This window comes from Chrysemys picta, chromosome 9, assembly GCF_011386835.1.
Source record: "Chrysemys picta bellii isolate R12L10 chromosome 9, ASM1138683v2, whole genome shotgun sequence".
NCBI lineage: Eukaryota > Metazoa > Chordata > Testudines > Emydidae > Chrysemys > Chrysemys picta.
In genome coordinates, this window is record NC_088799.1 from 62835571 (window position 1) to 62906890 (window position 71320).

Genomic DNA, 71320 nt, shown 5'->3' on the forward strand with positions numbered 1-71320 from the left:
CAATCTGGGAAAAATCTGTCTCCGTACAACTTAGAAATGCTATGTGAGATCATGGACTCTCTGCATGTATCTTTAGCAGACGGCAAACTCTATTTTTGCAGCTTGTTTGTCTTCTCTGGTTTTTTTACCTCCATGTTGGGCTGGAATTCCAATCAAGGGGTAATGGAGGATTGTTAAATCTGGGGTGTCCTCTAGTCAAATAGAAGCACTCTAGATAATAGTCTGACTCCTACCCAAAAAAACTTGTTTGTCAGGGGAGAGGTTAACTGACAATGAAATCACCCTCTAGGAGTCTGATCACCTGGTGAGGCTGATCAGGTGGTCACATGACAAAGGGGGCTGGAGGTTAGAAAAGAGATCTCCCACAGCCATGGAAGTGGAGCTTTTGGCCAGAGGCTCTGTGTTCTGGAAGAGATGCTACCCGCAGAAGAAGGATTCTGCATATCCCAGAGGACTCTGCCTAAGTCCAAAGAACTCTCCAGAGCAGTGAGGAATCTGAGGCAGGGGAAAGCGAACAGGTGAGTTTATTATTTTGTCTAGATCTGCGTATCTCTTGTGCTGTTAAGTAAAGAGAAGTGGTGTTTTAGAATCCTGTGCAAAGTGTATCTGTTGGCTTTCACTGTTGTGTGCTCTATGAAAGGTGAACTGTAAACCAGAAGGCTCATGCTTTTAGGTGGGCTTCTGGGGAACACACCAGCTGCTGGGGAGGTGTGGGGGAGATGACATTAGTTTCAGAGTTGCACTGGTCCTGATCCCCACTGCCCAAATGGATTTCAGACACAAGATCTGCAACTGGTGTCCGTGCTTAGAGGCCTAAAGCCAGGGACAAGGCCTTAACTCTGCCCAGTCCCACCAAATGAAGGTCCTATGGGATTCAGCATTTGTATCCCTGAGGTCAACCAGATGTCTGACAGTTTGTCCCGCTCTGAGGTTGAACTGCAGATGACAGTTCCACTGCCTGCTTATAGTTTGTGGTATGAGGCCTTTATGAGGCTGTGATAGTATCGTGTGCCTTGGAGCGAAGGGGTCTCTGAATTCAATCCTGCAGCTCCCCCTTCCAAAGGGGAGGGTTTATTACACTTGCAAATGGCCACCTATTAAAATTTACTGCACAAGAATCTTATTCTCTGAGCAGCTTGGAAAGAGATGACAGACTTTCCTCCCTATAAAAGTGGATCAGAAAGGCAGAGCCCTGCTGGGGAGGAAGAGGGGGCCAGCGGCAGCAGGGTCTCTGGCCCTGATTCTGTGCTTGGTTTTTTTTGTGAGCTCCCCCAGGAGCAAAGTGGCAAGTCCGAGGCTGTTGTGGGGCTTGTTTTATGGATCCGTGGGATGTTGTGAAAGCAAATATTCCCTTTTGACTGACGGGGCCATCAACCTTGATGGTGTCATCCCTTTAATATTTTAACGATCTGCCTGGAGAAGCACAGCGTGTACGAGGCACTAAATGTCTCCCCTGTTAATAAACAGTATTTATGGGGAAAGCTTTTATTGCCAGCTGACATTTTAGCAGCGAGCACACTGGGGCGGTTGCTGCTGTACAACGTGTTTCCCTCCCCTTCCCTCCCTGCCCCACAGAGGAAATGTTAACTTGATCTTTCCAGGCATGATCAGAGTTGGAGGGGCAGTTCAGAGACTGCAGGGCTGTGGTGGGGGGCGGGGCCAGTGGACTGGGTTTGCTCTGCTCTCTGAGCTGTGCTGGAATCCAACAAAGGGGTGCAGTGGTACTTGTGTAATAAGGGACAAGATCTCTTTGGGACCTGCTGGGAGCCTCCATAACGAATGAAGAATTCCCAGCTTGTTTCAGGGACTGCCATGTGCCACAGTGATAATTTCCCTCTGTGCGCACATCATTTTCCCGACAGCACTTAGATGAAGAGCACACTCTAAACACTTCCGTGGGTTGCACAGGCATTACCTCACTGCACAGCACTCCTCGGAGGCACGTATTATTAGGATATATGCCCTGGCTTGCAACAGCCTCCCACATAACTCAGGGTAGAAGGCCTCCTGCGGTGGGAAGCCCATCTGGAGTGGATATGCATCTCCTGGGCTTCTGGGACTCCTGGACAGGAAGGCAGACCCTGAACTAAAGCTGCGGAGTGGGAAATCAAGGGGTGAGATTGCTTTGAGCACAGCTGTCCCCCCATTAGCACAGCGGATGCAATTTACATGCCTGCCACACTTCAGCAGCTGGGTGAATCTAGTTCACTGTCTCTGGTTTACAGATGGGGAAACTGAGGCACGGAGTTGAACTGACATGCCCAAGTCCACATGAGTCTATGTCACAGCCAGCAATAGAATTCAGGAGCTCCTGGTTCCCACTCTTGTGCTCAGAATGCCAGTCAAATCTGCTTCTCTTATTTCAGAGATTAGGATTGTGTTATAGCCTTTTCCCCTCTCCGTATTCCCGCATGAGAATTCATGGGGAGTTCTACATACCTTGGAGTGATTCTAAACTTACCGTGAACCAGCCCTGAAAACAGAGGTTGAAAATAATCAGTGTAACTCAACTGATCTTGGAAAGCTGTAGGTGCCTCTCCTACTACCTGTTCTCCAGGAATGGGCTTTCTCCAAGGATGGGCTCCCTGAGTATGGACTTTTCCAGGCTAGTGGCCTGGGGTGATGACATTGTAACCCAAGTGTCAGCATCATGACACCATGCATTCTGGTGCTGTCACCTGAACGGGAACTTCTTTCAGTTCCCTGCCCGTTAATGCCGAGCATAGCTTTCAGAGAGAGCCATGCAACATTATGATCAGTTTCATTTGGGACCAGACCTGTTTGGTCTCTTGCCTGAAGCTCAGTGTCATCCGTGGCTTGGCTTAGTTTAAGAGAAATAAGGAGACTGAGGATCGCCCAGGCTTGCCAAAGCAATCACAACCAGCTGGGGAATGAAGGATTTGACTAACGCCCCCTACTCAGCTCATCACTTGGGCTATTTAAAACTAGTTTAGAAAAAGCCCTTATAGAGGGTATTTGATCACTTACTTATTACAGTTTCCTTGGAAGCCCTAAGCACACAGCACATAGCAAGAGACAGTCCTTGCCCCCAAATGCTAACAGTCAAAGTAGACAAGACAGTCAAAGGGAGAAAGGAGATAACTCACCCAAGCTCATGCAGCAGGTTAGTGATGTAGCCCAGAAGAGAACCCCAAGTCTCCTGCTACTGGGCCCTATGTAATAGACCACATTGCACTAGTTTCTGGAGGTCCTTGGACAAATTTCCCGATGAAAGATTTTCCATCTGTAACTGGAGTGTGATGTGTGTGAATAGTTTATCCTGTGTCTGTTAACAGAGTCTGGGTTTTAGTCCAGTCAGTTGCTTCTTGGTTTTTATTCTTCAAGTGTTTTCTTCCCTGGTATTTGAAAAATCTTGCTGTAAAGAGGGTTTCAAAAATGCTGGCAGAAGGAAGAGGGTTTGGGATGTGCAGACGTGTGATTGATTTGATGGGAGAAGCATTCTTTAGTAGTTGGAATGACCATTATCAGGGTGGCTGGGGATAGCTTTGGTAAGTCTGGGGCTATCACAGGCAGCTGAAGGATTTGACTGAAGCCTGCTAGTCAATCCAAGTACAAGTTCACCTGTCTTCAGTTCACTGTCTCCAGGAGGTGGCTTATGGACTCAGAACCCAGTGATGAGCATGGTATAGGTGCCTGGGTAGACAGAAAGATATTCATTTTCGGGTATCTATGTAGTCCATCAGAAACAATCCTGCATTATCAGAGACAGATTTCATTATTTAAGAGGACTGTCCCCTTTCCTGCATCCTAATTCACTTACAAGATCGCAAGTCTTATATAGCACTCCATGTTGTGTGCAAGAAAAAAACTCTGCCTCATGAGTGGCTGAAAAGAATCTTATGGCAAGCCAGTAAATGTACATTGTTTAACATCTCAGAGGTTGATAATACTGAAGTCTGGAGGAATGAATACAGTTGGAAATCGTTGCACCTTACTAGCTGCCTCGAAGTTCGGTGAAAACTACTATTTGCCTCTTATGTCCCCCCGGCTTCATCTGGCCTTTAAGAATAGACTTGTCTGGGACAACCTGCTGGAACTTTGTCCCGTTAGATGGAATTCTAACCTACAGTAGGTGACTGACTGGCCCAATACATATATCGACTTCTTGTTTAATTGAATAATGACATTTATCATTCTACAAGGTAAATATTGACCTTGGGATCACCTTGATCAATATTTACTTTCTAGGTCAATACATCTTGATAACACTGGTCTACAATTTTTGAGAAGTCGTCTGCTTCAGAGATAAAATGTGCTATTTATTATGTATTTTGATGTGCTGAATTCAAATATGACAATTAAAACAACTGATTGGCTACTGTTTCTAAGATATTTAAGTTTTTACATTTTATGTCTATGTATATTGTGTAGATAGTAGAGTTTTAATCATAAATTGTAAACCTAGGTCTTTTCATGTGTTTATGGTTGCTTTACATGATATTTCACCTGTCCTGTTTATGTAACACTTTAAAAATCAGCAAAAGGGTTATATAAATAAAATTTATTATGAAACAAAAGGCAAACTATTATGTACATAGTTTAGTCCTATTCAGTGTCTACTCGGCGCTTCTTGGCTTGTCTCTTGTATTCATTAAATGGAGCATCTCTTGTCACTGTCCAGCAATAGTCTGCAAGCATTGACGGGCTCCTTTTGCCCTGATAGCGTTTCTCCATTGTTGCAATGTCCTGGTGAAATCGCTCACCGTGCTTGTCGCTCACTGCTCTGCAGTTCAGTGGAAAAAAATCTAGATGAGAGTGCAAAAAATGTCTCTTTAGTGACATGTTGCAACCAAGGCTTTTGTATGTCTTGAGGAGGTTTTCCACCAACAACCTGTAGTTGTCTGCCTTGTTGTTTCCGAGAAAATTTATTGCCACTAACTGGAAGGCTTTCCATGCCGTCTTTTCCTTGCCACGCAGTGCATGGTCAAATGCATCATCTCAAAGAAGTTCACGAATCTGAGGACCAACAAAGACACCTTCCTTTATCTTAGCTTCACTTAACCTTGGAAATTTTCCACGGAGGTACTTGAAAGCTGCTTGTGTTTTGTCAATGGCCTTGACAAAGTTCTTTATCAGACCCAGCTTCATGTGTAAGGGTGGTAACAAAATCTTCCTTGATTCAACAAGTGGTGGATGCTGAACACTTTTCCTCCCAGGCTCCGATGACTGTCAAAGTGGCCAATCTTTCTTGATATAGTGGGAATCTCTTGCACGACTATCCCATTCGCAGAGAAAACAGCAGTACTTTGTGTATCCAGTCTGCAGACCAAGCAAGAGAGCAACAACCTTCAAATCGCCACAAAGCTACCACTGATGTTGGTCATAGTTTATGCACCTCAAAAGTTGTTTCATGTTGTCATAGGTTTCCTTCATATGGACTGCATGACCAACTGGAATTGATGGCAAAACATTGCCATTATGCAGTAAAACAGCTTTAAAACTCGTCTTCGATGAATCAATGAACAGTATCCACTCATCTGGATCCTGAACGATGTTGAGGGATGCCATCACACCATCGATGTTGTTGCAGGCTACAAGATCACCTTCCATGAAGAAGAATGGGACAAGATCCTTTTGACGGTCACGGAACATGGAAACCCTAACATCACCTGCCAGGAGATTCCACTGCTGTAGTCTGGAGCCCAACAGCTCTGCCTTACCCTTGAGTAGTTCCAAATCCCTGACATGGTAATTCAGTTCACCTTGTGTTATGAGGTGTGGTTCAGAGGAGGAGGATGGGAGAAAATGTGGGTCCTGTGACATTGATGGTTCGGGACCAGAATTTTCATCCTCTTCCTCGTCTGACTCAAGTGAGAATGATTCTGGTTGCATCAGGAACCGGCAGTCCTTCTCCGTGGGGTACTGGGCGTATAGCTGATGGAATGTTTGGATAATGCACAGTCCACTTTTTCTTCTTTGACACACCTTTCCCAACTGGAAGCACCATGAAGAAGTAACAATTGCTGGTATGATCTGTTGGCTGTCTCCAAATCATTGGCACTGCAAAAGGCATAGATTTCCTTTTCCTGTTCAACCACTGGCAAAGATTTGTTGCACAAGTGTTACAGCATATGTGTGGGGCCCACCTCTTGTCCTGATCTCCAATTTTGCAGCCAAAATAAAGGTGATTAGGCTTTCTTAACTATAGTGGTTATACTGCGCTTTTGTGATGCAAAAGTCATTTCACCACAAACGTAGCAGAAGTTATTTGCACTGTTCACACAAGTACGAGGCATCTCTGCTCACTTTGGCTAAACAGAAATGTGTCCCTTTGCAAAATCAAACACTGACAAATAAGAGAGCATGACACTGTATGATTTCTAGAGCTGATATAGGGCAATTTGTCCAGCAGAGTGATGTAAGCTTCATTATGATTGCATCATCCATGACTTCTAGGAATAACATGATGCAATTCATATCATGTATGACGCAATACTGTTGGGATCCACTAGGCATAGCTACCAGGTAACTCGGGAGAGTGGAAGGCCAAAAGTGCCGATGAAGCTCTTTTGCTCTGGGTCTGTGAACCACAGTGACTCCATCTTGGGAACTCTCACCTACTTCTATGCTAACTGCTTATATGCTCTGAAGCAGGCTAAAGCAGAAATGTATTGGTCAGCGTTTCTAGTAGATGGTTGCAGTTTCACTCACACTAGCAGAAATAATAGAGATAAGGAGGGAACAGAGAGATAGTTAGTTTGCAGCTGCTTTCCCATATATCCCCAAGGTATTTAGTGCAAAGGGTCAAGGGATGTACCTTGTTCTCCCTTCAAAATGACAAATGTATCCGCAACAGATGTCTCTTGTATCCCCTTCCCCAAAATAATATGTATTCTGTGTAACCTGTTATCTATCGGTCAGCATAATGACGCAAAAGAATGAATGTTAAGTTGTTTGTCTCTCTGTATAAAAGAAGCTCAGTTGTGCTTGTAAGGTGTGTCTCTTCTGGCATAAGTCGAGGAGCACCCTCTCAGCTGACTGACAAATAAAGGACCTGGTACCCGTCTTCTTGTCTCTCCGTGCCTCCTTGGTGTAATTAAGTAAGCTCCGGGGGGAAACGGGCCCTATTTGGCCAACAATACCAGCTTCAGATTGCATCATTCATTGTTTTGCCTAAAAAGCAAGTACTGTCCAAACCCAGTCATAGATTTATTCATAGATCCAGTCAAAGATGTATTTTAGTCATTTCTGGTTTAAATTGAGATCCCTTCCCTTTATAACTCACTCATCCTCCGCCATTCCCAAGTCAAGGGTCGTATATACTGACCCAATAGCATATCTTGAAAACTAGAGCCAATCAACAATTTTAAGCATCATTTTCGTTCTCAGTGACCCAGAATTAGTAAAGTTTGACTACATTTATTTCAGAAGCATTTTGGCTGTAGAGCAGTGTAATCAGCTCAACAGAAGTTGATATGTCTTGCTTTGTGTCGGTTAACAGCTTGTGGGAAAGAATTCTGATGAGTTTGATGGTGATGGATTAGAAAAGCCCTGAAATCTTATTGAAATCCACATGCCTTAAAAGAACACTATCCGGTAGTTTAAATCAAAATTTTACAAAAGTAACAGCCCCAGGAATATTTTCATGAAGCCCTTTTGAAAATGTTAATGAGAAATTCTTCTATGCTGATGATTTTACTTCAAGATTCCCCTCCAGGGTTGGAAATGCAAACTGCAACATTGTGCTAGTGCTAGAAAGTGAAACTGGCCATTCTAATTTCACTGTCTAAACTGAATGACTTGCAAAACGTGCGTAAACAGAATCAATGGTGAGAAGGAATTTAGAGTTGGACAATCTGTTCAGATGTAGTAATCAAAAGGGCTATCAGAAACACAGTCCAGGAATTTTTATTCATATATGGGACCAATTCTGCTATCAACCACGTTGGTGCAAATCTGGTGTAACTCCATTGACTTCCGTAGAGTTACTCCAGATTTACCCCAATGTTAGTGAGAGTAGAATCTGTCCATTGATTTATATCTTGATGGTGACTCCTTGAGCTGAAACCTCACCACCACCACCCCCAACCCAGAAAAATGAAAGGTAGCCAAATGGAATGAAAAACCATTTGCACTGCAGGAAAGCTGAGAGCAAAAGACAAGTATTTCCTGAAATCAAAGGCCTGGGGCTCCTTACCGATGACGAAAATGCTCACCAGAGTAGACCTGATTGAAAAATGGAATTTCTGTCCCATTTCAAATTCTATTATTTTGATACTACTTTTTGTCCCAAATCAGGACACACTCAAAAGATTTGATGATATTGTCAGCACGCCTGCATTCTCGTCTTAATTCTGCCAGGGAGTGTTGCCTAGTGGATAGAGCACTAGACTGGGACTCTAGAGAGCTGGGGTTCTATTTACAGCTCTACTAGTGACCTTGGGCAAGTCATGGCCCTCTCTGTGCCTCAGTTTCCTCATCTGTAAAATGGGACTAAAGTGACTGGCCTCCTTTGTAAAGCACGTTGAACTACAGAGGGAAAGTGCTATATAAGAGCTAGGTATTATTATTATTTTATTACACTTGCACAATTAGTGTCTGGTTTGTTTTATCCCTGCTGCAAACAGGGCTCAGGCATTTCTAGCACCATGTCATGAAAACCTGCTTGGACCTTCTGGGCCCTGTCCACACTAACATTTGCACTGGGCAGCTGCACCAGTACTAAAAAGCTGCCACTACATTTCCTATTGTAGACAAATCTTAAGAGCTTGTCTATGCGCAAATGTTCGCCGGTTTAGTTAAACTGGTGCAAACTACAAGTGGGGTGCTGAAGAAACTGTGCTGTGATCCCAATGTGCAAAGTAGGCCATGGGAAAGCTGTAGCTGTGTGTGTATCCATCTTTTGCAGTTTCCAACCCCAAATACTTGACCCCTTAGGGTATGTCTTCACTGCAGAGTTAACCTGGGCTAGCCTAGCATGGGTGGAGCATCCTCATTAGTACCAGATCCAGGTGGGTGCATCTACAATGATGGTGTACTGGCCAGTATGCTATGGATTCCTAGCAGGATATCCCATAGATATGATTTTCTCCTTGCACCGAAATCCCATCTGTTCAATCCTTTCTGCTGCCAGCTGCTCAGAGATATCATCATACAAGAAAAGTGGTGTCAGCTTCTGGCCAGCTGCCAGCACACTGGCAGGTAGATTTCTTGGGGTGTATCTCTGTCAGGGCCGGTGCAACCTACTAGGTGACCTAGGCGGTCACCTAGTGCACTAGCATTTGGGGGGCGGCATTTTCTTCGGCTGCGACTGGATCTTCGGCCGCCCCAGTCATCGTCTGCATTTAGGCGGAGGGAGCTGGTGCAGCAGGGTGTGGGGAGGGCCGCCTGCAGCAAGTAAGGGGGGGGGCGGCGGCACCCAGGGAACTCCCTGTCCCAGCTCACCTCTGCTCCGCCTACTCCCCTGAGCACGCCGCCCCGCTCTGCTTCTCTCCCTCCCAGGCTTGCGGCGCCAAACAGCTGGTTGGCGACACAAGCCTGGGAGGCGGGAGAAGTGGAGCAGCAACGGCGTGCTCAGGGAGGAGGCGGAGCAGAGGGAAGCTGGGTTGAGGAGCTGCCACAGGGCTCAAGGAGGGGGCGGAACAGAGGTGAGCTGGGGTGGGGAGCTGCCGCACGGCTCCCCAGACGGGGTGGGGGGGGAGAGCTGCCACGGGGGAGGCACCTCAGGGTGGAGGGGGGGTGGGGAGCTGCCGTGGGGGAGGTGCCTCAGGACGGGGAGGGGGGAGCTGCCACAGGGCTCGGGGAGGGGGTGGAGCAGAGGTGAGCTGGGGTGGGGAGCTGCCACACGGCTCCCCAGGTCAGGGGTGTGTGGGGAGCTTCCGCAGGGGGGGTGCCTCAGGGCAGAGGGGGGTGGGGAGCTGCTGCAGGGCTCGGGGAGGAGGCGGAGCAGAGGTGAGCTGGGGTGGGGAGCTGCCGCACGGCTCCCCGGGCGGCGGCGGGAGAGCTGCCCCAGGGGAGGCGCCTCAAGGCTGAGAGGGGGGTGGGGAGCTGCCGCAGGGGAGGTGCCTCAGAGTGTGGGGGGATGAGGAGCTGCCGCGGGGTGCCTCAAGGCGGGGAACTGCCGCAGGGCTCGGGGAGGGCACAAGGTGGAAATTTCGCCTAGGGTGCGAAACATCCTTGCACCAGCCCTGATCTCTGTTCACATGCTGTGGAATGGAGCAGGCAAATGGGGGGGTTAAAATGCTGAGCCAGGTGACTTCCAGTGTGGAAGATGGGAAGAATTAATCAAGAAAACATAGCCCAGGTGGAAATTGGGAACAGGATGGCCGAAGCTCTCACTGCAAAGTAGGCAAGTTGCCAGCCCAGGGTGAAGCAAAATATGAGCTCTCAAGCCTATACCCTCAGCCACGCCCGCTAATGCAAACTTCAAGCACCCTCAAAGCCTGGTTAGAGTTTTCTCTGTGTGGGTGGAAGTCACAGCGTGGGCTAACTGCAGTGAAGACACCTTACAGATATCCTGGCCCTGATTCTCCCCTAGCTGCATGTGAGCAAATGGCTCCGCCAGGTGCCAAAGTGAGCATGAAGCCACACTGATCCTGGCACATGCTGCACTCCTGTTGCACAGGAGCAAGGCCGTGGCAGCCTTCTGCAGGAGTTGGGTGCCGACTCTGCAATTATCCCTCCTGGATAATCTGAGCCTGCCATTGCCTTTCGTTGGCCGGAGAGTGGCAGCGGTGCTCGTGGTGGGATGGTTATAAGCTTTTGTGGGGGTAGATCTCTCCATCTCCTCACAGATGTAGCTGATAGATTTCAGTGCAGACTATCTCTGGCCATGGGTGGGTGTGCAAGTAGGGTGCAGGGAGCCTTGTGCACCCTGGGCACCTCTGTGTAAATGCCACACATGGTCAGGCGCTACACTGGGGCAGTGCCGATGGGAGGGGTGGAGGGAGAGTTCAGCAATGTAGTAAAGTGGTCATGATAGGGTTAACTGGGTTATCCAGAGTACTATGGGACAGAACCAGGCTCCACCTCTCCCTTACTGCCTGGATAGCCAGTGGGAGTTACCTCCCAGTCTGTTGTGATGTAGTTCAATGCAGCTGCCTATGACTCAGAGTGCAGGCCGGGGACCTACTGCTTTATCTAACTGCATCACAACAGAGTCTGGGTGGGGAGAAATTTCAAACCGACTAATGGGGAAGTAAGAGAGGTGGAGCATGACTCCATCCTATAATACTCAGGGTTAATTGGGTCACCCAATCAAGATTTTACGGCAACCCCCCTGCCCATAGAGGTCATGCACAGGGAGGGTAGTGGAGTTCCTACTTCCCATTATCACCTGGAGGAGTTCTAGGTGGGCCACCCAGTTACCTTCCAGGCTTCCCCAGTGCTGAACCCACCCTCCCCCTGACATTGGGGCAGTGCCACGATCTGGCCCTTCACGTATACCCCTTCTATCTCTGCCCCTTCTGCCAGAGCATTCTCAGAGATTCACTGCCAGATCCAGTCAATGAGTATCCACCTACTCATGAGGGGCTTGCACGGCTGCTAAAGCTCGTAAGCATTTCCTGCGTCTCAGGTGGGTGAAAGAAGGCCTGAGGTGCTCAGTGCTTTCAGGATCTGGTCCTGCCCCCAGGTATTGAATAGGATCATGGCCCCTGCTCCCAGCTCAATGGTGAGAGGATGGACCAGACAGGGTGGCAGGCTCCTTGCTATAGCAGCATCAGCAGGTAAAGACCCTGAGGGTATGTCTACACTACAGGATTACTCCAGATTTACAGAATTCGATTTTGGGCAACTGATTGTATAAAGTCGAGTGCATGCGGCCACACTAAGCACATTAATTTGGCGGTGTGCCTCCATGTACCGAGGCTAGCGTCGACTTCCGGAGCGTTGCACTGTGAGTAGCTATCCCATAGTTCCCGCAGTCTCCCCAGCCCATTGGAATTCTGGGTTGAGATCCCAATGCCTGATGGGGCAAAAAACATTGTTGCGGGTGGTTCTGGGTACATCCTCCCCCCTCCCTCCATGAAAGCAATGGCAGACAACTGTTTCGCGCCTTTTTTCCTGGGTGAACTGTGCAGATGCCATACCACGGCAAGCATGGAGCCCGCTCAGCTCAAGACAGCAGTCATGAACATTGTAAACATCTCGCGCATTATCGTGCCATTTATGCTGAACCAGGACCTGAAAAACCAGGTGAAGAAGAGGCGGTTACGGCAGCGCAGCGACGAGAGTGATGAGGACATGGACACAGAATTCTCTCAAACCACGGGCCCTGGCGCTTTGGAGATGATGTTGTTAATGGGGCAGGTTCTAGCCGTGGAACACCCATTCTGGGCCCGGGAAACAAGCACAGACTGGTGGGACCGCATAGTGTTGCAGGTGTGGGACGATTCCCAGTGGCTGTGAAACTTTTGCATGCGTAAGGGCATTTTCATGGAACTTTGTAACTTGCTTTCCCCTGCCCTGAAGCACCAGAATGCCAAGATGAGAGCAGTCCTCACAGTTGAAAAGTGAGTGGCGATAGCCCTGTGGAAGCTTGCAACGCCAGACAGCTACTGGTCAGTCGGGAATCAATTTGGAGTGGGCAAATCTACTGTGGGGGCTGCTGTGATGCAAGTAGCCAAAGCAATCACTGAGCTACTGCTACCGAAGGTAGTGACTCTGACAAATGTGCAGGTCATAGTGGATGGCTTTGCTGCAATGGGATTCCCTAACTGTGGTGGGGCGATAGATGGAACCCATATCCCTATCTTGGCACCAGAGCACCAGGGCAGCCAGTACATAAACCGCAAGGGGTACTTTTCAATGGTGCTGCAAGCACTGGTGGATCACAAGGGACATTTCACCAACATCAACGTGCGATGGCCAGGAAGGATTCATGACGCTCGCGTCTTCAGGAACACTACTCTGTTTAAACGGCTGCAGCAAGGGATTTACTTCCCAGACCAGAAAATAACTGTTGGGGATGTTGAAATGCCTATAGTTATCCTTGGGGACCCAGCCTACCCCTTAATGCCATGGCTCATGAAGCCATACACAGGCACCCTGGACAGTAGTCAGGAGCTGTTCAGCTACAGGCTGATCAAGTGCAGAATGGTGGTAGAATGTGCATTTGGACATTTAAAGGGTCGCTGGCACACGTTACTGACTTGCTCAGACCTCAGCCAAAACAATATTCCCATTGTTATTGCTGCTTCCTGTGTGCTCCACAATCTCTGAGAGTAAGGGGGAGACCTTTATGGTGGGGTGGGAGGCTGAGGCAGATCGTCTGGCCGCTGATTATGCGCAGCCAGACACCAGGGCAATTAGAAGAGCACACCAGGAAGCGCTGCGCATCAGAGAAGCTTTGAAAACCAGTTTCATGACTGGCCAGGCTACAGTGTGAAAGTTCTGTTTTTCTCCTTGATGAAAACCCGCCCCCTTGATTGACTCAGTCTCTGTAAGCAACCTACCCTCCCCCTTCGATCACAGCTTGCTTTCAAAGGAAATAAGTCACTATCTTTTTTAAAAATCATTTATTCTTTATTAATTGATTATAAAAAGAGGGAGAGAACTGACAAGGTAGCCTGGGTGGGGTTTGGGAGGAGGATAGGAGGGAAGGAAAAGGCCACTAAAAAAGTTCAAAATAATGACAGCCTTTTGCTTGGGCTGTCCACTGGGGTGGAGTGGGAGGGTGCATGGAGCCTTCCCCCTCCCCCCCCCCCCCCCCGCATTCTTACATGTCTGGGGTGAGAAGGCTATGGAACATGGTGAGGGGGGAGGGTGGTTATACAGGGGCTGCAGCAGCACTCTGTGATCCTGCTGTCGTTCCTGAAGCTCCACCAGACGCCGGAGCATGTCCGTTTGCTCACACAGCAGCGTTGCATCCCGCCACCTCTCATCTCAAGCGTCCCTCATGTCCTCACATTGGTCCCTCCTGTCCTCACATTCACTGACATCTTTCCTGTACTTTGATACCGTGTCCTTCCACTCATTCAGATGAGCTCTTTCATCGCGGGTTGATGGCATGATTTCCAAGAACATGTTATCTCACTATCTGTTTTTTTTCACTGCCTTGTCTGAGATAGCCTTCGGGATGGAGGAGGGAGGCTTGAAAAATTTGCAGCTGCGGGAGGGAGGGAAAAAAGGGAGAGAAGTGTTTTAAAAGATACATTTTACAGAACAATGCTTATACTCTTTCATGGTGAACAACACTATTCACATTACACAGCACATGTGATTTTGGTACAAGGTCGCATTTTGCATCTTGTATTGAGTGCCTGCAGCTTTGGTGTTAGAGAGCAGACGCAGGTCCGGGCAACAGAATTCGGCTTGCATGCGGTCATGGTAAGCCATTGTCTTTTGGCTTCTGCAACCTTCCTAAAAGCAGCGCCCTCCTTTCCCACATACCAAGCAAAGCCCATTGAGTGCTGCGGTTTTCCTGTTAACGTGCGGCAGCAGAAACCCCCTGTCCCCCATCCAATTCCCTGGGATGATCGCTTTACCCCTCTTCCCACCACGTAGCTGGTATCAGGGAAGATCCCTGCTAGCCAAATGTGAAAAGCTCAGTGCCAATGATCCCCTTCCCCCTCCCCCCCCCCCCGGCTTGGCAAACTGCATGGAAGGATTTCTTTTCAGCCACAGGCAAACAGCCCAGTAGGAACGGCCACCTCTGTCCCCTTAATTAATTTCCCGTATTTCAACCAGGTTACCATGAATATATCACTCTCCTGAGGATAACACAGCGAGATAAAGAACGGATGTTGCTTGAATGCCAGCAAACACCGGGACCATATGCTGCCAGGCTTTGTCATGCAACGATACCAGATTACTTGCTACTAGCATGGCGTGGTCAAGTGTCCTACCATGGAATACGGAATAAGGCTGCACTGCCCAGAAACCTTCTGGAAAGGCTTTTGGTGTACCTCCAAGAGAGCTTCATGGAGATGTCCCTGGAGGATTTCCGCTCCATCCCCAGACACGTTAACAGACTTTTCCAGTAGCTGTATTGGCCGCGAATGCATCCCAAGTCCCCAGGGCAAATTAATAATTTTAAAAAGCTTGCTTTTAAACCATGTTTTATATTTACAAAGGTACACTCACCGGAGGTCCCATCCATGGCTTCATGGTCTGGGATAATGCCTTGAGAGGGTACTTCAGTCAGGCTGAGAAAAAGATCCTGGCTGTTGGGGAGAACGGAGTGCTGTGTGCTCTCCGCAAGCTCGTCGTCCTCCTCCTCATCATCATCTTCCCCGTCCTCAGCCATGCCTGAGGATTCTGCGATTACACCCTCCTCGGAATCGACGGTCGGGGTGGGGTAGTAGGGGTGGCCCCCCCTAGAATTGCATGCAGCTCAGCATAGAAGCAGCATGTCTGCGGTTCTGACCCGGACCTTCCGTTTGCTTCTTTGGTTTTCTGGTAGGCTTGTCTGAGCTCCTTAACTTTCACGCGGCACTGTAGTGAGTCCCTATTGTGGTCTCTCTCCATCATGCCCTTAGAGATTTTTTCAAATGTTTTGGCATTTCGTCTTTTGGAACGTAGTTCTGCTAGCATGGAATCCTCTCCCCATATAGCGATCAGATCCAGTACCTCCTGTATGGTTCATGCTGGTGCTCTTTTTCAATTTTCAGACTGCATGATTACCTGTGCTGATGAGCTCTGCGTGGTCACCTGTGCTCTCCACGCTGGGCAAACAGGAAATGAAATTCAAAAGTTCGCGGGGGTTTTCCTGTCTACCTGGCCAATGCCTCCGAATTCAGATTGCTGTCCAGAGCGGTCACAATGGTGCACTGTGGGATAGCTCCCGGAGGTCAATACCATCGAATTGCAGCAACACTAACCCTAATTCAAAATGGCAATGTCGATTTCAGCGCTACTCCCCTCGTCGGGGAGGAGTAGAGAAATCGATTGTATTAGTCCTTTATGTCAAAGTAAATGGCTTTGTTGTGTGGACGGGTGCAGGGTTAATTTAACGCTGCTAAATTCGAACTAAACTCATAGTGTAGACCAGCCTGGGACTGAGCCTGCTGGAAATCAGAAGTAACTTCACTGAGGTCAGCAGAGTCCTGTGGGCATAGAGCTGGTGAGAGTGAGATCAGAACCCAGGTTCCCCTCTGCAAGCATGTGTGGGAGGAATACAGAGACACTGGCCATGTGGTGTCAGAATCTCTGGACCAAAACTTGCTTTCCCTACACCTGTTACCAAGTTCCTCCTGCCCCCAACCTAAGTCTTCTTTTCTCGAGATTAAGCATGCCCAGTATTTTTGACCTTTCCTCATAGGTCAGATTTTTTTAACCTTTGATCATTTTTGTTGCTCTCTCCAGTTTGTCCACATATTCCCTGAAGTGTGGCACCCAGAACTGGACACCGTACTCCAGCTGAGGCCTCACCAGTGCCGAGGAGAGCAGGGTAATTCCCTCCCGTGTCTTACATATGACACTCCTGTTAATACACCCCAGAATATTTGCCTTTTTTGCAGCTGCATCACATTGACTCTTGTTCAGTTGTGATCCACTATAAGGCCCAGATTCCTTAGCTGCAGTTCTACTGCCCAGCCAGTTATTCTCCATTTTCTAGTGGGCATTTGATTTTTTTTCTTCCTAAGTGAAGTATTGTGCACTTGTCCTTATTGAATTTCATCTTGTTGATTTCAGACCCATTCTCCAAATTGTCACGGTCCTTTTGAATTCTAATCCTGTCCTCCAAAGTGCTTGCAACCTCTCCCAGCTTGGTGTCAGCCGCAGATTTTATAAGCATACCCTCCACTTCATTACCCAAGTCAATAATTAAAATATTGAACAGTACCAGACCCAGGACTGACCTGAGGGACTCCTTTAGATACTCTTCCAGTTCAACAGCGAACCCCTGATAATTACGCTTTGAGCAGGGTCTCTCGACCAGTTGTGCACCCACCTTATAGTTGTTACGTCTAGGCCACATTTCCCTGATTTGCTTATGAGAATGTCATGTGAGAGAGTGCCAAAAGCATTACCAAAATCAAGATCTATTCCGTTCACACTTTCCCAATCCACTAGGCCAATAACCGTGTCAAAGAAGAAAGTTAAGTTGCTTTGGCATGTGTGGGACTAGATAGAGATCCCCTTCCTTCCCCCACCCCTCCCTGCTGCTCTTCACAAACCTGATTGACCATGGGGCTGGAGGGGAGGCGTGTGACTCCAAAACAAGGACACCGAATTAACTGCAGACCACCTGAGAAGGTTTGAGGCAATGAACTGACCTGGGGGTGGGGTGGGGAACAAGTCTGAGAGAGAGAAGAAAGAAGCAGCAGCAGCCCTGAGCTGGGGAGAGACAGAGTCTGAAGGAGGAGCTGCTTGGAGCAGAGCTAGCTGCTGCACTGGTGCTTGCAAAAGGGGATTGTTACAGAGCCCAGCCTGGAGCCAACAGGTCAGCTGAGACCACAGGGCAAGACCTACCAGTCTGAGCTCCCAATGCATGGCAGCCTCAGAGTGCACAGGCAGGTTGAACTGACCCAAGAAGGGGGTAGTTTGCATTGGTGTGGGACAGGGAGTCTGTGAGTGCCTAGTGAGGCATGGCTGTGTAATGCTGTGCTGGAGGCAAGGCAGTCTGTGTATCTCCTACCAGATCTCCTGATCTGCGTCTACTCCTGGCTTAGGTAAAGCCTAAGGAGGACACAGTCCCCCAGTGTGTAAAAACTATGACTCCATTAAGAGTCCTGTTCCTCCTTCAGGGCCAGATGGCATATGGCATGCAGGAGCATGAGGAGAACATTTGCCTTCCAGGCCTTCTCAAAGCTGGGACCTCCATCTTTCACGCCTTTGTCCATCCCATGGCAAAAAGCAGTTTTGTCCAGCACTGAAAGAGTTAAGGTCTTGTAACCTGAGCCTGAATTTTCAGGCAGAAGAGGTCACCCCTTCCCAGCTTCCTTCCCTGAATAGGTTGGCTTCCTAATGTTCTTTCCTTCTGGGCATGCTCGAAAGCTGCTCATTTAAAGAGCTGCTGAGGCCTCCTGCGTAACCTTGAGAATGGCTGTGTTCAGAAGCCATTCTGCGTATCTAATCATATTTTCTGCATATTTCTCCCCTGCCTTTCCAAGGACAGTTGCATGAAAACTGGATCTTGGTTTTTTGGTTAAAAATTCACCTGGTGCTCATCCAATGCTGGAGAGTGACAGCAAAATGCTGTCTGGGACATCCTCCTCCTCCTCCAACTAGTGATGTCACAAAGACTTGAGATGGGTCCAGATCTGAAACCCCCAGATTTGGGGAAAATCTGGCCCCAGCTCAGACTTTGAGCCTGATCCACCTCTCTTAGAGTGATATTGTTCAGCAATATCTCCCCTGAAGCAAGGTAAATAAGAAAAGAATTTGACACTTCCTCTTGATATGTATCTATGATGTGATTGGAATAACAGAAACTTGGTGGGCAGTTTACATGACTGGAGCACTGTCATGGATGGGTATAAACTGTTCAGGAAGGACAGGTATGGGAGGAAAGGTGGAGGAGTTGCATTGTACGTAAGAGAGCCATATGATTGCTCAGAGCTCCAGTTTGAAACTGGAGAAAAGCCTGTTGAGAGTCTTTGGGTTAAGTTTAGAGGCGAGAGCAACAAGGGTGATGTCGTGGTGGGTGTGTGCTATAGACCACCAGATCAGAAGAATGAGGTAGACAAGGCTTTCTTCGGACAACTAACTAAAGTTTCCAGTTCACAGGCCCTGGTTCTAATGAGGGGCTTCAATCACCCTGACCTCTGCTGTGAGAGCAATGCGCAGACAATCCAGGAAGTTTTTGGAGAGTGTTGGGGACAACTTCCTGGTACAAGTGCTGGAGGAACCGACTAGGGGCCGTGCTCCTCTTGACCTACTGCTTACAAACAGGGAAGAATTGGTAGGGGAAGTAGAAGTGGGTGGCAACCTAGGCAGCAGTGACCATGAGATGGTTGAGTTCAGGATCCTGACAAATGGAAGAAAGGAGTGTAGCAAAATACAGACCCTGGACTTCAGAAAAGCAGACTTTGACTCCCTTAGGGAACTGATGGGCAGGATCCCCTGGGTGGCTAATATGAGGGGGAAAGGAGTCCAGGAAATCTGGCTGTATTTTAAAGAAGCCTTATTGAGGGCGCAGGAACAAATAAGGTTACCATTTTTTTAAAATAACAAAAAGAGGACACTCCAAGGGGCCCCGCCCCCACCCCAACTCCACCCCTTCCTGGCCCCAGCCCCACCCAACTCCGCCCCTTTCCCAAAGTCCCCGCCACAACCCCTCCCCCTCCCCTGAACGCTCCGCCCCCTGCTCTTCCCCCTCCCCTGCTTCCCTCGAATCAAATGTTCGTGGGAAGCCTGAAACAGGGAGGCAGGCAGCAGGTAAGCTGGGGCAGGGGGGGCGCAAGGAGGCGTGGCCCAGTCCGGCCCCCTGGCCGAGCAGCTCGGGCCCGGCTCGGCTCAGGCCCTGGGGCGCCAGCCCCAGTTCCAGCCGAGCACGCCAGCCCCGGCCTGGCCCCAGCGGTTCCAGCTCGGCACAGGCCCCAGGGCACTGGCCCCGGCCGAGCGGCTCCGGCCCGGCTCAGCTCGGGCCCTGGGGCACCGGCCCCGGTTCCGGCGGAGCGCACCTGCCCCGGCACCAGCGGCTCCAGCTCGGCTTGGCCCCCGGGGCACCGGCCCTGGTTCCGGCCGAGCGCGCTGGCCCTGGCCAAGCAGCTCCGGCCCGCCCCAGCGGCTGCAGCTCGGCTCGGGCCCCGGGGCATGGGCACCAGCCCCAGCCGAGCGGCTCCGGCCCCGCCGACTCCAGCTCGGATCGTGTCCCGGGGCACCGGCCCATCCGGCACCGGCCCCAGCACCGGCCCCGGCTGAGCGGCGCCGGCTGGCGGCCAAGCACCACCAGCCCCAGCAGCTCCAGCTCTGGCCCCAGCGCGGATCCAAGCCCCACAACCCCTCCCTATTTTCCCTATTCACCCTTGCAATCCCTGTAATCCCTCATAACCCAAGCCTGACCCCAGATGTACAGTACCTTCCCTCTTAACTTGTGTATATTTAATTTTAAACATTAACTTTAATAAAAATTTTAAATCTATTCTCTCTGAAGCAGCGTAAGCTGTGAAGCAACAGCAGGAAAATTGCTTACATGGGGGCACATAAAGTCATGTGACTCACTCAAAGTAATAGACAAGCGAGATCCAAATGAACATTATTAATCTGTGATGCTCTGTAATTGCTCTGTGAGCTGTGGTTTAGCACTTATCCGAGCATTTGGCTTGCAGTGCTTTCTACTCCTTGTCCAGTTCATACATCTCTCTTCTTGTGAGACCGCATGCTGTTGGACTCTCTGTCCTTCTGTAAATTAGGCCAGTGGATGTAGAAAAACAGTCAGCATGACCAGGGAGCTGAGTGGAAGGCTTAATTGAGCACATCAAGATGAAAACAAGTCCCTCAATAAAACAGAGCTATTTATAAAGCGCCAGCATAGCAACATTTCTGGGGCTGAAAGAGCAAATGTCTACTTATTTATCCTTAATTCACACCTGAGGGGTGTCAGAAGGAAGTCAGACAAACCAAACATCACCCATGAGAGTTGAGCAATCCCTTGATCATAATATTTGCTACTCCGGTTGTAATCATCAGTTTCATAAAGTCACATGGTATGGTTTCTGTTCCCTGATTGGCTGACTTATGTAAATAGTCAACAATGTACACATTTTCTGTTGAATATTCAACTGCAATATTCACAATTCATGCTGGAGGATCTGATGGATGTCATCCATTTTTGCCCTCTTTGTGGATTTTCCTACATAGACAACAAAATTCCAAGGAGGATTTTATTATTTAAAAAAAAAAAAGGGACTATTAGATCATCTAGTCTGACCTCCTGTATAACACAGGCCAGAGAATTTATCCCTGTAATGAGCCCAATAATTTGTGTTTGAAGAAATCACGTCTTCCAGACAGGCATACAGTCTTGATCTGAAGACATCAAGAGATGGAGAATCCTCCACTTGCTTTATACTTTGTTTCAATGGTCAATTGCCCTCAGTGTTAAAAATATGTGCCTTATTTCTAGTTTGAATTTGGCTTTAACTTCCAGCCGTTGGTTCTTGTTCTGCCTTTTGCCACCAGATTAAAAAGGCCTTTAATACCCAGTATTTATGCCTTGTGAAGGTACTTATACAAGGTAATCAGGTCACTTCTCGATCTTTTTGATAAGTGAAACTGAGCTCTGTAACAGGTTTCAGAGTGGTAGCCATGTTAGTCTGTATCAGCAAAAAGAACGAGGAGTACGTGTGCACCTTAGAGACTAACATTTATTTGGGCATAAGCTTTTGTGGGCTAAAACCCACTTCATCGGATGCATGCAGTGAAAAATGCAGTAGATATATATATATTTTTTCGCGTGTGTGTGTGTGTATATATATATATATAATATATATATATATATATATATATACACACACACGCGAAAAAATGGGTGTTGCCATACCAACTATAAGGAGAGTAATCAATTAAGTTGGGCTATTATCAGCAGGAGAAAAAAACTTTCCTAATGATAATTAGGATGGCCTATTTCCAACAGTTGACAAGAAAGTGTGAGTAACAGTAGGGGAAAAAATTAGCATGGGGAAATGGATGGGTCATTACACAAAGTAAAACCTATTTCCCCATGCTAATTTTTGATCCCCTACTGTTACTCACACCTTCTTGTCAACTGTTGGAAATGGGCCATCCTAATTATTACTACAAAAGTTTTTTTTTCTCCTGCTGATAATAGCCCACCTTAATTGATTAGTCTCGTTATAGTCGGTATGGCAACACCCATTTTTTCATGTCCTGTGTGTGTGTAATATAATCTTCCTACTGTATTTTTCCACTGCATGCATCAGATGAAGTGGGTTTTAGCCCATGAAAGCTTATGCTCAAATAAATTTGTTAATCTCTAAGGTTCCACAAGTACTCCTCATTCTTTGAGCTCTATAAGTCTCTCACTGTACGGCATTTTCTCCAGCCCTTGAATCTATTTTGCGGCTCTTCTCTGCGCCATCTCCAATTTTTCAACATCTTTTTTAAAATGTGGATGCCAGAACTGGATGCAGTATTCCAGTGTCACCAATGCTGTACCCACAGGCAAAATCACCTCCCGGCTTCTACTTACCACTCCCGCAGTTTATAAATCCAAGGATTGCATTAGTCCTTTTAGCCACAGCATTGCACTGGGCACTCATGCTAAGTTGTCTGTCCATTGTGCTCCCTAAATCTTTTTCAGAATCACTGAGTTATTGTTGATTAGTTAGATAAATCATCCAGTCAGGGAACAGAAACAGTACCCGGCATTCATTAATTGGTCCCCTTGTTGGTTTTGTTGATAGAGAGGTTACAAGGATTTAATTGATCAAGGAGAATGAATGAATTTCCAACTCGTCCCTAGAAGTGGGTTCCTGCAAGGGGGAAATGAGTGAGATGCATGGACACAATGCTTGTGGAGCAAGCTTACTTTGCCATTGCTTTACCTGTTCTGTGGCTATTAGGGTTACCAGATATAAAGCCCGAAAAATCGGGACGGGAGTGGGGGGCAATAGGTGCCTATATAAGAGAAATTCCCAAATATTGGGACTATCCCTATAAAATCGGGATATCTGGTTACCCTAGTGGCTATACATATAAGTGGCTGTATAGTATAGTAGATAAGGCATTGGACTGGGAGTCAGGATATCTTGGTTGTCTTCTTAGTGCTGATGATTATCTTCTGTGTGACTTTGGGCAGGTCATTTTGTCACTCCTTCACCTTTGTCTATTTCGATTATAAATTAGGTGTGTGTGTGTGTGTGTGTGTGTGTGTGTGTGTGCGCTGCACAGCACAGCACCAAGCACAATGGGCTCAATTGAGGCCTGTAGGTGCTACCCTGGCACTCTTCAGCCCTCCCTGTATCGAATACCTGCTTCTCTCTTGACATCTGTCTCCACAATCACACTGGGACCTAGTTACAACACAAACAAGAGCTGGCTGTTTGAAAACCAATGGCTGCCTTTGTTTTTATGTCATTTCTTCCTGCCGCAGAAGAATTGTCTTTGAAATAGAACCCTCCTGGGGTAGATGTGGGGTGGGAATTGCATTTTTTATTCCTTTTTGTGCATTTCAATTCTGAAATACATGACTGGTGTTTGACTGGTGGCTGAAGTTGCAGTGAGCCTAGGGAAAGGAAAGACTTTTTTCCTCTCTGTGCTTTTGTGACCAAAGCTTGAGAGGGAAAGCAAAATGAAGTTGAGATGCCATTTGTACAAATTATTCCCTACCTTGTGATCTCAAACCACCATAAATATGATATATGTAAGATAAGCAAAGAAGAGAGCGTCTGTTTCTTCATTATGAGACTGAACAGATGAAAAAATGCAAGCAGGGCTAATCATCATGGGATTAATAAATGCAAATTGAAAGGAGCACTTTCCTATCCTGCAAGCATATGATAGTAGACTTGTATACCGTGGTAAAATAAGCTCTATTATCTGAGAAAAAACAGTGGCATCACACAGGATTGATGCCAGTGTAAGCGAGAACAGCATTTGTCCCAAAAGTTTAAGGAGGGTAGAGGATTAGATCAAGACTTTTTCTAAACTGCTCTGATTTTGAGTGCCTCAATTTTTGGATACCCAACCTGAGACCCCCTTAAAGGGTCCTGGCTTTCAGAAAGTGTTGTGAACTCACCCTCTGAAATCCAGCTTTGGAGCCAAACTTTGCATCTCAAAAGAAGTGGGTAGCTGAAGAGATACCTCCAGGATCTTCTCGCTGTATTGACTGGGTAGGGGCTGCGTGTGTCTGAGGGCACGAAAGCACCCGACCCAAGTGCATCTATAGAGAGGCATATTCAGTGCAAACCCTTGGAAGCAAAGGAGCTCCCATGTGAACAGGAATAGGCTATGGAGCCTGAAGATGCAGGACCATTGCAGTGACTCTCCATGACACCCTGGAGAAACATGTTCTAGGAGCAGCGAGAAGTCAGTGGGAGGTGGTGGGGGCTCAGCACTTTCAAAAACCAGGTCACTTGCCTAAACGTGGATGTAGGAGCCTGGTGGGAAATCTGTGTCACATACACCAGTGTTAGCTTTTGGAGAAAATGCCCCAACCAAACCAAACAAAGAATGCTTTGAAAGCCCTTTCTGTCCCCTTCCCATCAACCTCCAAAATAGCCCCACTGCTCTTCCCCCAGGTCATGTTTCCGGTGTCTTTGGATAGTAGATTCCTGCCTCTTCCCAAGAGACCTGAGTGGAAATGAGGCCTCACAGCAGTCAGCCAATCCCTGGTTCACCCTGTAAATAAATGTCTGTTGGACTAGGTTCTCTGTGGCCAGCAGGTCTTACCTCTGCTGCTATAAAACTGCTGAGCACTCAGCCAGTCCAGGGTGCTCTGCAAATGGGAGGGGAGGGATCCTGCTCTCTGATGCAGGGATGGGATGTAAAAGCCCCATGGCCAACCAAGGGAGAATTTTCCACCACAGGCATGGTGTTGGCCCACCAAAAGCTTCCTCATGCAGGCCACTTATAAGCTGTGGTATAAGGGAGGGGCTGTGAGTGGGAGGGGCATGTTGGGGGCAGGGCTGCAGGGCATGTTATTGCAGCGAGTGCGGGCAAGCTGGACTGGCATAATTTAGAGCACTTGCACCAGGGGGCTGAGCAGGTCTGAACTGGGAGGGCACAAAGATGACTGAAAGCCCAACAGTATTTAAGTTCCTAACTTCCATTGATTCCTTAGGAGCCTCAATACCTTTGGGATCTGGGCTTTTGAGACAGGAGTGGCTCCAGGGTTTTTGCCGCCCCAAGCGGCGAAGGGGGAAAAAAAAAAAAGCCGCAATCGCAATTGCGATCGGCGGCACTCCAGCAGCAGCTCCACCGTGCCACTTTCTTCTTTGGCGGGAATTCGGCTGCAGGTACTTCCCTCCGAGAGGGACCTGCTGCCGAATGGCTGCCGAACAGCCCAATGTGCCGCCCCTTCCCCTTGGCCGCCCCAAGCACCTGCTTGCTGGGCTGGTGCCTGGAGCCGACCCTTTTTTGAGGTCTTTGGCTGAAAAGGGCTATAGAAGATCAATTATTATAATTTCTTACATCAGTGTTTCATGCTGCAAGGCAGTGGCTGTTTGAATTCAATGTATGGGCCCTTTCCCAGCTTTTAGGACATACTGTCCAGTTTGGGGGCGGGGGGGGGGGGAGTTTCTGCATCAGCCCAATGTTTCATTCTTTGCAGTCTGCCTGTCATGCTCTCCCATCTCTCTCTAATCCACACTAAGCAGAGCTCCACAGCAAGTGATGTGTCAATTTCCTCCATTAATTGCAGGGCACGGTGAGATTCAATACAACAGTGTCAACTGCCCCAGATAAAATAGTGTTTGAACCAGGGATTAGGGGGAACACATGCAAATGGGCCAGGCCCTGCAGGCTTCCTCCTGAGCTAGGAGAACCAAACACCTGCCTCTGTGATGATGAGAACTTGCATTTACGCAGTGCTTTTCATCTAACGCTCCCCAAGTGTGTGACAAATATAACAAATTCCATATACAAGGATCACCGCTATGTAGCCATTTCTGGGGTGGGACTCCATGGATGTTTAACGGTGCACTGCCATAGGCTGCAGAGCTGCGGGTCCCACCCAGGCCACAGTCTGAAGGCTTTTTGGACGGGCCAAACCTGAGTGGTGCAGTGACTCACTGCACCAAGTCGCAATGCCTCTCCCTCAGATTTGGAGGGGGTGGGTGTAAGGGCTCATGAGCTGGGGAGGGGGGCCATGCTGCTGGGTGGGGGGGGGGGAGGTAGGGTGACCAGATGTCCTGATTTTTCACACTTGTTGTCTGGTCACCCGGGAGGGGGGTGACTGAGAGGGGAAGAATAGGGTTGGGGGAGGGGAAAGGGGAGGTTTCTATACTCCCACACACTTTAAATGGCACTCCGCAGACCCGTCGTCAGTGCAGCAGCACCCAGAAGGGGAAGATCATGTCAAATCAAAACCGCAGGGCACTGTGATGACCCTGCTGTGCATCAGGTCTGTGTTCTGTTCCCAGTTCCACTGTGGGACTTGGACAAGCCCCTTCTCTTTCCCACCCTCAATCGGTTTCATCCGTTTCACTCTTTGGGACAAGGCCTCTTCCTTTTTTGTCTGCTCATGGCCTTGATCTTCATTTGGGCACTGGACCACACAAAGACCCAGCACAAAGGTGGTCCCTGCTCCAAAGGGCTGGCAGCCCAAGCAGGAATTCAAATAGGGTGAATTTAGGGAGGCCAAAACTAATGACCCAGGAGGGGTGCAGTAGGTCAACACACCCGGGGAACATCCTTACGCTCATGGCAAGCACCGTGGAATCTTTAGTGGGCACAAGTAATCAGGCTCTGCATTTCTATTTCATCCCAATGACGGTAGGATCATCCCCCAAGCTCCACTGAGAGATCCCAGGTCCTGGGGCGGGGTCCATGCTAGCAGCTCCCTGTCACAGCCTGGCCCAGCACTGCTTTCTGAACAGACTCCAGTCTGCTATGATGGGATCCAACCACTGGATTCCCTGTGTTGTTGAGCCCTCTGGTTCTAGGTAGTGACCGGTCACTGTCCCTAGCTCTGGGTCCCCCAGGTGCACTTCCAGGTGCAGACCCCATATCTGACACCCTTATTAGGCTGTGGGACATCACAGTCCAGCTGCCTAGATCCCAGAGCCAAGGACTCATCCTTCCAAAGCCCCCCAGTGGCTTAGAAATGTTCTCCCCATCCCAGAGACCACCAGGCTGGTCAGAGCTCTGGTTTCTAGTTCTCCCCTTCAGGGAGAACATGGCAGTGAAGCAAAGATGTACAATTCTATTATTAATTATGAATGGTTTATATTTCATAGGGGGCTGTTTGGTCTAATCCATTCTTGCTTATAACATGCTTTGAGATCTTCACATAGAAGGAGCTTGAGAAGAAGAAAGTGTTATTAGCAATAAGATATTATAACTGTGTTTATTCTATTCAGACTGCATCCCATCACAGGGGTATCTGACTACCATCCAATGATGCTTTAAGGAGAGGTTCTCTGAGTTCGCATAGACTTGATCCAATGCTCATTGGAGACCATGGAAGTCCTACCACAGGCTTCAGTGGGCATTGGATCATGCCCTAAGGGCCCATGGGGAGCTAGGCACCTAAATACCTTTGAGGATCTGGGCTTAAGTGCCTTGAAAATAAGGACCAAGGCGTTGGATGTGTTTAGGGTGACCAGATGTCCCTATTTTATAGGGACAGTCCCGATATTTGGGGCATTTTCTTCTATAGGCACCTATTACTTCCCACCCCCTGTCCCGATTTTTTCATACTTGCTGTCTGGTCACCTTAGATGTGTTAGGGTCTCCTGCAGGGAGTCAGTGGAGGGGAATGGTGTTATGCAGTGTCATACAGACTGAACCCTTCCCCTAGGGTTCAGGGCCTGATAGGGCAGAACTGAGACCGCACATCAAAGGCCCAGGAATCCCCATACGATCCATGTTGGTATCATCTGCTGGTGAGGAGAGATTCCTTCCCAGATGGTACTGAGCAGGAGATACTGATGTGTGGATGCCTGTGGCCACAGAGCTATTAATCTCACCTTGGAAAGGCTTATATTCAGGGTAGCAGCTTCCCACAAAACACATTAGCAGAAGGGAGTCCCCTGCTCCCAGGTGTCTTGCAGTGATGTCAGCCTCCCTGTCCCCATTAATCCCAGTCATGCTTCATTTAGCCATTCAATTACACAGCCTCTGGACCCAGAGTCCAGATCCTTAGCTGGGGAAAATTGGCACCACTCCACCGCAGTCAATGTACACTGTATAAAGTGTATGAGTGCTACAGTGCTAAGTATTGTTATAAATAGTTGTTATAAAGGAGCTGAGTGAGGAACAGATTCATTCCTTGGGAACTTTGAGATGTTAAAAGAAGGTGGACAGAAAACAACTTTGAGTGAGTGGTGCTCGGTGTTGCACCACTCACTCACCTTTGGCCCGCCCCGCCCTCATGACAGAGGAGTGGCTGGGCCAGACCTGAGCAGCACTGCAATCCCATGCACCAGGTTGTGGCGCCTGGAGCAGGAAGCTGAGCCCAGCCAGTCCCATGGACTGGCGCTGTGGGAGACACTACAATAGGGTGAGAGTGGGGTGGACTCTGCAACTCTCCCACGGCCTCCTGTAGGCCACCTAGTTCTGTGTCATGATTCAGGAGTTAAGAAATCTGCCATAGATTGCGGCAGAGTGTGAAGGGATCAAAACCACTGGTGCTGAAGACTCCATCAGAGAGAGGCCCACTGTGTCACTGTCTCTCATCCAGTGGGCAGGGCTGGCTCCAGGCACCAGCGCAGGAAGCAGGTGCTTGGGGCGGCCAATGGAAAGGGGGGCACGTCCGGGGTCTTCGGCAGCAATTCGGCGGTGGGTCCCTCAGTCCCTCTCAGAGGGAAGGACCTGCCGCTGAATTGCCGCCAAAGAATGAAGCGGCGCAGTAGAGCTGCTGCCGAAGTGCCGCCGATCACGGCGCTTTTTATTTTTTATTTTTTCTTCGCCGCTTGGCTCAGCAAAAAAGCTGGAGCCGTCCCTGCCAGTGGGTCAGAACTTCCTCACTAAAAATCAGATGCAGACCCCCAGCACCTCTCAAGGATGCACGCTCCATGCTAATACCAGTCGCTGAGAAAGGAGCCTGAGGTGTCATTTGTCTGTTAGCTGAGCAGCCCTTTGAAAGGGATGGGTTGCTATACGGTTCTGCAAACCCCAGGACTCGGCCCATGTGCAGGGCTGTGGGTGTGTCTTTTGTCGCCCTCAGTACCTCACAGCAGCTTCGCGAATGGCAGCTTGTCAGATCCTACTGAAGGGCCAAAGGATCAAATGTTCACTGGCTTGTAATTTCTTTATTCTTAACTGTTTTTTTTTTTTCCACACTGGCTCTGTGGCAAGGAATTGCTGACCCGCTTTCCCAATAAGGAGGGGCGTGGGAAAATCAGTTTTACTGATCAAAACCATTGTTTTCCCACTCAGATCCTCAAAACAGACCAAACTGTTAGGCCTGGATGAAAATTTTCCATCAAAATGTTCGTTGGCTGGAAAAACAGATTTTCTGTTAAACATTTTTGGAAAATGTTTCAGCTGTTCCCCAAAAAAATAAAAATCCCTTCAATTTTTGGTAGAAAATGTTTTGGTTTTCAGCCATTTCCAGCTAAAAATTATTCAGTTTTTGGTCAAAAATAGTTAGGGTTTGGTTGCGAAAAAAACCAAACCAAACAACATTTAATTCTTCAGGTTTTTGATTTTTCAACAAAAGTCAAAAATTTGGAACTTTTTAAATTTCTCTAAATTTTCCATGAGAAACCTCCCCCCCCCCCCCCCCGCCCCAACATTTTCTGACCTGCACTACAAAGAGCTTTTTCTTTTCTTAAAAGAGGGGGAGAGAAAAAGAATCTCAGTTCTTGAAACTCCAACTAAATTCACTTCTCTGGGAACAGGCAAGAGAACTAGGGCCCAGATCCTCAAAGGTACGTAGGTGCCTTCTAACTTCTGTTGAATTTAATGAGTTAGGTACCTAAATGCCTTTGAGGATCTGGGCCTCGAAGCATAGAATATGCCAGACTGGACTAGACTCATTCCGTCTAGCCCAGTATCCTGTCTCAGACAAAGCTGATTTGGAGGAAGGTACAAGAAACCCCCTATCTGTCTATAGGGGAAGTTTTGCCCAGCTTCTCTCAGTTAGTGATTGATTTATGCATGAGGGTTTATAGCCCTGATTGATTATTCTCCTAGCGGGAATTAAAACAGGTTCACATTCTCTGAGGTCCTGCCAGGACCACAAGAGATACTCCAACTCCTCAGGAGGATGGTCCCCACCGGCGATGATCATGGAAATGCCAAACCTGATTCAAGATACTTTTTAAACACAGGTCACTATTGGCCCAGGGTGAGAAATGAAGAATCCTTGTTCGGTTTTTCTGCACAGAAAAAGCAATTCATCTCAGGTGCTTTTTCTTTCAGATTAAGGAAAATGCCAACAAGAAAGAACAAAAGTAAAATCTCCCAAAGAGATGGCAGGAGAGAGAGGTACAAGCTGTGTTTGCTCTCTGTCTCCTCTGTAACTTGCTGCATGTCCACATTACTGCAGCAGCCTTTTGTTCAGGATAGGGTTAACTGGGTTACCCATCATATTGTGGGCAGGGCCGGCACCAGCTCAGCAAGCAGATGCTTGGGGCGCCCAAAGGGAAGGGAAGGGGAGGCATGTTGGGCTCTTCGGCAGCAATTCGGCAGCGGGTCCGTCAGTCCCTCTCGGAGGGAAGGACCTGCCGCCGAAGAAGAAAGCGGTGCAGTGGAGCTGCCACCGATTGCAATCGCAGCTTTTTTTTTTTTCTCTCCGCTGCTTGGGGTGGCAAAAACCCTGGAGCCGGCCCTGACTGTGGGATGGAGCTATGCTCCACCCCTCCCTTACTTCATGTTTTATAAATGGGCACCCCCTCCCATTTGCAGTTGGGATGCAGTGAAGCAGCAGCCCTGTGATTAGACAGTTTGTTTTTGCTGAACTGAGCAAGGTCCTTTTCCAAAAGTTGCCATCTCTGCATACAAGCAACACAGCCTGTGAATGCCTTGATCTTCATTGGGGCCTTTGGGTGTTAAAACAACAGTAAATAATGAGTAATTAATAACTTGACCCATTTTTGCATAGCACCACTGATTGTGGCATATGTAGCTATAAAACCACGGTGCCTTTGTTTTCTCTATGCTGCCTATTTTAATAATAATAATTAGATTTTAATTAGGGCATTTGGGTAATATTGTATTATTTTATTAATAGTAATTATATCAAGGGTGCAGTGCACAGACAACAGACATAATGGTTTCATATCTCCACTCATGGTGCTATGCAAAAACCGATCAAGTTTCCTGTAAGCTGACATATACCTTTAAAGCAGATTGAACTGAATAATAAAAGCAAGTAGCTGAGGAATGTTCCAGTCCATCAGTTTGACAGCTTCATATTGTAGGGATAAAAACTCTATCTGCTTTCTCAATTTAGAAAGGAAGAAAAAAGAGGATAAAAAAGTAGAGGAAATGGGGAGGGAAAAAGTAATCTTTAAGAGGCTGGTTGAAAAGCATCAATTGAGTGTGCAGGGTGCAGTTTTCTCCACAGGTTTATTGCAAAATCATTTAAAGAGGAACTTTCGTACCCAGGTAAAGCCAGGGAAAGAACATCTCATCCCCAAAAGGCAATTTATTTTGCCATCAGTTTTCTGTGCTTTCCCCCTTTCCTGTAATTGCAACGTTTTGGCACTAGAATAAAGAGCAGTTATGCCTCGTACTAACTACATCCCCATGGGTTTGGGGCATTGCTGCTGCCCATTCACATGCAAGTGATGTCACAAATTCAGCCTGATGCACTCTCTGCCAGACTGAGTGGGAGGAGCTCATGGGCTGGGGAAGAAAATCAAGTCACCAGCTGAATGGCAGATTTAACAAGTGTGCGTAATTTTGCCCTTTAGACCTTAAGGGCAAAAGCCCCTTGAAGTGAGTAGGAGTTTTGCTGTTGATTTCAGAACATCTCTCTCGAGGCTTGCTCTTGAGATTGGATCCACATGGGTAGACCCCAGTGCCCTCAGGAGGGCCCACAGAACAGGCTCTGCTAGGCATATTCAGTTGCTGGATCTAGGCCTATGTTTTTTTCTCTGGCAGGGGAAGGGTCAGTGCCTTCTTTGTCTGAGTTTTGTACAGCGCTGAGCACCCTGTGGGAGTTCAACAAATAAATAACTCTGTAATGGACTAGCAAGTGTGGGTGTGCAGCACTGCCCCCTGCTGGCTGGAATGGGAACTGCAGCTCAGCATGCCATAGGTCCTATGCTGTTAACAGCCATTCTCTTTCAGCACAAGTGCTGGAGGCGGGTGCTTTTTGGTGCACAGAGCTACTGCTTCTGTGAAGTTCAGCCACGAAGACCTAAGTAGCCGGTCTTTTATTACCCCTTCTGCAGTATGTGAAACACCACTGCAGATCATTCCTCCATCTCCTCCCCTTCTCCCACCACTGTGTGCCCCTCGTGCAAAAGAGAAACTCTGCAAGAGTTAGGGTGACCAGACATCCTGATTTTATCGGGACTGTCCCGATATTTTCTTGTTTGTCCCACGTCCCATCCTACCTTTGGTTGGGATGTGAATTGTCCTGATATTTTGCCTCTGCTCCTGCACAGAGGTGGAGCCTGGAGGGGGCTCGTGCCCCCCCGACTCCGCCCCCTCCTTCCCCCATTGGATCCCTCCCCAAATCCCCGTCCTGGCCCCGCCTCTTCCCCAACCACGCCGCATTCCTCCTCCTCCCCCCTCCCTCCCAGGCTTGCGCTGATCAGCTGTATGGCGGCGCTAGCGCTGGAGGGAGTGGGAGGTGGTGAGGACAGGGAAATTGGGAGGTCAAAGCTGCTGTGCACCTAGGTGAGGGCCCGTGATGCAAGGCAGAGCGGGCTATGGGGGGCGGGGGGCCGTGGAGTGAGGGGCAGGGAGCTTGGCGAGGCGGCGGCGGCAGCAGCCATGTCGCAGGCGTGGTTCCCCCGGAGTCTCGGAAGTTCACCCGGGGGGCTCAGCAAGCCGGGCACGGCGGCCGAGCTGCGGCAGAGCGTCTCCAAGGCAGTGCAGGGCTCCGTGTTCGCGGTAAGAGCCCGGCCAGGCAGGGACTGCAGATACTAACCCCCCACCACCACCACCCCTCAGCTCCGGTTGAGCGGCTGCAGGAACAGTGCCCATCTCTTCCCGCACAGGGGGCCGGGGCGCATCCCCACTAGGGTGAGTGGGAGCCAATTGCCTCCCCTGCCACCAGGGAGCTCTCTCCACCGGGCACCGGGGCCTGATGCTACCGCCGAGTTCCCCGCATCAATAGGGCTCTGATGCCCGCGGCGGGAGGGAGCCGCCAGCTGTCACGGCGCGGGGCTTGCCCCCGGCTTGCGGTGGGGCACGCCGCACGTGCCTCCTGTTGGGCCACAGCTCTCTGGCCCGGGCTGTGTCGTCGGTGCAGCCCAGCAGAGAGCCAGCCAGGGACGCTCCCTGTGTGGGTGGGAGGCGCGGCGGGGCTCTCCGCCGGCACAGCGCTGGGAGTCGCCGCCGCGACTGCAAACTTCCATCCAGTCACAGCGTGTTTCCGTAGCGCTGTGCGTTGCGTGGAAGTCTGTGGGTGTGTCTGAAGAACTGGTTCAAAAGGAGGTGCGATGGCACTTTGTGTGCCCTCCTCACCATGGTAACGCGTGTGCTAGGTCGTTCCTCTTTATCTCTTTTCTGAAATCTTCCTAACCCCGGAATTAGACCCAGATGTATCACTAGAGACGGAGCAGAGGCAAGCTGGAGGGGAGGGCGGGGGTTTTGTGGAGCTCCAGCGGCTTTTTTGTTTTGTTTTGTTTTGCTCTGCCTCCCTCCCCACCCCCCACCCCCAGGCGTCCCAATATTTCACCTGTGTGATCTGGTCACCCTAGCAAGAGTCTCAGTGGAAAATAGGGTTCTACTTTTCCCAAAATCCTGAGGTCTGATGACTAGTTGATGGAGTGGGTTAATGCGCTAGGCTTTCACACTGCTGGACTTTCATGTGGTCTCTCCAGACCACATGAAGTTAAGGATCCATCTACCATGCAAACTTGCCATGTCAGGGGGTCTTACAAGTCAAGTCCCCTGACATGGAGACAAGAACCAAATCCTTTCCCAGCCCTGGTCTTGGCAAGTGCAGCTTAAATGAGTGGCTGCAGTCTGGTCTGCTGGCTAATGGACCTCTGACCATGCTCTGCAAACTAGGAGTGACTCTACTGACGTCCAATGGACTGACGCTGGTGTGAAACTAGTGTCGGTGAGAGCAGACAGTCAGGCCCAGATACACATCCAGTTCACAAAACCTGCAGCCCCCACATCATGGGATACATTGAGATACAAATGCTAGCGCCTGGTCAAGGCAAGGCCAGCAGTGGAGTAGCAGCAGAGGCTGGGGGGTGGATCTGCTGCAGTTTGTTTTGCATGTCAGTATTGATGTGGCTTGGCAAAGGGGGAACGAGGGAAACAGACAGGATTAGAAGAGCAGGGGGCTGTGGCTCAGGACTGAGGGGCATTGACAGAGCTGGGGGGCGGAGGCGGCTCAGGATTGGAATAGCAGGGGGCTCCTGGTATGGACTGAGGGGCATTGGCAGAACTGTATGGAGGGGAGCAGAGAAAAGTTTACAGAGCCCCTTGCATTATACTTGGCCTTAGTCCTTGCTCAGAGGCCTCTATTGTCATGAGTATTAAATTAAAGCAGAAAATAAAGAACGGAAAAGCTAAACAAAATGGGGGTGGGGGTGGGAGAAGGGCGTGATTACCTCTTCCTAGAAGCATTTTCACAAGGAACAAAATGGGGAATGACTCAGGGTAATACACATGCTTAACCAGACTGAATAGATCTCTGCCCAGCAAGGGGTACCTGAAACAAAACACACCCCCAGCCATGTCTTTTACTTTCCATTTAACTTTCAGGATAATGCCCTTAAATCACATTCATCAAAAGGGTTCTGGTTCCCTGTCACCACAGCCAGTTACCAAGATTTTTTTTGTAATTAGCAGGAGGCGTGTAGTTGTTTGCATCAAATAACAATAAATGAATTGTTGGCCTGAGAGCTGGGTGTTTATCCACAGAATAAATACAGCATGGGCAGTCCGCGCTTCGCAGCCCCTACATGTAGGGGAAAGAGAGGAAGGAGTTGATGTCTTTATGGCCCATTCACTCCTTGGTCTCTCTCCTGAGTCTGCCAATTACAGGGTAGATTTTGTAATGAGGATCTAGAGAACAGTCAATACCTTTCATACAAGACAATTCTCACACCACCTACCAACCATTGCTGAGCTGGGGTTTGACCCAGAGGCTGAGGTCAAAGGCACTTATCCTTTGCCAAGTCCCTTCAGTTCTCTAAGTCCAGGGGTTCTCAACCTTTTTTCTTTCTGAGCCCCCCCCCCCCCCCCCCAATGCTATAAAAACTCCCCGGCCCACCTGTGCCATAACAACTGTTTTTCTGCATATAAAAGCCAGGGCAGCATTAGGGGTCGCAAGCAGGGCAATTGCCTGGGACCCCACACCACAGGGGACCCTGCAAAGCTAAGTTGCTCAGGCTCGGCTTCAGCCCCAGGTGATGGGTCTTGGGGCCTTAGGGTTCAGCCCTACACAGTGGGGCTTTGGCTTTCTACTCTGGGCCCCAATGAGTCGAACGCCAGCCCTGCTTGCTGGACCCCTGAAACCTGCTTGTGGCCCCCCTGGAGGCCTGGTTGAGAACTGCTGCTCCAGTCCCCCTAATGTAGAAGATCTTGACCAGCTAACGCAGATAGCTCAATTCATGAAAAACAGAGGATGAGAGCAAAAGGAATAGCTAAAAAGTGACTTTTGTGGGATTGGAAAAACCTAACCCTCCCAAAGAGGGGAATCTTAGCTTGAGTGCCCTTGTGAGGTTGGAGCGATTATCCTCCCAATGGAGTGAGGGACAGAGGCCCAGATACTCAAAGGTATTTAGGTATTGAAGTCCATGGGAATTAGGCACCTACATACACCTGAGGATCTGGATTTCAATTTCTTTTACAGTCTCTGGTTCGGCTTTCTGGAAGAGTACAACCAGGCAGCACTAAACTGTCAACGTGTCTGGACCAAGCCTCGCACGGGGAAGCCCTGATCTCAGGTAGGGCTCCTACGTACTTCTGTAGTACTAATAATGGGAATGTCATTTTCATGTAAATTCTGTGCTGGGTCTGAGCCCTTCTCCCTTTCCCTTGTTTCTTCATTCTGAGACAGGGATCTTTAGTCCCGAGGATGGGTCATAGGCATAGGCTGCGGGGGCCTCTGGAGCCTGGTGACGTACTCATTAGAATGGGCAGATGCCGCCGGGCTGCTGCCAAGGCTGAGGGCAGCATCTTGGGAATTGGTTAAACATCTCAGTTTCTCTAGAGATGAAGAGCAATGTTCTGGGAACTGAAGGATGTTCCCAGCCCCCAACAGCTTAATCGAATCAGCCGTACTTGTCCTGGGTCACAGGATGGATTGGACCAGGGGTCTGTGCAGACCCAGCAAACTAACCAGGAAAACTCCAAGACCCGCTTCTCCCATGCACATAGTCCAAGGAGCATGCAGCGCAGGGGCTGAAATCAGCGCTATGGCGAGAGAATCAGGCCAGCCACAGCGACGAAGCGGGGGAGCTCTAGCTGGGCCATTCAACAAAGTTGTAAGGGGAGATGGCATATTTAAACTGTGAACATTGCACCGTGTCCCCTTATGAATGGGCTGTCATGGATTAATGCTCTATTGCCCAGGCTGGCAACTGGGAGTGAATCACACAGCCAAGCAAACAGGGAGAGATATAATTCTTCCCCCTCTGCCTTTCCCGGAGAATACAGACCGAAGTCCTGGGCCCAGATGCTGACAGGTGAGAAGGAGCATCCGGCTACAGCCGGTGATCTTTGTCATGATCACGTGTTTGTCAAGTGAAAATGAATGGATGGCTTCAACGCTAATTCGAAAAATGTCTGTCTGTCAACCTGAATCTGCATTTTTTTGGCCAAAAAAATCCATCCAAACATTTCTGCCCACGTCTCTCCATGGAGACAGGCTGGGGCCTCTGCATCGTACCGACCCAGGGCATCATGCAAGGAAAATCGTGATGAGCCAGACAGGAACCCTGCCCTGTATTAACGGAACTGGTGCACATGGCTCTCAGCGTACCCCTGCCCCCCACCAGTGGTGAGGCTAAGATGGGAGCACGTAGCTAAGGGCCCCATCAGAAGAACACGATTAAGCCCATGTCTCTTGTCACATGTCCAGCCTTCAACCCCACCCTGCACACATGTGTCTGGAAGGGAGCAGCTGTGCAAGGGCTTGTCTTCCATCTTTTCACCAGTTAGAAAACAATAAGAAAACACTGAAAGTGCTGCTTTCAGAAAAGAAGGAACACAATCCCTTTTCAAAGTGACACTAAAGTCTTGTCTAAACACAAAAGTTGCACTGCTTTAATGACACTGGAATAGTAAAAGTGGCACACATCCCATAAACGCCTGTCCCAGTTATGGCGGCATAAATGTGCTTGTCCCAGTAGAGCTAATTCCCATTTAGGGAGGAGAATTACTGTACTGTTATAAAGCACCTTTATACTGGTGTAAGTAGAGTCAGAATGGGCTCTACCCTGACATTTGGTGGTGAGCCGTGGAAAAGGACTTCAGGGGCTGATCTCGTTTGCATGGCACACCCACCCTGCCTAACATGAGGGACTGCCTGCCCAAATGGTCACTTTGGATGTTGTGGGATCCCCAGTTTCTCTGTTATTGGGGCAGGAAGAATAAATTGTTGTTACTCTGATTATGTGAATCAAGGACAGTGGAACTGTTTTATAACAGAGGGACTCACCATCAACTAAGTAGCACTCGCTAGACAAGAGACATGGGTTCCAAAACCCAGTGAATTGAGAGAGGCTTGGGATAGGTATTTATGCCTAGTGGTGTGGGCCCTGTTTGAGGGCCTGAAACACCAACTGCACCTCCTCCTCTGTCCACTGTGGACTATCAGAGCTAATTTTGATTCTATTAGGAGTCTAACTACAGGCTTCTGAGCTGAATTCATTTTGGACAAAGCACCAAGGCTCCCCTACTACTTGCTGAAATTGAGTGCTGTGTTAAGTGGCGGGGGGGCTGAAGATATATTGTGGAGTGGCTGGTGGAGCAGAGCAGTTTGCGGGACAGCTGGTGGAGTGGCTGGCAGAGTGGAGCAGTTTGTGGGACGGCTGCAGTGGCTCATGGGACGGCTGGTGGAGGGGAGTGGCTGGCGGAATGGCTCACGGTGAAGCCTGCAGCAGAACCCCACAGAGAGGTGGGACAGTAGGCCTTGGACCAGTCCAAACAGCTGTGGCTCTCAGGAAGTGTGAGGAAATAGAGAATGTAAGAATGGCCATACTGGGTCAGACCAATGCTCCATCTAGCCCAGTATCCCGTCTCTGTCAGTGGCCTGTGCTGGATGCTTCAGAGGAAATGCAAAGAGCAGGGCAATTATTGAGTGATCCATCCCCTGTTGTCCAGTCCCAGTTTCCGGCAGTCAGAACAAAACCACTTTCCACATTTTGTTTTCTAATTGGCTGAAGTTGGAAAACAGAGAATGGGAAAGAGTAAGTGCAGAAAAACTCAGTGTTTCAAAATTTCCCATGAGCACAGTATTGTTTCCCTATGGGAAAATGTCAAATGGGGGGAGGGGGGTGGGGTTTGTGAAAATTCCTATAGCAAAATTTCTCACTTCCGAGGTTGTTCTGATCAATAATTATGGCCCAAAGCTTTGGACTTGATCAGCTTAGCTCAAAATGTCATTAGTGGCTGGGAAATCTCACCACATTCATCCCCAAAACTGTTGTTGCAGAGAGAGATGATCTTCATAATCGCTGTTGAAAAACCATCTGAGTAGAAACACTCCTCCTGGCCGATTTCCCCAGGGCTGTGGTTCTCTGAGCATGACTTATCCCCCTTGTGCCTGGTTCAGTTTTACAGGAGGTGAATTTCATTCAGACTGCTCTGTAAATCAGTCTGGGCCATTTCCTGGCCTTGGAGTTACTGCTATGAAAGATGAGCCTGGTTTACACTGAAATTCATTCAATGCACGTGTTAGCTGGTTGGAAGGATGGACTGAGAATGACAGCTTTATGTGCCAAATGAAATATAAATCCATTGCATTCTTTGAATTGCAACCAGTCCATTGCAACAGTGTTTGCACAAATACAGTGTCCATCACATGAACAATGGGACTGGGGGAAATCCCATATTGTGAGCTCATTAACACTTTACTGTTTGTAGCAGAAAGGAGGAGGGCCAGAGGAGAGATGGGATGGATGCATTCATCTGTTTTAGAAAAAAAATCTGGAAAATTTGCAATGAAATTTTCCTACTGTTTTTGACCAACTTTAGAGCCGATCAATTTTGCTGCTTGTAAATTTGGTCTCTGTAAAGTGGTTCACTACTGCAGGAGCGCCTCCTTGTGGCCAGGCATGGTGTAGTGGCTGTCTTCCCATATGGTGCCCTCTGCTGACGATAGCTCTGTTGCTGTGGTGGTCTCTCTTCCTGCAACTTGGCTCTCGGGCCAGACCATGCTTTAGTCCACCCCTTCTGGGGTAACAGAGCCTCGAACCAAATATAGTCCAGTGACCTTACAGCAGGTCTTCTCTGGGCTCCGGGGTCCTTATGCCCCTTACCTCAGGGAGTTTCACACCACCTTCCTTGGTGGCTGGTGTGGGACCCCCGGCCCTCCCTCTACTCTGTTGCAGCCCTGGGACCCATTGTTGGCAGCCAAGGTCTACTCCCTCCAGCTCCTTGCTGCCTCCCTGGACTGCTTCCTACCTTTTCTGTCCCCCAGAGAGTGACTGCAAGCTCTGTCCCTGCAGCGCCCTTCTGCTGCAAACGTCCTGGCTGTGTAATCACCACCCATCCCCTCCCCAGCTAGTCTTTATTATCAATGAAGCCTGGTTTTCTCATTCTCTCGCAGGTGTGGCCAGGCATGTTAACTGGCCTCCCAGGCCCACCCTACTCTCTTCAAGGCCTGTCTGGGGTTCGGAGCCCATCACAGGCTCAATTTTTCAAATGACAAAATTTTGAATTTCAAAAATAATGGGATTTTTTTTTTTAGGAAAAAAAGGCATGTGGGTTTTTTTTATGGTCCCTATCAGGCATAGAACTCAGATTGCTTGAATCTGACTCACCTCCTCAACCCGTTAGCTAACACTGGACCATGCGTGAGCTCCTGTTTAATGGCTCACAGTTCAGATGGACTTAATGCCCCTCTAGCTTTCTCCTACCAGAGGGGCAGCTGAAGCGTGCCAGATACGTGGTGTCTTTGTATCTGTTACAGCCAGGTTGGGTGTTCAGAGTGCACCGGGCCATCTGAGTGGAAAAGGGGTTGTCTAAGACTCAGTGACTATTTACTGTGTTCCCACAGGCAGAACATTCAACAGCTTTCCCAGGGTAGCACCCACCCCGGAGAAAACCCTGCCTGCTACCATTACCACCATGCAATTCATCTCCCACTGCAAAGCAGCAAGGACCCTCGGCCGGGTAACATGGTACCCCCATTGGACACCAAAATCACCAAATCGTGCCATTGGGAGCATTGGGCTGCTCTGAGCCCTCCCTTTTGGGGAAAGCATGAGCCAAGGGGGACCAATGCAGCTGCTAGCAAGAAGGTCCAGGTAAGAAGCAGCAAAAGAACTTTCTCTTGGGAGAGAAAGGAAGCAATTCCTCTTTTGAAAAGCTCAATCCTCCTGGTGCACAGGGCGAGAGGTCCCAGATTTCTGATTGTTTTCATCTATTTGCAAATCAGGAGCCACTAAAGGCAGCCACCAGCCAAAGCTGGGAAATTGGAACCTGGCTTTTTATTTATTTATTTTGGAAATGCATATTTTTGATTCTAGCCTGTTCCAGCTAAGAAGAATGTCCCCTGCCTGCTGAACCTCATTATCATGGAAAAGCGTCTTCCCAAACAACAGAAGTAGCTGGCATAACTATCTCTTCCCAGAACCTGATTGTGCTTATAATTCACTCTGGCTACCACCGTGGCAGTTTCTACTGAAGTCTGGGAGGTGTAGATCAGCAAAGAGAACTCTCTGCCTGTGTATTAATCCCCTTGATATTTACATCTGGTTGTATTTTCAGCTGGCCCATATTCTTAGTCAGTAGGATAATGTACAAAAAAATAACCCTTTCACTGGTCTCAAGGTATTGGCTAATGCCAATTGGCTCTAACTAATGGGGCTAGGAAGAAGCTTCCTCCATGGGCAGGTTATTCCATCGCTGACCACTAGGAGTTTCTTGCACACTTCTAGGTTCATAAAGTTTAAGTCTAGAAGGGACAATTAGATCATCTAGTCTGATCTGCTTGTCACAGGTCATTAAATTTCAGGCAATTACTCCTCCTTCTGAAACATCTCATTCTTGTCACCATCAGAAAACAGGATGCTGAGCTAGAAGGACCATTGGTCTGATCTGTCCTGGCAATTCATATGTTTCTATGGAGGCATAGCCTAAGATCTGGTTAAGCAAGTGGATTAATTTTTGCTGGAAATTAGTAAAAATATTTAACATTTCCTGTGAACGTTTCCTGGGTTTTGGGAAAAGGCAAAAAAGCGGGGGGGGGGGGGGGATTTTTCTTTTTTGGGAAAAATGGTGGGTTTTAGGAAGTGAAAATTTTCACCTGTAACTGTATAAAAAAGAAATTCAGTTTTTCATCGGAAACCACACTGAAACTGTCCAAATGTTTTTTGCCAAAATAATATTTCAACAGAAAAAAGTTGGTCAGCTGCACATAACATGCATTTGGAGATGTCCAAACTGGATGTCCAATTCCAATTAATTTTAATCAGAATTAATTAACTTCAAGGCTTACCAGATACTGTGGAGCAATTTTGCAAATGCCACCCAAATTGCACGATCAAGGAGTCCAGTTACTTCCCAAGACAAGAATATCAGTGTTTGTGTTTGTTGCATTCGGGCCATTGTAGCGCCCCTACTGAGGAAGCAGGGAGCTGCCAGAGTGTCAGCCTGCCTGAACATGTTGCCTTACCACTATGTTCCTGAGGGTTTACACAGGAGGGGGGGTCATGGACCCTGGGGTACATGAGTTTTTTCTCCTTGTTGCAAGGGAACCCAGAGCTGGTATACATCTGGCAGAGCCTTCAGAGAGACAGCCTAGAACAAAGGTCCAGTGTTACCAGTGCAGACTGCTTGGTACTGTTATGCTGGGATGTTGGGCCAAACCTCATTGAAGCTGGTGCATGTAACCACCACTGTTCATTTCAGGGCAAGCTTCTTGCAATGGGGTGTACAGGCCCCACCCTGAAAAGGAGAGGTTAATAGGACCCAGTTGGCCCCATCCTGCTACATCTGCAGCAGTTGTTAGGTGCAAAGAGGGGAGTTAAAAAGAGACAGCACAGCTCCATTGGTGCCTGACCAGGAAGGAGAGCTCTGTCTCTCCATCCAGAAGTGCTCTGCCATGATGGAGGGGCCGCCAAGCCAAATTTCAGTGATTGGCCTAACTTGCGACCTGGCACATGCAGCACCACTCATGTTTGCCCTGGTGGCCTCTTTGTTGAAGCACTGGGCCAAACCTAAGTAGTGCTGTGATCCCATATGCCAGGTCACAACGCAACTTGGTTTGGGGGCCCTCGCAAACAGAGGTCCATGGGCAAACGGCCCTGTGTGCCCCCACCCACTTTGGGTGGCCCTCCACCTGCCAAGGGTACTCACCCTGTTTATGGTTGCAGGTGCTGCTGTCTTCCACTGCAAGAGGGGTCAGGTTAAAGGCAGGGGTCTAAGGCAACTTGCTGGTGGGCTGAGCCTCCCAGTGGATAGAATGATCAGGACCAGGGAGACAGAACAAAGGACTGGTTGTTTGAAGAGCGGCTCTGAGGAGAAGGGCAGGGTCCTGCCAAAGACATACCAGATGCTCTATTTTGAGTTCATAGTTTTCTCTTATTTCTGGACTTTAATACCCTGGAAAGGCTGGGGTTTGCAGGTGCCAAGAGCTAAAGTGCCACTGCATTGGACCCTGTGGAAGATGGCAACTGGCCATGGGGGACCCTGCGGCAGAATAAGTAGTGTCACATTGGGCCACTAGGGGGTGCTACAGAGGTGAGCCCTGTCACACTGCTTTATGGAACCAAATATTGTAACCATAGAAGCCACCACTCAAAACACAGGCTCATGGCAAAGCATGAGTATAACCTGAGTCATGTGGCTCAAGTGGTTTTCCTAGAGACTAATATAGTAAACACAGTTGTTGGGGCATTGATTGGTGAGTTGTGTCTGTGTGTGTATATGAGAGAGAGAGAGAGAGAGAGAGGGAAGCAGCAGGAATGCAGAAGGACATAGAGAAGGAGCAAAGAAACCCCAGACGTAGCCAGAGAAGCCCAGGTAGGTGATCCTAAAGAAAGAAGCTAAGAAACTTTTCAGCAGAGTGTTGGCTGAAAGAGGCTTGGGACTGTGAGCAAAGAAACGATCTCATGTTCTTTGAGTCTCCTGTGTTCAGGGAAACAGGACTTTTCACATTCTTTGTAAGTGATCCGGGTTGCATCAAAGAAATAACTGACTCCATCAATTTCTCCTAACAGAAACAACCTGCTAGACCCGGAAACTTGGCTAGCTGCTCAGGTCAAAAGGCATAGCAATATGTTTTCCTTTAGTGCAAGTGGCAGAGCGCTGTCTGCTCTACGGCCTGGGTTCAAATCGTGCTGCTCCACCAGGCAGGCAGGGTTGTGACCTGTGCATAACTGCATGCAGAATTTGGGTTTACAAATACCACGAGCGGTTGCAGGTGCGATTGTAAACGGCACATGCAAATCAGATGCACAAATGCCCATGGAATTGGCTGAAAATGTAGAGCTTGGGGGCTAAATGTCAATGATTTGCAGTAATAGCATCCCTCTCGGTGCTGGTGATTTGTTTGTTTTCAAGGCAAAATGGATAGTGTCGATTTTTCTGCTCCCTTTCCAAAGAAGTTCCCAGTGGCCGGGTGAAGAAGAACTGTCTGGTCCCTGATGACAAGGGGTTAACCTCAGCGCGGCATCACCTACCACTTCCATAGGTACTCAGGGTAAGAATTGCAACCTGGCTGTTTTGGAGACCGGAGGGGAGAGGAAGGGGTATGTGGAGTCCACTCACAGAGATCATAGGCCTAGGCCAGGGGCAGTTTTCCATCACTCCTTTTTGTTTGTTCCCTTGTATTGATTTCTGCTTAGCAACATTCTCGCGGTGGTGAAAAGCCCTTGCTGACTGCCCTTGCACTGGGTTTCTGCTGAGTTCTTTCACTAGTCTCACACGCTTCAAAGGGCCAGTGCCCCCATTGGTGTCAATCATCATAATGACACTGAAGTCAATGGAGTTGTGCCACCTAAGGAGCTGGCCCAGAGTCTAACCATACATATTGTGTCAGTGGTGTGCAGAGACGGGCCTCTATTTTTCTCCCCAAACATCCCCCTATACAGATGCTCCCTGACTTACGCAAGCGTTCCGTTCCAGAACACCTTGCGTAAGTCGGTGACGTATACCCGACAATTACGCAATAAATAAATAAATAAATAAATAATCGCGTACAGAACCCGTAAGTGCGGGTTTGCGTAAGTCGGGGTTTGCGTAATCCGGGGAGCGTCTGTATGGCTTCCTTATATCAGTGGATACAGATAAAGAATTGGCTCATGCCTCCGAATAAGTCTATACACAGGGAGAGTGTTCTTTAGCACCCAGCCATCTCCTTTACCAGCCCTTCATCATTACCCTTTACCTAGCTCCCTAGGGAGCTAGCCCCATAGATATCAACCCTCTGCTGGAGATACCGTAAATAACAGGAGTTAGCAGCAAGCTACCGTATTATCTACATAGGCGGCAAGGTTGCTCTTCCCAGCACGTGGGCTGTATACGGCATCTGTCCTGCAAAGCCCACTCTCAGCACAGGGCAAGCCAAAAATAAGTATCCCAATGATCCTCTTTTCTCACTCTTTGAGGAGAATGTGGCCGTTCATTTCAAGGTGACCCTGCTGAGCAGAGGAGCAGGCTTCACTTTTGATAGATTGCGAACCTTTGGCTCCTTCTTAGTTCTAGGGAGCTGAATTAGTGACACAATGAATGGAGCTTTAGCTGTATTCTAAACAAATAATTATTCAGCCATTGGCAGCAACTGCCCAGGGTCAGGTGTTTCTGGGGGTGGTGTGTGTGTGTGTGGGGGGGGGATGACTTTGTGTGTGCTGATGAGACAGCCAATGGGATTAGCTCTGAGAGGTGATGTTGGAGTTTTCATTAACCCAGCCTGGTTGATTATGCCAGGTAAATCAGCTCAGATAAAGCAAGTACCAACCTGAACCTGTGAGCCTTAACCCGCTTATTCCAATCCACTCCCCACCTTCTCTCAAGCCCTGGGAAAGCACAGGGACTGCAGTATCCAGGTGAGATGGAAAGAAGCTCTATTCTGGCGCATTGCTGACACTATAGGCCAAAGTGCTGACTGTCTTCTCCGGGGGCCGCACTCACACACAAAATAGGAGCGTGGCATCTTGCATGAGAGGGCACTTGGAAAGGAAGAGCAAGGACCCACTTTTGTCCCTTGTGTCCCTGGGAGGGGAAGGAACCCACTCCTACTCCCATAACACCACAGACAGATGTCATGGGGACAGGGAGAGGATAAATAGATAGGTATGGAACCCTTCTGCCAGGTATTGATGGCAGCAAAAAGAGGTGGGTAAAAAAATATTTAGGAACTCCTTTTAGAAAGTAACACAGACAATAACTCCAGCCCACAGCCAAACTAACTTTTATTTCAGTTCTGGGAAAATACAATAACTCCCCCTGGACACCCTGAGCAGGCAGTTCTTCCCCACAAACGCTACATTTTGGAATCTAGATCAGGAGCCTTTTACTGAAGAGAAAAAGAACACTAACAAAAATAAATGTGCAAAACTCAGTATTTAGCTCCATAAAAGCAAGAACCCCAAATTGACCGACTAGGAGTTATTTCTTTACATTCCGCCTCTTTGGCCTGGTCTACACTAGGCGTTTATGTCGAAGTTAGCGCCGTTACATCGAATTAACCCTGCACCCGTCCACACCGCGAAGCTATTTAGTTCGACAAAGAGGTCTCTTAAATTCGACTTCTGTACTCCTCCCCGACGAGGGGAGTAGCGCTAAATTCGACATGGCCATGTCGAATTAGGCTAGGTGTGGATGGAAATCGACGCTAATAGCTCCGGGAGCTATCCCACAGTGCACCACTCTGTTGACGCTCTGGACAGCAGTCCGAGCTCGGATGCTCTGACCAGCCCCACAGGAAAAGCCCCGGGGAAAATTTGAATTCCTTTTCCTGTCTAGCCAGTTTGAATCTCATTTCCTGTTTGGACATCGTGGCGAGCTCAGCAGCACTGGCAACGATGCAGAGCTCTCCAGCAGTGATGGCCGTGCAATCTCAGAATAGAAAGAGGGCCCCAGCATGGACTGATCGGGAAGTCTTGGATCTGATCGCTGTGTGGGGCGATGAGTCCGTGCTTTCCAAGCTGCGCTCCAAAAGACGGAATGCAAAGATCTACGAGAAGATCTCTAAAGCCATGTCAGAGAGAGGATACAGCCGGGATGCAACGCAGTGCCGCGTGAAAATCAAGGAGCTGAGACAAGGCTACCAGAAGACCAAAGAGGCAAACGGACGCTCCGGATCCCATCCCCAGACATCCCGTTTCTACGAGGCACTGCATTCCATCCTAGGTGCGGCCGCCACCACTACCCCACCACTGACCGTGGACTCTGAGGATGGGATATTGTCCACGGCCGGTTCCTCGGACATGTTAGCGGACGGGGAAGATGAGGAAGGAGATGAGGAGGACGAGGCAGTCGACAGCGCTTACAACGCTGATTTCCCCGACAGCCAGGATCTCTTCATCACCCTTACAGAGATCCCCTACCAACCGTCCCCAGCCGTTAACCCGGACACAGAATCTGGGGAAGGATCAGCCAGTAAGTGTTTTAAACATCTAAACATTTATTTTTAACAGAACAGGAATATTAAGAATAACAACAATGGGTTTCTCATGATTAGTTTGCCCTAGGCGCTTAACGTTTCAGTCCTGGGCAGTGCAGCTATTGAAAAAAAATCTAACAATGTCCGGTTTAGCATGATTGTTCTGCCCAAGCCGCTCTACTGTTTAGTCCCTGCCAGTGCAGCTACAGTAAAATGTGGTCTATATGTCCGGGGATAGAGCAGAAATCCTCGTGGGACATCTCGAGGAAGCTCTCTTGGAGGTAATTGGAAAGCCTTTGCATCAGGTTCCTGGGGAGAGCGGCCTTATTGGGTCCGCACCAGGAGACAATCAAGTACTCCAGGATCATTGCCCTGCAGAGCATGGCGGCATACGACCCTGGTCTTTGGAGGCTTTCCCGAAGCATTCTTTCTTTCTCAGTGTCTGAGATCCTCATCAGGGTGTTGTCGCTCATGGTGACCTGCTTTGAATTAGGTAGGGGAATGTTAGTGTTGGGACTGCTTGCCCGTTCCTTTACAGAACTGTAACCGCTGGTTTGCAGCCACGCGGTGGAGGCGGGAGAGGGGCAGCATACAGGGATCTTTCCCGGGGACAGCCGCGAGGGGGTGGGACAGGGGCAGAGTTCCTGCTTGCCGGATTGCTGGCAGCAGGGACTGGCATTGCTTTCAATGTGAAAGGAGGCCAGTGCTACTATTAAAGTTTTAAGCTGCCACAAGTCTACGGCTTACCATGTCTGCCCGCTACACAAATTCCGGTGTCCTGCCCCGCTTCTCAGATCTGCAGTGCAAGACCCCAGGCACTGAATGCAGAGGCCGAGAATTCGACCTTGTCCTGAGTGTGCATGTGATAGGTGCTGTGCATGGTCTTGTTCACAGAGAAAGACTATGTTCTTTGTTCACAACTACATTTATCTTTCTGAGGAATTCACTCCCTTTTTCCCATTCCCACAGCCACATCTGCGACTGTCTCACAACCTAGCCTGGCATCACACTCCCAGAGGCTAGCGCAGATTAGGCGTAGGAAGAAGAGGACACGGGAGGACATGTTCTCGGAACTTATGGGCTGCTCCCGAGCCCAGGCAGCACAGCAGACCCAGTGGCGGGAGAACTTGTCCCAAATGCACCAATCACACATGGAACGGGAGGAGAGGTGGCGGCAGGAAGACCAGCAGGCAACTCAAACGCTGCTTGGACTAATGAGGGAGCAAACGGACACGCTCCGGCGCCTTGTGGATGTTCTGCAGGAACGGAGGCAGGAGGACAGAGCCCCGCTGCAGTCTATCTGTAACCGCCCTCCCCCGCCACCAAGTCCCATACCCCCCTCACCCAAAGTCCAAAGAAGGAGGGGCGGCAGAGTCCGTGCAAACTCTCACTCCACCCCTGCAGACTGCTCTAGTAGTAGAAGGCTCTCATTCCCCAAAATTTGACAAGTCCTTTCCTTCCCGCCTCACACAAGCCCCCGTCCAAGTTTCACCTCCCAGTTTCATGTGTAGTTGCTAATAAAAAATACGTTTGTGTTAATTACTGTTTCCATCATGTTCTTTTGGAGGAGGGGGGGAGGGAGGGAAAGGGGGTTGGTAATTGGACAGGACAGTCACCTTTAGCAGGGTACATAGGCGGGGGCAGGTCCAGCAGCAGGGCACATACACAGTGCAGTCACTAGTTACCCTGGTCAGTCTGGGAGGTGGTTTTCATGTTCTGTGGTGGGCGGTGGGTTGCTCTGTGACTTTGTGGCGGGGGAGGGCAGTTACAGATCTTATGCGGCGGTCCTTATCCTGGATCACAGAGCCACGCAGCAGGGGATCTGTAACTGTCCTCCCCCTGCCACAAAGTCACATAGCCCCCCCATACACACAGTCCCGATCAGGAGGGGTGACAGGCTCCGTTGAAACAACCAGTCCACCACTGCGGAGCCTGTCAATCCTGGAGTTTAGAAGCGTCATTTGCGTCACTACACTACACCCGCTCCCCACCACAGTCTGCGTCCCAGGTTTAAAACATTCCCGCGAAAACAGTAATAAAGAAAACGGTGTTCATTAACAAAGTAGAAGTGATTTTATTTCTAAATGTGTGTTGGAAGGGAGTGAAGGGGGTATGTAACTGGAGAGGATAGTCAACATTAACTGGGTAAAGAAACGGGGGCAGGTTCAGCTTCTCTGTACACAAACTTAAAAGTCACAGGTTACCCTGCTCACTCAGGAACCTAGCTTTCAAAGCCTCCCGGATGCACAGCGCGTCCCGCTGGGCTCTTCTAATCACCCGACTGTCTGGCTGGGCGTAATCAGAAGCCAGGCTATTTGCCTCAACCTCCCACCCCGCCATAAAGGTCTCCCCCTTGCTCTCACAGAGATTGTGGAGCACACAGCAAGCTGCTATAACAATGGGGATATTGGTTTCGCTGAGATCACAGCGAGTCAGTAAGCTTCTCCATCTCCCCTTGAGACGGCCAAAAGCACACTCCACCACCATTCTGCACTTGCTCAGCCGGTAGTTGAAGAGTTCTTTTTCACTGTCCAGGGCGCCAGTATAGGGCTTCATGAGCCAGGGCATTAGCGGGTAGGCTGGGTCCCCGAGGATGACTATAGGCACCTCCACATCCCCAAGAGTTATTTTGTGGTCTGGGAAGTAAGTACCTTCCTGCAGCCGTCTAAACAGACCAGAGTTCCTGAAAACACGAGCGTCATGAACCTTGCCCGGCCATCCGACGTAGATGTTCGTAAAACGTCCCCTGTGGTCCACCAGTGCTTGCAGCACCATGGAAAAGTAGCCCTTTCTGTTAATGTACGGGCTGGCCTGGTGCTCCAGTGCCAGGATAGGGATGTGAGTTCCATCTATGGCCCCACAGCAGTTTGGGAATCCCATCGCTGCGAAGCCATCTATGATCACCTCCACGTTTCCCAGGGTCACTACCTTTGACAGCAGTACATCAATGATTGCCTTGGCTACTTGCATCACAACAACCCCCACGGTAGATTTTCCCACTCCAAAGTGGTTCGCGACTGACCGGTAGCTGTCTGGCGTTGCAAGCTTCCAGAGGGCTATGGCCACTCGCTTCTGGACAGTCAGGGCTGCTCGCATCCGGGTGTCATTGCGCTTCAGGGCAGGGGACAGCAACTCACAAAGTTCAAGGAAAGTTCCCTTACGCATGCGAAAGTTTCGCAGCCACTGGGATTCATCCCAGACCTGCAGCACTATGCGGTCCCACCAGTCCGTGCTTGTTTCCCGGGCCCAGAATCGCCATTCCACAACATCCACATGACCCATTGCCACCGTGATGTCCTCGGCGCTGGGTCCCGTGCTTTCTGACAGGTCTGTGCTACTCTCAGACTTCAGACCCTCACCACGGTGCCGTAGCCTCCTCGCCTGACTTATCTGCATCTGCCTCTGGGAAAGGTGGATGATAAGCTGCGAGGCGTTGACAACGGCCACAACTGCAGCGATGGTCGCAGCGGGCTCCATGCTCGCAGTGCTGTGGCGTCCGCGCTGTCACTGACTAGAAAAGTGCGCGAACTGATTTCCCGCCAGCGCTTTCAGGGAGGGAGGGCGGGAGTGATGGACGGATGACGACAGTTACCCAAAAGCACCCTCGACACATTTTTTTACCCAGAAGGCATTGGCGGCTCCACCCAGAATTCCAATGGGCAGCGGGGACTGCGGGAACTGTGGGATAGCTGCCCACAGTGCACCGCTTCCAATGTCGACGCTTTTCCCGTTAGTCTGGACTCACAAAGTCGAATTACTGTCCTTAGTGTGGACACACACGTTCGACTTTGCAATATCGATTCCAAAAATTCGATTTAAGTAAAATCGAACTACTCTCGTAGTGTAGACATACCCTTTGAGATGTCTCAAAGTTGTCTGAAGCCAACCTGGGGTTGTCCATCAGGTCAGACCATTCAAGCAAGTCCACCACCCTAGAACTTCACCCTGGAGGAGGTGCTGATAATGCTAACCTGGGCCGGAGACTTTGTATTCTTGTCAAACCCCTCTATGATTAGTACTCCCAGATTAATAGATACTTCCCTACTTCAAAACAGATCAATACCCTCCACTCCCTTTTTTGGTCCCATTCCCTGATTGCTCAGACATTAGTAATCACTCCTGGAAATATATTGCGCAGGGTGCAGTTTCCATATGGAAATGAGCTTCCCAAGGAGACAAGTGGCTGTTCAGATAATATCCCAGACTGGCTTGGCCGTGCATTTCTGGATGGATGAGATCTGCCCTGCTGGCTGCGGACTTGTATATTTCAGGGCTGTGAATAATTCATAACCCTACTCGGCTACCGGTGTAATTAGAAAAGTTTCTCTTTGGGACTAGCCCAGTTGTTGAATATCTGAATATGTTTTGGGTTTGTTTGTTTTTTTTAAAGTTTCGAGGCTTCTTAACTATTCATGAAAGCAGAGGGATTAATAACACTGGCCAGCACTAAGGGTGGCAGGTGCTATGCAAGCTCAGTATTTTCACTGCTACTTATTATTTACACCTAGACTCAACTCCTGGATTCAATCAGCACAATGACAGACTCTGTTCCTTTAAGTGGAATGATCCACACTTTTCATGTGTGATGAGCCTCGGGCAATGGAACTCCGTGGCAGCCTTTGAGACACTTGGGGCTGCCCATAGAGCCCACTTGGGGCTCTATGTGAGACCCTTGCAAGGTCGGTGCATCCCATAAGCTTGCTGCTCACTCCGCCTGATCCCAGGAACAGTGAATTTTACACTCTGTGATGTATTGAGGACTGCTGGAATTGCAAGCTATTACTTTGTCTGTATATGGGGGGCAGGGGGTTTCCAGGTCCTGCTTGTAGGCCTGTGGGGGTTCTGAAGCAAAGCATGCAATCTGTGTCATGATAGATGGAACCACCTTAAAGCAAGGTGGGGTGAGTTGTGCCTCACTGCCCTAGGGAGCAGCCTGTTTTCTCTCCCTCTCTTTTGGGGTTCTTGTGTGTTTTTGTACTGAATCCTAAGAAATAATGTTGCATGCCATTGCAGACTTCCAGATCATTTGTCTTGATCTAATTTGTCTGTGTGCATGCTGTGAACATAGCATTCTCCAGGCACCTGATGCATGTGTATCCAGCAGAGCAGAGAGCATTCAGCAAAGGGACATGGTGGTACCAAATCCAAAGCCCCACCAGAGGAGAGAAAGGAGCCCACGCTCAGGCTAGGAAGAGAAAGGGCTGGGGATATTTCCTGTGGTGTATTGCCTTCTGGTGGAGACTCAGTGTAACTGCAATGTGCGTGCCTGTGAACAGGGCTAATGAAAGTCATGAGGTTTCATAGCAGCTGAGAGTTCCATACGTGAGACTGAGTGTGCCTATTCCAGGGTGCCGGGGAGTTACTGTTTAACGAAAGCAGCTTTCAGAGACTTTAGACTCCATACTTCCTGGAGAACGTGTAACCCTTCCCTCTGTTCCGAGTGGGAGAGCAAGTGGGGATGGAGAAGTTGGGTTGTGATGTTGCATCAGGACATTGAGTGGCAATGATGAGATGCCCTCACACTCTGCTGCCATGAAAGGTTGATGTGGTGCAGTTATTTTGTGTCTCAGATGGCAAAGTGGCCCCCTGCCAAGAGACAGCATGATCCAGTGGGGAGGGAACTGGACTCGGACTCAGAAGATATGGCCTGTATTCTCACCTTATCCACTGAGCTGCTGTGTGTGCTGGGCACATAACTTCACTTATCTGTGCCTCTAGTTCCCCTCCTGACCATTCTCCATCTTTTTGATTTAGCCTGTAAGCTCTTTGAGGCAGGAAGTGTTTGTTCAGCACCTGGCACACTTGGAGTCCTTGGGCACAACTGCAATACAGATAATAACCTTGGCTGTGTGACACTATGGGGTTTCACCCAGCCCAGTAAGGGGTTGTGTCACTGCCTGCCCTGTAACCCTGGGTGCCTCTGTGCTGTGCAGCGTTGGCTAGGAGCCCAGATACCAGCCCCCAGCTCACAGAACAATAGCCTCACCCTGGCTTCCACCAGCCTGGCTACTCCTGGCAGGGTGACCCCAACACCTCTTCCAATCCCAAGTGTCCCCTGCAGCATCCAGTGCCTGGTACTAGACGCTCACAGAGGTAACACCACGTTCACTGCCTCCAAACAGCCAGTACACCCACCAGCTTATTAGCTCAGCCAGGGTTATTCACTCCACCTTAGTACACGGCACGGAGATGGTTTGTAATACAACTAAGAATACGGTTATTAACAAAGAACATCATTCTAGGTGATTTCAAGCGAGTGTGAAAGGGATACAAAAGGGTTACAAACAGAACAATAGTAATACACTTTCTCCTGTCTAAAGCTTAATATCAGCAAGCTGTGTCACTAACATTTGCCTAACATTGCTTCTTACTCACAGCATGTTGCCAGCATTCTCCAGCTTCTTTAGCAGGAGGAATTGTCTTTCACAGGTACAAAACTTGGTTTGTTTATTGTCTCAGGTGATGAATCCCCCAAAGTCTTTCAGTCTTGTATCCCCCAAATGTATCTTCATCTTTGAAGTCAGGGAGCCCTCCTGGGGGCTCAGCTTTCTGTGTCCCCCAAGGAGCCCATGCCAGGTTAATGTTGCAGCCTTTTGGGTTTGCAATGCAAATGACCTTCCTGAAGTCTCAATGCAAAATGAATAGCTCATTGTCCCAATCTCTGGTCACACCTGCCTTGATTTGCAATTGAGCCAAAGAGGTATTTGCCTTTTTCTCCTTTTTCATGGAAAAAAACCCCTTGTTTTTCTCCTTTGTATTTTTACAGATTCTAAACCGTAATATTGGAGAGTATCCATAATTTCACATACAGCGTGGTTACATTCATTTCATAGTGATATTAGTGGCCAGTGTGGTGGTAGTTTTCGAATGATATATTACAAGGCACCGTTTAAATAAATATCATGACAACAGTGTGCAAGGGGTCCTGAGCGTGGCAGACCTGCTGAGTTACATACCAGGGAGACCTTTGCCATCTGGCATGGGGTGCCCCTCGGGTGCCAGGCTGTTATAGGCTCAGCGCAGCTCCTGTATATTTATATAGCTGCTGTCAGTCAGCAGAACATCTGTTTGTTTCTAACTGGGATGTTTCCCAAGCACATGTGGGTAGCAAGGAGCCTTCGTATGTTTCTGATCTTGAGAGAACGTCTTCGGAATATAGGCTGTTGTCATGGGATAATGCATCTCCTGCTGACGCGCCAACGCAGAGGCAGTGCTGAGAGGTATTTTCCAAGCAGGAGACTCTCGTCCTCTGACAGAGCTTCTGTACTAATGATACTAAATGATTGATGCTTCAGATTTAATCATTTGCTTCGTTGGACAGTGCTGGAGTGTTAGTGACACATGCTGCAAACCTGCATGAGCCTGCCCCATCCTCATTGGCTAAGATGCACAACCAGTCTCTGCTCTCTAGATGGTCTGATGTTGGGCTTAGATAAATGGGACAGGGTTGCCTCTTCAGCACCCCCTTGTGGCCAGTCAGGGCATGATTTACCCAGCTGCAGGTCTCCGCTGGTAGGTTGCTGTCTCTGTGAGGTCCAAAGTAGCGGTGTTTTGGCTCTCCGGCCAAGGCATGCTTCAGTCCTACCCCTTCTGGACATATAATCAGAAAAGCCATTCTAGGAGAGCCTACATGGTGTGTTCACCAGCACTAAAACCTTAAACTGATTGCTAATGACTCGTCGGGAGTTTTTTATGTCTGGACCCATCCAGGTCTCTCATGTAAACAGCTCAATGCAAGGGCTCAAGTGTCCAATCTGAAAAGCCCTTATGTGGGAGGAATAGCCAAGAATTGCAGCCTTGTGGCCAAGCACAGTGTTGTGTCCTGCAGCATCCTGTGCATTCTTTCGAGCAAGTGTTTCCAAAAGGCACCTGAATTCAGAAGGTCTGATTGACACAGGACAGACAGGCCATTCATCCCACTCTGGTGGGCACCTCCACTCCTCGAATTAAAGGAGTCGTGTTACATGAAGGTACCAGGTTGATCTAATTAATGGCTTCTCAAACACCATTCAAGGCAAAGCTATTGTACGTTATAGCACACACTAAACTGAAAGCCCAATGGGGATCCGAGGCTATAATTTGTCCTACCAAAATGGAGTTAAAGGTGTTGAACTGTGTCTGTACTGGGGCTTGCCTGCACCTGGAGTTGTTCCTGATGAACTCCATGTGAGGACACTCTCATTCCAGAATAGAAGTGTCTTGTTCCTCTTTCTTTGAAAGTGGGTTAAGCTAAACAGGAACAAGGCTCTCTTACTCTGAAATAAGCATGTTCACACATGGAAGAACTCCATGTAGACAAGCCTGTGGTGTTAAATGGGGTTTTCTGTTCCTAATTGAGCCAATTCAGTGGACCAAAGCACTTTTGTCTAGACAAGGTCTTCACTGAGAAGAATATGTGCTTTGCCCATGGGGTTAGTGACCTTGGTGTACAAAGCGTACTGCATACATGGAGTTAGCTATCTCACTGTAAAATCCTCGTGGAGAGAAGGCATTGTAGTTTTTACCTTAATGTAGCTAGCCAAAGTCAACACGGGTAGACCTTGGCTAGCTACAGCGAGGTCAATGCAACCGTGCCTTGTCCGCACTAGCGTTTTACCTGGAAAAAGCTATCCCAGCGTAAAAACACACCTTTTTTTTGCAGTGAAGTTGAACGTGCCTAGACTCAGAGCCCAGATGTGACTGTGGCTGGCCCTATATAAACACCCAAGACAGTGGCTCAATGGGTAGCAGGAGCTATGAACTGCAGGTGAACAGATCGTATAAAACTCCAGCAGTGAGAGCGCGAGAGAGCCCTAGTACTTGGAGGCAGGCAGGAGATTGGTTATCAATTCAGATTGTGACCATAATCACGGGCCCCGGTATGTATATAGAAGGCAAATGTGTATCTGTGAAAAGGCAGGGACTTAAAAAATCGTGTCTGTGCAGTTACTACCATAACGCAGCTGCCAAAGAAAAAGTCCATTTCTCCGGCAGCCTCTTTGATTAGGAAAATTCTATAGCAGGAGCTGCTTAGAATGTAGGGGTGCTCTGTGCTGGGTGTAGTGGCCAGTTGGGGTGCCTGTACTAGGCTGGCAGGTTGGGGTGCTGGCAGGTTGGGGTGCCCTGCGCTGGGGCCTGTGGCTGGTCAGGGTGCCCTGGGCTGGGGGCAATAGGTGGTTGGGGTGCCTCGGGTTCGGGCCGGTGGCTGGGGGGAGGGGAGGTTTGTCCCAGACTGGGTCTCCCAGCAATGGGGAGGCTGTCATGGCTCAGACAGGCCCCCAGGGTTCTCTGAGTTACCCCAGAGGCTGCTGCAGCCCCTGGAATATCCCAGGATCAGGAAGGTCCAAGGTGACTTAGAGCTGCCTCATCCCCTTTTCCCTGGGGGCTCTGAGTTCTGCCTTGTGCCCCCGAGTGACACAGCATGGGTTCTGCCCCCTGACCTTTATCTCTACATCTGTCCCAAGGCTTACCACAGTCTCAGGTGCATCACGATCTCTGTGGGTCTTCCCACTCAGCTCCCTGCCGCACTGCTGAGCTGCACAGACAGACTGACTCCTTAGCTTGAGGTGGATGCTGCCAGGCCCAAGGCAGTGAACAGCTCCTCTCAGCCCCCAAGGTGTGCCTCCATCTCCCTCTTTAACCCTTCAGTCCCTGACTCAGCTGTCAGGTGCAGTCCCTCTCCTCACCCAGCTGCATTGCCACAAGTTCAAACAGATGGAAGCCTGCTCGCTCCCCTGTCACCTCCCCTCTTCACCTTATCAGACAAGGGACACAGGGCTCTGAGGGAGGCTGGCGTTGTCCAAGAGTGACCCCTCCAGCCAATTCAGACCAGCACAAGTGAGCTCCATATCTTCCCTTTGGATGGAGGATGCAGCAGAGTCTGGAGGGAGCTGGGCATGAATTGATGTAATGTCATAGGTGTATCACATCCTGATTTCTGAGCTGGACCTGAGAAGTGGTCCATCCCCAGACAATCCATCCCACATTTTGCACAGACCCCAGTGCATGTTAGGCTAGCACTCGGTGGTGCTGTGTGGATGTCCATGAAGCACAGAACAGTCCGAGAGGGTGTGTGCACCTCACGCTCAGGTCTCAGGGCTTTGAGGTGAGAAGGTCCCTGTGTCCTGAGGCATCATCAGCTTGCTCTTTCATGATGCTGGCCCTGATCCAGCAAAGCACTTGAGCACCTGTTTAACTTAAAAGCTACTAGGGGGGAAGCTGTTCTAGACTTGATTTTAACAAATAGGGAGGAACTCGTTGAGAATTTGAAAGTAGAAGGCAGCCTGGGTGAAAGTGATCATGAAATCATAGAGTTTGCAATTCTAAGGAAGGGTAGAAGGGAGAACAGCAAAATAGAGACAATGGATTTCAGGAAGGCAGATTTTGGTAAGCTCAGAGAGCTGATAGGTAAGGTCCCATGGGAATCAAGACTGAGGGGAAAAACAACTGAGGAGAGTTGGCAGTTTTTCAAAGGGACACTATTAAGGGCCCAAAAGCAAGCTATTCCGCTGGTTAGGAAAGATAGAAAATGTGGCAAAAGACCACCTTGGCTTAACCACGAGATCTTGCATGATCTAAAAAATAAAAAGGAGTCATATAAAAAATGGAAACTAGGACAGATTACAAAGGATGAATATAGGCAAACAACACAGGAATGCAGGGGCAAGATTAGAAAGGCAAAGGCACAAAATGAGCTCAAACTAGCTTCAGGAATAAAGGGAAACAAGAAGACTTTTTATCAATACATTAGAAGCAAGAGGAAGACCAAAGACAGGGTAGGCCCACTGCTTAGTGAAGAGGGAGAAACAGTAACAGGAAACTTGGAAATGGCAGAGATGCTTAATGACTTCTTTGTTTCGGTCTTCACCGAGAAGTCTGAAGGAATGCCTAACATAGTGAATGCTAATGGGAAGGGCGTAGGTTTAGCAGATAAAATAAAAAAAGAACAAGTTAAAAATCACTTAGAAAAGTTAGATGCCTGCAAGTCACCAGGGCCTGATGAAATGCATCCTAGAATACTCAAGGAGCTAATAGAGGAGGTATCTGAGCCTCTAGCTATTATCTTTGGAAAATCATGCGAGACGGGAGAGATTCCAGAAGACTGGAAAAGGGCAAATATAGTGCCCATCTATAAAAAGGGAAATAAAAACAACCCAGGAAACTACAGACCAGTTAGTTTAACTTCTGTGCCAGGGAAGATAATGGAGCAAGTAATTAAGGAAATCATCTGCAAACACTTGGAAGGTGGTAAGGTGATAGGGAACAGCCAGCATGGATTTGTGAAGAACAAATCATGTCAAACCAATCTGATAGCTTTCTTTGATAGGATAACGAGCCTTGTGGATAAGGGTGAAGCCGTGGATGTGGTATACCTAGACTTTAGTAAGGCATTTGATACGGTCTCGCATGATATTCTTATCAATAAACTAGGCAAATACAATTTAGATGGGGCTACTATAAGGTGGATGCATAACTGGCTGGATAACCATACTCAGAGAAAGGAACAGAGGGTCCTGTGGCACCTTTGAGACTAACAGAAGTATTGGGAGCATAAGCTTTAGTCGGTAAGAACCTCACTTCTTGCATCTGAAGAAGTGAGGTTCTTACCCACGAAAGCTTATGCTCCCAATACTTCTGTTAGTCTCAAAGGTGCCACAGGACCCTCTGTTGCTTTTTACAGATTCAGACTAACACGGCTACCCCTCTGATACCGTACTCAGAGAGTTGTTATTAATGGTTCCCAATCCTGCTGGAAAGGCATAACGAGTGGGGTACCATAGGGGTCTGTTTTGGGACCAGCTCTGTTCAATATCTTCATCAACGACTTAGATATTGGCATAGAAAGTACGCTTATTAAGTTTGCGGATGATACCAAACTGGGAGGGATTGCAACTGCTTTGGAGGACAGGGTCATAATTCAAAATGATCTGGACAAATTGGAGAAATGGTCTGAGTTAAACAGGATGAAGTTTAACAAAGACAAATGCAAAGTGCTCCACTTAGGAAGAAAAAATCAGTTTCACACATACAGAATGGGAAGAGACTGTCTAGGAAGGAGTACGGCAGAAAGGGATCTAGGGGTTATAGTGGACCACAAGCTAAATATGAGTCAACAGTGTGATGCTGTTGCAAAAAAAAGCAAACATGATTCTGGGATGTATTAACAGGTGTGTTGTGAGCAAGACACGAGAAGTCATTCTTCCGCTCTACTCTGCTCTGGTTAGGCCTCAGCTGGAGTATTGTGTCCAGTTCTGGGCACCGCATTTCCAAAAAGATGTGGAGAAATTGGAAAGGGTCCAGAGAAGAGCAACAAGAATGATTAAAAGTCTTGAGAACATGACCTATGAAGGAAGGATGAAAGAATTGGGTTTGTTTAGTTTGGAAAAGAGAAGACTGAGAGGGGACGTGATAGCAGTTTTCAGGTATTTAAAAGGGTGTCATAAGGAGGAGGGAGAAAACTTGTTCACCTTAGCCTCTAAGGATAGAACAAGAAGCAACAGGTTTAAACTGCAGCAAGGGAGGTCTAGGTTGGACATTAGGAAAAAGTTCCTAACTGTCAGGGTGGTTAAACACTGGAATAAATTGCCTAGGGAGGTTGTGGAATCTCCATCTCTGGAGATATTTAAGAGTAGGTTAGATAAATGTCTATCAGGGATGGTCTAGACAGTATTTGGTCCTGCCATGTGGGCAGGGGACTGGACTCAATGACCTCTCGAGGTCCCTTCCAGTCCTAGAATCTATGAATCTATGAAAAACTTTAAGCACAGGAATAATCTGCTTGATTTCCATGGGGCTACACACAAGTTTAATGTTAAGCTAGCGTTTTGCTAGATCAGGGACAGGGTGTCCAGCCTGTCTGGCAGGGGAGGGGTGTGTGTGTGTGTGTGTGTATGTATGTGTGTGTTTGTGTGTGTGTAATCCACAGAACCTCTCTCCGCTAACACTTCAGATGTGTTTCCCAGTCCCTACACAGCAGCTGTGCTGAGTGGAGCATGCAGATCGTAATTATGCGGCTGTAGCGATGCACCCAAAGATGCTCCTGAATTCTTGCTCTTGTCCCCGACCCAATTTATCATTTTGTCAGGGGAGAGGATTTGTGTTTGTTCCGTGTATTATTTTGGCATCCAAATGAGTTAGCAGGCAAAAATGCTGAGAGGAAAATCTATAATCAATTTCCAAGGAGATCAGATGGAATGTGGAGAGCCCCAAGGTGGACTCATTAACACTGCAGGGTGAATAGAGCCAGCTCTGAGTGGCAGCAAGCAGGGCCGGCTCCAGGCACCAGCCGAGCAAGTTGGTGCTTGGGGCGGCAGCTTGTAGGAGGCGGCATTCTGCCCAATCCTAGGGTGGCACGGCCGCTTTTTTTGTTTTGTTTTGTTTTTGTTTTTTGTTGTTGTTCTGCTCCGGCCGCCCTGTAGGGGGCAGCGGTGCAGAGGACGGGAGCGCCCTGCAGCAAGCCCGCATCCTTCCCTCCCTGCCGACCAAAGTGGTGCGGAGCTCTCCCGGCCGGGGGCACGGTGGGAGGGGCCACGTGGCAGCGCCCCGCTGAAGCCCTGGCTGCTCCCCTTCTCTCTCTTCCCCTGCTCCCTCCCCCTCCCCCTGATAGCCGGGGCACATCTGCAGGGCAGGGAGTCCCCCTGCACCCTGGCTCCGGCCATGCCGCAGGTTTGTTTGTTTTTTGCTTTGCTGTTCTGGCCGCTTCGGGGTTTTTTGTTTTTTTTTTGCTTGGGGCGGCCAGAAAGCCAGAGCTGGCCCTGGCAGCAAGCCCACACATTGCCTGGCAGTTGCTTTGTTTTGCTTGCTGGTATATGCCTCGTCTACACACAGTTACTGGCACAACTATGTTGGGTTGGGCTATGGTTGTTTTTAACCAAAATAGTGATGCTGGTACAATCCCTGGTGCAGATGCAGTGATAGTGGTGTCCTGTACTTTTATAGCTTACTCCCCTTCCTTTACTGCTATTATCTATGGCTTGGTCTACACTTAAAAGTTAGGTCAATGTAGCTATGTTGGTCAAGCGTGCGAAAAAACACACCCTTAACTGATATAGCTATGCCGACCTAACCCCGGTAGATACAGCTGTGTTGACACAAGAATGCTTCCACAGATGTCGCTACCATCAGTTGGGGAGGCAGTGTTCCTATACCGATGGAGAAACCCCTTCTGTCAGCTTAGGCTGCGTCTACACTACAGGGTTATGCCGGCATAGCTATGGCAATGTAGCAATGCCTGTATAGACAACATACCCCAAACTAGTATAAGCACTTTTATACCATTATAACTATGTCCACACTAGCGGGGTTGGTATAGTGAGAGCAGTATGACTTTTGTGGTCTAGAGAAGCTCATAGACTCATGGGAAATGCATCCCTGCTCCAGAAAATCTTCTCCAGTTTCCATTGAGAAAAGGAGTGGTTCTCTTGTTGGGCCTCTCGGCCTCTCCCTCCCTAATGTAAGAGGCATTGTCCTTTGCTCATAGCAGTTGTGAGAAAATCAAATGGAGCCCGTGAGCACCCCAGATTTGTGTTGATAGCACTCTTCACTCAGTGACAGGCTGTTCACCCCACACTTGCCCTGAAGGGGTTAATGTAGGCTAAACAAGGGGACCAACCATACAGGCCACAGCTGTGTGTGAGGGGGATCACGTGGGTGGAGGAACCAGTTGCGCTGGGTTTATAAAGACAGGAAGTCAGCAGCAGAGAGGGGAGCTGTAGGGAAGTAGGCTGCAGTCCCTCTCTGGGAGAAGGGAAGGGTGGTTGGGGGCTGCAGATCCACCGTAGCCTACAGTTATTCCCTAGGAGGGAGGGAATTTGGGGGCTGGCAAACCCAGAGAAGGGCGGGGAGCCAGAAAGTTAGGAAAGGCTCAGGGAAAAAGCAGTATGGTCCTGAATAGAACAGACCATGGCTGCTGATCAGAGGGTCCCTGAGCTGGAACCCAGACTAGAGGGTAGGCCTGGATTCCCCTGCCAGCCACTGGGGAAGTGGCACTGGCAGGCAGTGAATGGGAACTCCTGAGCCTGGTTGTAAGAAGAGACTTTCCTATCCCAGAAGGGGAGGACACACATGACTTGGCTGGAGCATCTTACTCTGCTGAGAGCCAGGAAGAGAAGGCAGGGCGTGCAGCGAGAGGCGGAAAGGAGGTGATGAACTAGTTGAATCAGTTAATCCCCAGAGCGACCAGGAGTAGGTGCACTTGCAGTGAGTAGCAGTCCCCGGGACAGGATCTCCAAGTACTTTACAACATTCATTCATCCTCTCAGCATCCCCAGGAAGGAGATATTGTTGTTCCCACTTTACAGCTAGGGAACTGAGTCACACTGAGCCTCCTTTAGTTTTGCACGCCCAACTTCAGGAACTGGGGGCCAAATTGCCAAAGGGCTTGGGTGCCTGCAGACATAGATAGGAACCTAGTGACATTTTTAATGAGGCTCTTTGGAAAATCCTGCTAGTTACTTAGGCCTTGGCTACACTTGCGAGTTACAGTGCAATAAAGGAGCCCCGGGTGCCCTAGCTCACTCCCTGTCCACGCTGGCAAGGCACGTAGAGCGCTCTGACTCCGCGGCTACAGCGCTGCTGGTACTCCACCTCGGCGAGTGGAATAACGTTTGTTGCGCCCCCACTGGAGCACTGCGGCGCCAGTCTGAACACGGTGTTGCGTTATTGCGCTGTGATCAGCCTCCGGAAATGTCCCATAATCCCCTTCAATCAAGTGGCCACTCTTGTCATTGTTGTGAAATCGGCTGCAGGAATGCGGAAATGCCCTTTCAAAGCTCTGTTTCGGAGAAGCCGGCTGCTTATCAGCTCTGAGAAAAAGCAAACATTTACTGTTTGCTTTGAGTGAGAGAGAGAGAGGCTGGGGGAGAGGGAGAGGGGGTCTGAACTTACAGGACACCATGCTGAGACACTCTCAGCACCCTAAAAACCCACTTTCTCTCCCCCCACATACACACAACATGCTCCCTGTCACACTCCACCTCACCCCAGCCCTTTGAAAAGCACGTTGCAGTCACTTGCATGCTGGGATAGCTGCCCATAATGCACCGCTCCCGATGCCACTGCAAATGTGGTCATGCCAGTGCGCTTGAAGCTGTCAGTGTGGACAGACTGTAGCACTTTCCCTACTGTGCTCTACGAAGGCGGGTTTAACTCACAGTGCTCTACATCTGCAAGTGTAGCCATGCCCTAAATTGCATGTTTAGATGCTCAAATGCCTTTGAAAATATTCTGGGATTGATTTTTCAGATGTGCTGAGAACCTCTGGGATCCTGGCTCTGAGCCTCTGAGGTTGGAGACACAAAAAATGGAGCTGCCCCAAATTAGTGGAACTTTTTAAAATGTTTAAATGACTTGTCCACATCCCAGGGTGAGTCAATATGAGAGGTGGGAGAAGATCTCTGAAAACTCAGCTGTCAGACTGATCTAACCTCCAGACCACACTTTCCTATTGGTCTTGGTAAGGTCTGAACATGCTGCTAACCTCGCCAAGTATCTTTGATAAATATCCTGTAGTTATAGTCGTGACAGGTAATAAATAAGAATCTTCACCCCAAACCTGATGTGACGTTCTGTACCTTGGGGGAACACCCAGCACTCCCATGTTCATCCTTATAATATGATTGTGTGGTATCCAATGCAAAGTTTGTCATGTCAATTGTCTTTGGAAGGCTCATGATGTACTGAGCATTGTTGTTATAGTAATCGTTATACTAATGTTATAGGTTGTAATTTCATGTATATAGTTATGAGGCTGAAAATGTGTCCTCATGGCTTAAAGCAAGCCCAGGCAAAAGCTCTCCAGAAGTAGAGGGGCAGTTCACACCTCATCAGGACATGTATGGGATAAACCCAGTCCAGCCTCACAGGAACAAAGGACACTGGCCTAGGCAACAACAAAGGATCTGTTGGACTCTCGAGTGAGTCACCCCCCTTCCTTTGGTCAGTTTGGAACTATGATGAGGTAATGCTCACCTGACTGAAGGGTGGGGGGCAAAGCCAAGAGGGAAGAAAGAACATGATAAAAGGGAGAGACATTTTGCCATGCTCTTTCTCTCTTTCACTTCCATCTACAGACATCACCACCAAGCAACTGAAGTACTGATCAAAGGGGAGAGCCTGGCTGAAGGGCAACCAGGCAGCCTGTGGTGAGAAGCATCTAAGTTTGTAAGGGCACTGAAAGTGTTAAAATCTAAGCATAACAAGTTGGAATTGGTCAAATGAAATGAAAGCAAAACGCATTCTAAGATGATCTTAAGTGATTATAAGTCAATCTTTGTAGTTAATAAAATTGTTTGTTTATTCTACCTGAAGCAGTAGGTTTGGTTTGAAGCAGTCAGAGATGCCCCTTGGGATAACAAGCCCGGTACATATCAATTTCTTTGTTAAATTGACAAACTCATATAAGCTTGCAGTATCCAGCCGGCATAACTGGACACTGCAAGACAGAGGTTCCTAGGGTTGTGTCTGGGACTGGAGATACTGGCTAGTGTCATTCAGGTGCAAGTAGCTGGGAGCAGCTTACATGCCAGCGGCTGTATGTGAACAGCCCAGGAGTGGGGGTTCTCACAGCAGAGCAGGGTAAGGCTGGCTCCCAGAGTCAAGGATTGGCGTGACCTAGCAGATCACCGGTCCAGATACCACACTGGGAAAGCACATGATATTTCTGGCCAGAGATCCGGAGATTTGGATACATTTGGAGGCTTATCCAACCTGAGCCATGGAGGGCATCTGCCAACAATAATAATTATAGCACATATCTGCACTTTAGCAGGGAATTAGTCTCAGCTGCGGTGCTGTATTTAGCTATATAAGTATTATGCCTTTTATTTGCTGTGTACTGCAGCTTCATGCTGTCTCTAGAGATAGGCTGACATTTTGTGTTCATTTCAGCATGGGCTGTCACAGAAGAGACCTTCAGACACTGTACTCTCTCTGGGAGATGTCACTTTTCTTCCTTATGGTTGCCTATAACTAGCATATTTTTCCAGCCAAAAATTTAATGAGAAACCTTCCAAAGGGAATTTTTCCAATCAGGAAATCCAGTTTTCCCATGGGAAAGAAATTTCAAAAGTTTCAGGTATCCACACTTCCTTTTTTTTTTTTTTTTTTTTTTTTAGTTTCTCAGCGTTTTCTAGCTGGCGAACAATAGCAAGCATGATGGCAAAGCCACTTTTCATTTTTAAAAGTAAGTGTTGAAAGTTTTCACAAGTGTTAACAGTAGAAAGTGAGAGTGTGACTTTCTCCACTTGACTACTGTTTTTCAACTGAGAAAAGCTGAAAAACAATCAGTGGCAACAAGTGGGTTTTTTCTGCTCTTTCCGTCTCTTTTCCCACTCTTGCCAGTAGGATGCCAGTCAGAAGGTGGTGAAAACCCCAGCTGTTCAAAGCAAGAAAAGTATGAAAAATCAGGGGGAAATTATTTTTTCCTAATAAAAAAAATGGAAAATTAATTTTCCACAACAGTAAAATAGTTTTTGACTAACCCTTTTTTTTTTTTTTTTTGAAAATTTTTGCCCAGCCCTACCACTGTTCCTTGAGCCATTCATGTACTGCTTAGCTTGTGACATCTCCTGAGGGAGATCACAGCTGAAGGTGGAATGGCTCTGCCAGATCTCTTTCCCCATCTAGGCTGCTAAGGGACCTGAAGCTTCCAGTGGAGTGGAAGTTATTTGTGTATCCTCAGTCCTTCCCCAAGAGAGAAGGTGCTTCATGGATGCCCCTTGGGAACATAGGTAGTTTCCTCAGGATATTTCCTCCCTCCCTAGGGAATAGCAGAAACGGGACAACCCACACCTGCTGTTGGTCTTTTCAGTTGGGATGGGAGCCTTTAAAAGGGGGCTGGATTACTGCCCTTGAGGTCTAGACCTCTAATGATTATTCCTGCCAACTGAGTGTTATGGAAAGTGCTGATTAGAGGAGCAATCAAGAGATGACTAACTGCTGGGACCAGCAGCACCACAAATTGTGTTAATGATCCTGCTGAGCTCCCTTGCTGTCACACCGAACACTGGGGTCCCGGTGGCGGATGGAGCCCTGTTGGCTTCTGGGTAGTACCGCCAGGAAACACCACTAGCAGGGACAGGAAATGCAAAGCAGAACAAACAGGTCGGTGATGCCCTCCAGAGACTCCAGCCCTCAGGCCTAATCTGGTCTTGTTCAGCTCAAAGGTTCTATTTTATCTACTGATATGTCCCCTTTCACTACATGGGTCAACCTGGTCAGGGTCTAGTGCCTATGTGCCACATGGGGGATCAGAGTCTGAGACTGAAATAGCTCAGTACTGGGCTGGCTTGGGCTGTGACACTGCAGACTCAGAGACCATTTGCTGTACTCTTCAGTGACCCCTCTGCCTGGCCGAAGTGTCCTTGGTCAGAGCAAGAAACCCAGCATGGAACCACAGAGAGTGGAGAGGTCTACAGGGGACAGCCCAGCAGATACCTGGGGAATGTGTAACACACATGTCCTGCTCTAGTAGCTAGTCCACATGGAGGTTAACAACCTGCTACCGCTGCCAGCTCACAGGATTGCTCTTTTAGCACAACTAGCGGAGGTCTTTGCTTTGTAGTGGAAGGCCCAGGGCTCAAATTCCACTGAATTCTCATAGCGGGGGAACCATTGTTACATTTCTTACATAGTGTTCTTAGAATCATGCAAATGAGGGTAAAATGTTACTTTAATTGCATTTTATTATTGCCAGTAGAAATATATATTCAGTATAAAGTAAGTCCTAAACTGCCTCAACCCACGCACTCATAAATAGGGGGAAATTGGGTGGTGTGGGTTAACTTCCCTGATAACAGAGCCATACCAATGGCAACTGAGGTCCCGCAAATATAATGCATGCAATAATTCATGTGCAAATGGGGCCAAACCTTTAAAATCACATTTAAAAGTGATCAATCATCCAGACATCACCTTATAATTAGAGTTCTTAGCAGATATCTAAGCTAACATTCAAGAGGACAATACCTTTCTTAAGAGGAGCTGTAACTGATGGACAATCAACATAGGCTGAGTGCATGGAAATAAATAGCCTCTCAAACATGGTGGTTTGCTGGTCATTGTTTTCAGCCTCAATCACTGGGAAAATGCAGGGTGAAATATTCCTGATACAGTGGGCCAGAGCCAGAGGTGGTGACTAAAGTGCAGTAGGCATTGTGGCCCAGCAGATTGCACACTGAACTAGACCTGAGGTCTATCCCCTGCTCTGCTACCTGCCTGCTGGGTGACCTTTGGCAAGTCACCACGCTACTCCGTGCCTCAGTTTCCCCAGCTGGAAAATGAGGATAATGATACTGGCTCCCTTTGGAGAGCTAGGGATGAAAAATGCTATATAAAAGTATTAGGCTTGTTATTATCTGAATCCCTTACACTTAATTATAACTACTCAGCCACGTGTTAGGGAGTCCATAGGCCTCGCTCTATTGGGCTTTCCCCACTGCTGTAATCTTGGTTCAGCACCAGTGGGAGAGCCCTAGTAAGGACGAAGGGCCAGAAGCCACCAGCATTTTAACTTCCATGTCCTTCAGACAAGCTTTGAGCAGGATTAGACCACCCGGTGCTCAGTGCATGAGCAGCCCATCTCCACCAACTGCTGTGCTGTCAGTGGATCCAAACCTGCGTTAGCAACAGCAAGGAATTTTCCATGAACAAACCTAATATGGGCAAAGCAGAGGAGCCAGAAGCAGGAATAAGTTACAGCCAGGACAGTGCCACTTTAACTTGCATTTTCCTACATCCTCCTGCTAGTTGGTTCTCTTGCTGTGTTCTCCTCTGGTCCATCAGCATGTATGTCACACTGGCACAGGTACACTCACTGGTTACATTCCTAGCTGAAACGTACAGTGTAAATGAGTGTGTGTGTGTGTGTGTGTGTGTGGCGGGGGGCAAATGCACATTGGTAAATTGGTGTGAGTCTCAACTCCACAGGGAATCTGTTGCAGGGTGACTGGCTGTGACTAATCAGCTCCCTCCCCAGGCTGATGCTATGAGGCCAGGGAAGAGCGTGCACGCCCACTTCATATGACTCCCAGGTATTCAGCCTATGCAGCGTAGTCCTACAGGGAGCAGGCTTGGAAAGAGAAGGGATGAGAGAGGCTCACCAGGACTCCCAGCTGGGAGTATCATCCTATAGGGAGTTGATATGCCTCTGCAGAAGACCCTGGGCTGGGGAAAGGACCGATGGGTGTGTTGCGCTTTTGTTAAATAGTTTTATTTGAAAGCAATAAAGCTGAAGCTGCGAAGAAAAGGGACTGAAATCCTTGGGCTGGAGAGCCTCCTCTGGTGCATGGGCTGATGAGTGAGGCTGCTGGTTTGCAGAGTGCCGACTGGTGCCCCATGTGCATTGAGAGGCTGGATGAAAGTGTAAATTACATTAGCGTAGCCTTCATAGATTTTTTTCAGGCCAGAAGGAACCATTGTGCCTATCTAGCCTAACTCCCTTGTATGATGTAAGTGATAGAATTTCACCAGGGTTTCCTGCAGCAAGACCTATATCTGAACTACAGAGTATGTATCAGACATCCAACCTTGAAAGAAAGATGGAGACTCCACAGTGCCCCTAGGTACGTTGTTCCAATGGTTAATGACCCACACTGCTAAAAACTTGCATCTTCTTTCCAGTAGGAATTTGCCTCACTTCAACTTCCATTGGATCTTGTTTTGGCTAGACTTGGACTCTCCTCTGGAGTTAGCTCTGTATGTTCACCTCCTTTACCCAGCTCCTGAACAGCCTACCAGGAAACCACATGGCTGGCTCGCATTGGTGCTACAGTCATTAAGGGTACGTCTACACTGGAGCTAGAGGTGTAATCTCCAGTGTGGGTGGATGTACCTACTAACTTTGATCGTGCTAGTGCCTAAAAATAGCAGTGTAGCAATATTAGCTAGTTGCGCCGAGTACAATCTTGTGTGACAATCAGTAGTCAGGACGGCTAGCCCATGCAGCCACAGCTAGACTGGTATTTTTACTGAGACAGCATCTGGGATTTCCTAATACAGCAACTCTCCCACCCAGACAGTGACTCAGCCTGACTGTGTCTAACCTTCCTACCAAACCCATGTCAAAAAGATGGGCAGTTGCCCTGGATTTGAGGTGGGGGGGAGGGGGTGTGCCCCAGAAAGTGATCAAGCTAATTGCAACCATATTAAGTGCATTCAGCCACCATGAATTAATAAAATAGAACACCACATAGTATAGGGTTAATTTGAAAGCATGCTTTTAGAGGCAAGGTCAAAACTAGCAGGCAATTTCTGCTAATCAGAATGGGAGGAGGGGAAAGAAAAGGCAACAATTGAGACTAAAAACCTTGGTGGACGAAAACCTTGAATTTGGGCACCTTTGATATAGAAGTATTATTATAATTAAGATTGTTAGGAATGTTTGTTAAGTAGTTTATTGAAAGTTAGGAAAAGTGATGATTTAGTAGGTGTCATTATTACTATGTGTTTTGTAGAAGTTAGTTATAAAAGACTAGCTAATACAGTGTATTTTGGAGCAGTCCCCTGAAGCCATCTTAAGAGACATTTTTCCTGACACCTTTTCTCCCCATGAGGCAGGGCCGGCTCCAGGCACCAGCCCACCAAGCATGTGCTTGGGGCAGCGCCTGGAGGGGGGCGGCGCAGCGGGGCATTCCGGCCCGAGAGCGGGGCCGCAACTGGGCTCGCTGCCCTCCCCACATCGCTCCGGCCACCGGGGAGAGCGGAGAGCCGCGGCGGGCTCGCTGCCCTACCCCCAGTGCTCTGGATGTCGGGGGCTCGCCGCCCTCCCCCTGGCACTCTGGCCGCCGGGGAGAGCGGAGAGCCCCGGCCGGGCTCTCCGCCCTCCTCCCGGCTCTCTGGCCGCCGGGGGCTCTCCGCCCTCCCCCTGGCGCTCTGGCCGCTGGGGAGAGCGGAGAGCCCCGTCCGGGCTCTCCGCCCTGCTCCCGACGCTCCGGCCGGTCAGGGATTGCGGCCCGCGGCCGGGCTCGGCGCCCTCCCCTGCCGTGCTGGGGGGCGGCAGGTGGCTTTTTTGCCTAGGGCAGCAAAAAAGCCAGAGCCGGCCCTGCCAGGAGGTAAGCAATTGGCCACTGCGGACCTCCTGTTAAGTACTCACTACCATCTCAGAATTTACGCAAATATCTGGGATGTTCTAAACCTGTTGCTTATGTCTGTGTGTGCTTAAAACTAATAAACTGCAGTTTTAGATAGAGCACGCTTACTTGCATTAATCCTTTATCAGACAAAATTGCTGTGTTACCATTGATTTATTCCTGACACCGCCTGGAGTGAAACAGTTAAGTTATCCCTGCTGTGGGTTCTGAAAACCCTAGGTAACAGAACCAGAGGGACACAGACAAATTATTTCCCCTGGGAGCTGTCTCTGTAGGTCTGTGGGGCATTTTTCCTTCCCTTACATTGCACAGGTTAGCAATTCATCAAGACTTGGCAGGTGGCCTCCTGGATGTGATCTGGAAGATACAGATAGAGTCAGCCAGAGACTGCATGAGCTAGGACACTATGCCTTTAAACTCTGCCCTGTGGGACAAAGTCATTGCATTGTAACTATCACGTTGGCCAGCTCTGCACAAACCCCAGTGCATTATCTTCACTAAAGCTCCTGCCACTTCTGCCGCCAGTCGAGCTGCCTCTCGGCTGCAGCAATAGTGGGAGATTTTAATGAAAAGCTCCCTGCAGTCAAAGCTTAGAAGGGATTCATTACTTGCAGTTCCTGGCTATTTGTCTGTGGTTGAGACCTCTGAGCTGCCATCAGTGACTCTGCTATGCACAGTTCTCAAGGCAGAGGGGGGATCACCAGCAGCTGTTATAAAGCACCACAGCTCTGATTTGTGGCTTTGATTCAGCAAGATACTTAAGTACCTGCCTAGTTTTAAGCACATAGGTGAGCCTATTGAAGTCAGTGGAGCTACTCACATCCTTAAAGCTGGGAAGGTGCTGGAGTACCTTGCTGAATCTGGGTCTAAACTAGTAGATGCATCACTTTCATGGGCTTCTTTTCAGCATCTTTCAGACGAGCTCATTTCCTTTAAGGACGTCTCCTATTCAATAATGCTCTGCCTAGACCTGCAGTGCTACATGTTGCACAGGAGGGGGAGCCATTACTCCTCTCAGCTCCTAAATTCCGCCACCCAGAATGCTATTCTAGAGCAGAGATTCTCAAACTGGAGGGTGCGGCAAACTGGGGGTGTGCTCCCCTAAGGGTGTCTGGAATGTATTCTGGGGGGGACGTGAGAACCTGCTCTGTCTTCAGAGCTGGGTGGCTGGAGAGTGGCAGCTGCTGGATGGGCGCCCAGCTCTGAGGGCAGCACCGCTGCCAGCAGCAGCAGAGACGTAAAGGTGGTAATGCCATACCATGCCACCGGTATTTCTGCGGTGCTGCTTTTGGCGGCGGCATTGCCTTCAAAGCTGGGCGCCCAGCCAGCAGCAGCCGATCTCTGCTCTGCCTTCAGAGCTGGGTGGCAGTATATGTACTTGTGTGGTGAGAGCAGGGAAGGGGGCGTTAACGACTACAGGTGCAAAGACGGGAGAGACGCGATCAAACAAGTTTGAGAACCACTCTAGAATTTAGAGGGATGTGGCCTCACAGCATATTAAAGCATGAACAAACTCTGCCCCTAGTGATGACACACTGCTCTGCACCTCACCTTACATTCACCCTAAATAAGACCCCAAATCAGCCTGGATGTGGTAACCACTGAATTTTAGGGAAGTTCAAATCAGGATTCTGAGTTCGACATGGTGCTGGGGCACATCCCTGACTTACCGTGTTGGCCCTGAATTCCACAGGGGCAGACCAATTGGGACCTGACATTACACTGGGAGCTATCCCCTTCTGAGTCACATCTGGATCTCAGGGTTGTCATCATCAAAGCATTTTCCTTCCCATCCAGATCCTTCAGCACCACTGCCCCATGGACAGATTTCCAGCAAGGCTAATTGGCGTTGGCACCAGCT

The 71320-nt window shown here is 48.8% G+C and overlaps 1 protein-coding gene and 1 long non-coding RNA gene across 2 annotated transcripts; both read left to right on the top strand.

Moving 5' to 3' along the window:
• The first annotated feature begins 322 nt into the window (after positions 1–322).
• On the top strand, positions 323–41010 carry LOC122174045 (uncharacterized). The gene is made up of 3 exons (XR_006175334.2): positions 323–518; positions 35471–35564; positions 39842–41010. It is a non-coding gene; the product is annotated as an uncharacterized LOC122174045 (long non-coding RNA).
• Positions 41011–41083: 73 nt separating this feature from the next.
• LOC135973384 (myb/SANT-like DNA-binding domain-containing protein 1) lies at positions 41084–47933 on the top strand. Its single transcript, XM_065556390.1, has 2 exons — positions 41084–46389; positions 47363–47933. The coding sequence occupies exons 1-2, from the start codon at positions 45813–45815 to the stop codon at positions 47836–47838; spliced, it is 1053 nt and encodes a 350-aa protein (XP_065412462.1). The 5' UTR covers positions 41084–45812; the 3' UTR covers positions 47839–47933.
• Positions 47934–71320: the final 23387 nt, after the last annotated feature.

Bases quoted from the DNA above. Each gene is read 5' to 3' on its own strand.
- LOC135973384 (XM_065556390.1), top strand. From the start codon at position 45,813: ATGCAGAGCTCTCCAGCAGTGATGGCCGTGCAATCTCAGAATAGAAAG. The intron at 46,390-47,362 runs GTAAGTGTTTTA...CCATTCCCACAG, and splicing joins ATCTGGGGAAGGATCAGCCA to CCACATCTGCGACTGTCTCA.